The sequence below is a fragment of the Loxodonta africana genome, chromosome 18, assembly GCF_030014295.1.
Source record: "Loxodonta africana isolate mLoxAfr1 chromosome 18, mLoxAfr1.hap2, whole genome shotgun sequence".
Taxonomy (NCBI): Eukaryota; Metazoa; Chordata; class Mammalia; order Proboscidea; family Elephantidae; genus Loxodonta; species Loxodonta africana.
The window spans coordinates 39594616-39660255 of record NC_087359.1 but is presented as its reverse complement, the minus strand read 5'-3'; the positions used below and the strand labels follow the sequence as shown (position 1 = coordinate 39660255).

Sequence of the window (65640 nt, the reverse complement as noted above, 5' to 3'; positions counted from 1 at the left end):
CTAATACCAGGAGACTCAATATGTCACTGGGCCCACCAGTCAGAGTGGGGGTATATGGTTGTTGTTGTTGTTAGGGGCTGTCGAGTCGATTCTGACTCATAGTGACCCTATGCACAACGGAATGAAACACTGCCCAGTCCTGCACCATCCTCATAATTGTTGCTATGCTTGTGCCCATTGTTGCAACCACTGTGTCAATCCATCTCATTGAGGGTCTTCCTCTTTTTCAGTGATTTCCTTCTCTAGTGACTGATTCCTCCTGATTACATGTCCAAAGTATGTGAGACATAGTCTCACCATCCTTGCTTCTAAGGACCACTCTGGTTGTACTTCTTCCAAGAGAGATTTGTTTGATCTTTTGACAGTCCGTGGTATATTCAATATTCTTCGCCAACACCACAATTCAAAGGCATCAATTCTTCTTTGATCTTCTTTATTCATTGTCCACCTTTCGCATGCGTATGAGACAATTGAAAACACAACAGCTTGGGTCAGTCCTCAAGATGACATCTTCGCTTTTCAACAATTTGCCCAATGCCATGCATCTTTTCTGATTTCTTGATGCTGCTTCCGTGGATGTTGATTGTGGATCCAAGTAAAATGAAATCCTTGGCAACTTCATTCTTTTCTCCATTCATCATGATGTTGGTTATCGGTCCATTTGTGAGGATTTTTGTTTTCTTTATGTTGAGGTATGGTCCATACTGAAGGCTGTGGTCTTTGATATTCATCAGTAAATGCTTCAAGTTCTCTTCACTTTCAGCAAGCAAGGTTGCGTCATCTGCATAATGTAGGTAAATGAGTTTTCCCCCAGTCCGGACACCCCCCATCCTTCTTCATATAGTCCAGTTTCTCGGATTATTTGCTCGGCATACAGATTGAACAGGTATGGTGAAAGATACAACCCTGATACACATCTTTCCTGACTTTAAACCATGCAGTATCCCCTTGTTCTGTTTGAACAATTGCCTCTTGATCCGTGTACAGATTCCTCCCCATGAGCACAATTAAGTGTTCCAGAATTTCCATTCTCCACAACGTAATACATAATTTGTCACAGTCTATGCAGTCGAATGCCTTAGCATAGTCAATAAAACACAGGTAAACATCCTTCTGGTATTCTCTGCTTTCAGCCAGGATCCATCTGACATCAGCAACGATTTCCTGGTTCCACGTCCTCTTCTAAATCCAGCATCTGGCAGTTCTCTGTCAATATACTGATGCAGCCACTTTTGAATGATCTTCAGCAAAATTTTGCTTGCATGTGATATTAGTGATATTGTTCAATAATTCCCGCATTCGGGTGGATCACCTTTCGTGGGAATAGGCAGAAATATGGATCTCGTCCAGTTGGTCAGCCGGGTAGCTGTCTTCCAAATTTCTTGGCACAGACAAGTGAGCACTTCCAGCACTGCATCTGATTGTTGATACATCTCAGTTGGTATTTAGTCAATTCCTGGAGGCTTGTTTTTTGCCAATGCCTTCAGTGCAGCTTGGGCTTCTTCCTTCAGTACCATTGGTTCCTGATCATATGTTACCTCCTGAAATGGTTGAAACATCAACCAATTCTTTTGATGCTTCCTGCATCATTTAATATTTTCCCTGTAGAATCCTTCAGTATTGCAACTCGAGGCTTGAATTTTTCATCAGTTCTTTCAGTCTGAGAATTGCTGAGCCTCTTCTTCCTTTTTGGTTTTCTATCTCCAGGTCTTTGCACATGTCATCATAATACTTTGTCTTTTAAAGCCACCCTTCGAAATCTCCTGTTCAGTTCTTTTACTTCATCATTTCTTCCTTTTGCTTTAGCCGCTTGACACTTGAAAGCAAGTTTCAGAGCCTCCTCTGACATCCATCATGGTCTTTTTTTCTTGCCTGTCTTTTCAATGACCTCTTGCTTTCTTTATGAATGATGTCCTTGATGTCATTGCACAACTTGTCTGGTCTTCAGTCATTAGTGTTCAATGCTTCAAATCTCTTCTTGAGATGGTCTTTAAATTCAGGTGGGCTATACTCAAGGTCGTACTGTGGCTTCCCTGGACTTGTTCTAATTTTCTTCAGTTTCAACTTGAACTTCCATATAAGTAATTGATGGTCTGATCCATAGTCAGCCCATGGCCTTGTACTGACTGATGATATTGAGCTTCTCCATCATCTCTTTCCACAGATGTAGTCTATTTGATTCCTGTATATTCCATCTGGTGAGGTCCATGTGTATAGTTGCCATTTATGTTGGTGAAAAAAGGTATTTGCAATGAAGAAGTCGTTGGTCTTTCAAAATTCAATCATGTGATCTCCAGCATCGTTTCTATCACAAAGGCCATATTTTCCAACTAGTGATTATTCTTTGTTTCCAACTTTCACATTCCAATCACCAGTAATTATCCGTGCATCCTAATTGCATGTTCGATCAAGTTCAGTCTGCAGAAGCTGGTAAAAATCTTTAATTTCTTCATCTTTGGCCTTAGTGTTTGGTGGGTAAATTTGAATAATAGTCATATTAACTGGTCTTCCTTGTAGGGATATGGATATTATCCTGTCACTGACAGCATTGTACTTCAGGATAGATCTTGAAATGTTCTTTTTGATGATGAATGCAACACCATTCCTCTTCAAGTTGTCATTCCCAGCGTAGTAGACCATATGATTGTTGGATTTGAAATGACCAATACCAGTCCATTTCAGCTCATTAATGCCTTGAATATTGATGTTTATGCATTCCATTTCATTTTTGATTATTTCCAATTTTCCCAGATTCATACTTCGTACATTCTGGGTTCCAATTGTCAATGGATGTTTGCAGTTGTTTCTTCTCATTTTGAGTCATGCCACATCAGCAAATGAAGGCCCTGAAAGCTTGACTCCATCTACGTCATTAAGGTTGACTCTACTTTGAGGAGGCAGCTCTTCCCTTCCAACCTGAGGGGTCATCTTCCGGGACTATATCAGACAATGTTCCACTTCTATTCATAAGGCTTTCACTGGCTAAATTCTTTTCAAAAGTAGACCATGAGTTCCTTCTTCCTAGTCTGACTTAGTCTGGAAGCTCAGCTGCAATCTGTCCGCCATGGGTGACCCTACTGGTATTTGAATACTGGTAGCATACCTTCCAGCATCACAGCAACACACAAGCCCCCGCAGTATGATAAACTGACAGACGCACAGGCGTATATGGAAGCCAGGTTATTAATGAAGTCCTAGCTATGTCTGTCTCACAGTAGGTCCAGTGGATCCCTGAGCTCATCCTGTAGTGATTTCTCCAGTTCCAGAATGCAAAACTGGAATGCATATACTCAGCAACTGACAGAACCCCCACATTGGATACCTGACAAGTGGAGTAGGGGCTATTATGGTAGGAAAAGCCAAGCGGAAGTCATTAGAACTGCCCTTACCTAGGAAAGTAATAAACCAAAAGCAATACTGCATTCCTGGAGGGATTGCAGAGATTACTGCCACCATCAAGGACTTGAAGAATGCAAGGGTGGTGATTCCCACCACCTGCCCATTCAAATTGCCTATTTGACCTGTGCAAAAACAGAAGGATCTTGGAGAATGAAAGTGGATTATCGAAAATTTAACCAGGTGATGACTACAATTGCAGCTGGTATTCCAGATGTAGTTTCATTGCTTGAGCAAATTAATATATCTCCTGGTGCCTGGTATGCAGCTACTGATGTGGCTAATGCTTTTTTCCTCCATACCTGTTTCAAAGGACTGCCGAAAACAGTTTGCTTTTAGCTGGCAAGGCCAGCAATACATCTTCAGTGTCTTACTGCAGAGGCATATCAACTCTCCAGCCCTATGTCATAATGTAGTCCGCAGGGACCTTGATCACCTTTCTCTTCCACAAGACATCACACAAGCAAAATGATGACATTATGCAGATTGAGGTAGAAGTGTCAATGACTCTGGACTTATTGGTAAAACTTTTTTGTGCTCTGTTGTTGTTGTTAGGTGCTCTTGAGTTGGTTCTGACTCATCGTAACCCTATATACGACAGAATGAAACACTGCCCAGTCCTGTTTCATCCTTGCAATGGTTGTTATGCTTGAGCCAATCGTGGCAGCCACTGTGTCAATCCATCTCTTTGAGTGTTTTCTTCTTTTTCACTGACCGTCTACTTTACCAAGCATGATGTCCTTCTCCAGGGACTGGTTCCTCCTGAAAACATGTCCAAAGTATGTGAGACAAAGTCTCACCATCCTTACTTCTAAGGACCATTCTGGTTGTACTTCTTCCAAGACAGATTTGTTTGTTCTTCTGGCAGTCCATGGAATACACAGTATTCTTCGCCAACACCATAATTCAAAGGCGTCAATTCTTCTTCCATCTTCCTTATTCACTGTCCAGCTTTCACATGCATATGAGGTGATTGAAAACACCACAGTTTAGGTCAGGTGCACCTCAGTCCTCAAGGTGACATCTTTGTTTTTTAATACTTTATGGAGGACTTTTGCAGCAGATTTGCCCAACGGAATGTGTCATTTCATTTTTTGACTGCTGCTTCCATCAGTGTTGATTGTGGGTCCATGTAAAATGAAATGCATGACAACTTCAATATTTTCTTGGTTTATCATGATGTTGCTTATTGGTCCAGTTGTGAGAATTTTTGTTTTCTTTATGTTGAGGCGTAATTGTGCTAGAGAGTGGGAAATTAATCTGACAAAAATTCAAGCACCTTCCACCTCAGTGAAATTTCTAGGGGTCCTGTGGTGTGGTGTGGGTCATGTTGACATATTCCTTTTAAAGTGAGGGATAAGTTATTGCATCTGGCCCCTCCCACAGCTAAAAAGGAGACACAAAGCCTAGTGACCCTCTTTGGATTTCAGAGGTCACATATCCCTCATTTGGGTGTACTACTTCGGCCTATTTATCATGTGACTCTAAAAGCTGATAGTTTTGAGTGGGGCCCAGACCAAAAGAAGGCTCTGCAGCAGGTCAGGCTGCCATGCAGGTGGCTCTGTCACTTGGGCCATATGATTCAGCTGATCCAATGGCACTTGAAGTGTCAGTCAGTCCAGATAGAGATGCTGGTGGAGTCTTTGGCAGGCACTTATTGATGAATCACAGTACAGATCCTTAGGATTTTTGAGTAAAGCCCTGTCATCCTCTGCAGATAACTACTCTCCTTTGGAGAAATAGCTTTTGGCTTGTTACTAGGCTTTAGTAGAGACTGAATGCTTAACTATGCACCACCAAGTCACCATGCAGCCTGAGCTGCCCATCATGGACTGGGTGTTGTCTGACTCACAGAGCCATAAAGTTGGATGTGTGCAGCAGGGCTCCATCATTAAATGGAAGTGATATATACAAGATCCTCTGAGTAGGACCTGAAGGCACAAGAAAGTTGCCTGACAAAGTGACCCAAATACCCGTGGTCTCCACTTGTCACATTACCATCCATCTCCCAGTCTGCACTTATGGCCTCAAGGGGAGTTCCTTATGATCAGTTGACTGAGGAAGACAAAACTTTTGCCTGGCTTACAGATGTTCTGTGCGATATGCATGCACTACTCGGAAGTGGACAGCTGCGGCACTACAGCCCCTTTCTGGGAACCCTCTGAAGACAGTGGTAAAGGGAAATCTTCTAAATGGGCAGAACTTCAAGCAGTGCACCCTTGTTGTTCACTCTGCTTGGAAGGAGAAATGGCCAGATGTGCAACTGTATACTAATTCATGAGCTGTGGCCAATGATTTGGCTGGATAATCAGGGACTTAGAAGGAACATGATTGGAAAACTGGAGACAAGGAGATATGGGAAAGAGGTGTGTGGATAGACCCCTCTGAATGGGCCAAAGAAGTGAAGATATTTGTGTCTCACGTGAATGCTCTCCAAAGGATGACCACAACAGAGGAAGATTTTAACAATCAAGTCAATAGGATGATGCGTTCTGTGAAAACCTGTCATCCTCTTTTCCAGCCACTCCCGTCATTGCCCAATGAGCTCATGACCAAAGTGGTCATGGTGGCAGGGATGAGGTTATTCATGGGTTCAGCAATATGGACTTCCAATCACCAAGGCAGACTTTGCTACAGCCACTGCTGAGCACCCAATCTGCCATCAGCAGAGACCAATACTGAGTCCCTAATATGGCACCATTCCTTGAGGTGATCAGCCAAGAACCTGGTGACAGGTTGATTACATTGGACTGCTACCATCATGGAAAGAGCAGTGTTTTGTTCTTATTAGAATAGACACTTACTCTGGATACGGATTTGCCTTCCCTGCACGCAATGCTTCTGCCAAAACTACCATCGGTGGACTTACAGAATGCCTTAACCACTTCCATGTTATTCCAGATAGCATCACCTTAGATCAAATGACGTGTGGCAATGGGCCCATGCTCATGGAATTCAGTGGTCTTACCATGTTCCCTTTCATTCTGAAGCAGCTGGCTTGATAGAACAATGGAATGGCCTTCTAAAGACACAATTACAGTGCCAGCTAGGTGGCAGTGCCTGGCAGGGTTGGGGCAATGTTCTCAAGGAGGTTGTATATGCTCGAAACCAGCGTCAAATATATGGTGCTGTTTCTCCCATAGCCAGGATTCATGGGTCAAGGATTCAAGGGGTGGAAATGGGAGTGGCACCACTCACTGTTACGCCTAGTGACCCACTTACAAAATTTTTGCTTCGTGTACTTACGACCCTATGCTGTGCAGGTCTAGAGATCTTAATTCCAAAAGGAGAAATGCTCTCACCTGGAGACACATCACTGAGTTCATTGAACTGAATGTTAATAATGCCATTTGGCCACATTGAGCTCCTTATGTCTCTGGATCAACGAGCAAAGAAGGGAGTTACCATATTGGCTGGTGTGATTGATCCTGATAACCTAGAGGAAATTGGATTGATATTACCTAATGGAAGTAAAGAACAGTATGTCTGGAATACAGAAGATCCCTTAGGGCATCTCTTAGGACTACCATGCCCTGTGATTAAAGTCAATGGAAAACTACAGCAACCTAATTCTGACATGACTACTAAGGGCCTAGACCCTTCAGGAATGAAGGTTTGGGTCACCCCACCAGACAAAGAACCATGACCAACTGAGGTGCTTGCTGAGGGCAACGGAATAGGGAATGGGTGGTGGAAGAAGGTAGTTCTAAATACCAGTTACAACCATGTGACCAGCTGCAGAAATGAAGACTATAATTCTTATGAGTATTTCTTCCTTGTATGCATGCACCAAGTATTTTTTTTCTTCACTTATAAAATATAAGATGTAAACAAGGCTAGTGTGTTTTTGGTTGTATGCGTGTTATTTGTATCATGTTAGATGCAAGCATGACTTCATAATTTTCTTTATTCAGAGATTATGTATGATTTAAGGAGATGTGTACAGGTGCCAGGTTGACAAGTGGTGGACTGTAATCATTAAGGCTGTGTGTCAACTTGGCTGGGCCATGACTCTCAGTAGTTTGGTAATTATGATATAGTTGGTCAGTCATATAATGAAATAACCACCTCTATGATGATGATATCTTATGTAGTATGATCACCTCCATGATGGGATCTGCTGTGAGCAGCCAATCAGTTGAAAGTGAGTTTCCTTTGGGGTGTGGTCTGCATCCAATATAGGTGGACTTTCTGGCAAGGCTTACAGGCTTTTGCTCAGTCTCAATCCTGTGCTGGTTCCTGATCATCTGACCTGCTGTTCTCGAGGCTGGAGCCAGCAGCTTGCCTGCCCACCTTGGGATTCTTCAGCCTCCATGGTCTGGATCTTGGGTTCACCAGGTTTGACAGCCTCTGCAGCTATATGAGTCGAGAGACACCTCCAGCCTGACCCATGGACTTGGGACTTCCATCCTGTACAACTGAGTGAGTCACATCCTTGACTCTGCATATATACGTACATACATACATACATATATACGTATACACACACACACACACACACACACACTTCACTGGTTTTGCTTCTCTAGAGAACCTAGCTTAAGACATAAGTATACACCCAAATAATTGAAATCAAGGATGCAAATACTTGTACACCGATATTCACTGCAGCACTATTCGCAGCAGCCAAAAGGTGGAAACAACCTAAATGTCCAACAGATGAATAAATAATCAAAATGTGGTACTTACATACAATGAAATACTACTCAGCCAGGAGGAGAAATGAAGTCTTGATATGTGCTACATGGATGAACCTTGAAAACATTATGCTAAGTGAAATAAGCCAGGCACAAAGGACAAATATTATATGATTCCACTTACCAAAAAAAATCCAGAATAGGCAAAGGTATAGTGACCAAAGTTTATTAGTGGTTACCAGGGGCTGGAGGGAGCTGGAAGTGGGAGTCATTCCTTAGGGGCATTGAGTTTCTGTTAAGGTGATGGAAAAATTTGGAAATACATAGTGGTGATGGTTGCACGATATGATGAAAGTAATTAAGTTGTACATGTAAAAAATGTTGAAGCTGCAAATGTTTTGTTTTATATATAGACATACATTTTAACCACAATTAAAAAAAAAAAGAGCAGGACTGAGCTGGACTTCAAGGATCCACATGTGGTGTGTTTCTGAATGAATGAATAACCCAGATTCTGGGGAACAAACAGAGGTCTCCCATCATTGGGTTCTGAGTGCTTGGCTTCTCTGGGGAGGGGCTGGAGTTTTCCTGAAGGAAGTGGAAATTTCACTGTTAGTCATTCTGGGAAGGGGGAAATCCCAGTACAGAATATGAGGGGGCCGGTGGAGAGGGAGAGGGCAGAGCAGGGAACCAGGGACTGTGCTGGGAGTTGGGCCCTGGGGGAGGAACTAGAGGGCAGGCAGCTGCCACCTTGAAGCAGGCTGGGAGACCCAAGAGCTGACACCAGGAGGAGCCCTGGGGAGGGGCCTGAGAGTGGCTGAAGGTAGGGTTCCCGTCTAGACTTCTTTGGGTAGTAATTTCCAGACTTCAGTGAAGTCTTGTCAAAAGTCAGAGCTTTGGGGGGAAATTACTAGGAGGATCTGTGGCACAACTTCGGACAAGGCAGTCATTGGGAAAGCAGCCTTGTTCCATTCTCTGAGCCCTGTGTGGAGAGATAGAAAGGAGAAAGCTGCTCCAGGAAACCCAGGAAGTGGCCTGAAGAAAATCGAGGCTTGATCCAAACCGTGGGCAGCCCACAGGGTGGGGTGCAACTGCAAAAGCTGAGGCAAGACAAACCCCAGAGGGAAAAGAGCTGTGGGGAGGGGTCCTAGTCCTGCTGTAATGTGGGTGGTCCACAGGTCAACAGACACAAAGCCTATGTAAATTCAGTATTGGAACACTCCTAGAGGAGCTTCCAAAAGACTTAGGTTCCAAGTTCTCCCTTCTGGAGGCTGGGGAATTGATACAACGAAGTTCCAGTCTTTCCAGCCTTGGCTCACTGGTTCACCTTCTGACCTACTCATCAAGGTGCACAGGGATAGTGATGGGGAAACTGAGGTGGGAAAGTAGGTTCTCATTTTAATTCAGCCTCTTCTACTAAGAATTCATCTGAAGAGAGTGCTCTTCTCTGTACCCTTGCACCTATCCTGCCTCCCGCATTGGCCAGGTCTTCCTCTTCCTGCAGCAGAGTAGCTAGCTTCTTGACTGTTCCTTACCCTGCACACTGCCACCTCTATCCCTCTCCCCTCTTCCCAGGATCAGCCCATTCTCCTTCAGGAAGCCGTTCTTGATTTCATCCAGTCTAATGAGGTCTTCTACCTTCATTTTATGTTTGAGTCTCAATTATTGGGTCTATGGCCGTCTCTTATAACGGGGTATCCCTGAGAGCAGAGCTGGTGTCTCTTCTCAAGACGCCAGCACCTGACTTTTTCCACCTGGCATCAGCTAGGTTATATCACTATCTACCCAGCCACGCAAATCAAATTGGGGCTGGTAAGGGGGGGAGGGTGGAGGAGGTGGATGCAACATGTACAAACTGGGAGCTGTTTATTTGTTGCCATGAGAAGCTTATGTACAAAGAAGGCACGAGAAGGGGGAGGAAGCTCCCCTGCTACAGTACCGTGGAAGAGCGTTGGGGCTGGGGAGGAGGCTGGCCAACAGGCAGGGTCAGGAGAGGTTTTCTGGAACCAGCCTCAATTTCTAGAATGGGCCTCAGGATGCAGCCTAGGGAGGTGGGGGGCAGAGCCAGGTTGGCTCGGAAAGCCAACAACAGCCAAGAAGACTTGTAGGCCTCCAGCCCATGGTCAGTGGGGGACAGAACGGGGCTGGCTGGATGGGATAGGGCCAGGGCTCCCTCCCTGTTCTACATTCACACGTCACTCCCTCTGTGACCTTGTAGGCATCTCTCCAGGCCCTCATGAGGCCAGGATGGTAGTGATGGATCAGAAGGGGTAGCTCCTCTACTCTTCCAATGTCTCCTGGTCCCGGCGTTGGTCCAGCCCCTCTGCTGAGGATTCTACTGTGCTCCCTGGGGGAGTTCCTGCACCACGTGTTCAGGGCGTCCAGTGGTTTGTCTGTCCTTGTTCCTTTAGGCTGTATTCCCTACAAGTTCAGTCAGTGGCCAAGGAAAGAGGCTTCACAGAGACCCATGAAAGCAAGCTGTTCTGGGCACCTTCTTTCTAGCTCATTTTGCTCTTGGGTCTAAGAATGCCAGGTCCAGCAAATGCCCCCTCGAACAACCTTAGGCAGAACCCCCAGCTCTCTGGCCTGAGTGCTGGGAAGCTGCAGTTGGGGGTCCAATGGGCTCTCCCTGTCAGTAGTTTTAATCCCGAGAAGAATCAATCCAGTGACTATGGCTCAAGATGGATCCAGTGCGAATGGGGGAAAGTGTCACCACATTGGGGGTCTTTTCCTCCTGGCTCTGATGGAGGCCCTTTGGCTTGGTTTTGGCACAGGCCGAGGCTGGGGGGCATGACATGTCCATGCACTATCCCTGGTGCACAAGCACAGTCTGGGTATAGTGGGATCCACACGTGTCCAGGGCACAGGGCTGCAGTGTGCTTGGCACTGGCAGGTCCACACCGCAGCCCTCCTGCCGCGGGGTACCTAGGCCAGACAACACGTGTGCACTTGAGGAGGTGCGCTTGCCTGAGCCTGCTGGTGCCCACCAAAGGCCACGGCCCCTGCGGACTGTCAGGGGCATAACTTAAGATAAATAGGAAGAAGGGGGTATTGGGGGAGGGGGCTGGGAGGATGTCAGTAGTATCGGTCCCGAGTCTGCCAGCTGGTCACCCAGTGCTTCTTGGTGGGCACGGTGTTCCCTGGAGGTGGGTAGCGCTCCTCCTCAGGGATCCGTACTGCGTGGTACTTGGGCATGATCTGATAATAGCGGGTCCGCTGAAAGAAGTCACACTGGGGTTGGGGGAAGAGGAGAAAGAACATCAGCACCCAGCTTTCAAGCTGGTGGGCACACGTGCCTAGTCTCTTCCTCCCCCACCCAGAGGTCCTCAAAACCAGGACCCCTGACTCAAAAACCCCCAATCTCCCTGTGCCAAGACGGGAAGGACAAAGTTCCCCACCCCAGACCCCAAAGGAAGGAGGAATTGAGGAAGGCAGAGAGGAGAGGAAGAGGCAGATGGAGACAGAGGGGCGGCTGCAGAGATTGTTGGGGGACTGGCTAGGAAGGCGAGTGTCTCCCCTGAACACAGTGTGGGGAGTAAGGCTGGCTTGTTATCCTGGCTTTGGAGGAAAAGTGCTGGTTCTGAGAAGGAAGGACTCCACTAACCTCCCCCTCCCCTGGGGGGTGGGAATGGGAGTATAGAATCATTGTGGAAATTCACCTTGTGACCTACAAGAGATGAGGCCTAGTCTTGGCCTTGGCCTTTTCAATTCCCAGAGAGCAAAGTGGCCACGAGGAAGGTTTTATGGTTCCCTCTTGGGGTCCCAAGTCCCTGAGGGGCTCAGTGAGGGGCTGGTGAGAGGCAGAATCCCCCAAGGGCATGGGAGGGGAGGCAGGCAGAGTGGCCTCCTCTTTGGGGACAGGCTGAGGTGCAGTGCGGGCCCATAAAGGAAGAGGAGCAGACAGGACAGAGTCAGAGCCCCAGCTAGCTGTGGGGCTTGGGGAAGAGGGCCCGGAGGCCGCGTTACCCGGGTGGGCCAGGGGCGGGGGGCTGCCCCCCTCAGTAGTCGTCGGTCAGCCTCTCCGTCTCTGACGGCTGGCTCTTCATCTCCGCCTTCTGCCTCTTAGCTTCATACAGGGCGCGAGTGCGGGCTCGCTTGAAGAAGCCGCACTGCGGGAGGGGAGCAGGTGGGGAGGGGCCATCAGGGGGGGCCTGGGGTGTCCCTGCCAGCAGCACTCATGGACTGGGCCCTAGGGCTGGGGAGCCTGGATGCCTGGGTTGTGGCCCCAGCTTGACGGTGTGGCCAGAAGCCAGAGCTCCTGGAGTTCCGTTTCCAGTTTGCAGCTCCCCCCATAAGCTCAGGCAGGAGCATCCCTTCTGGGTAAAGTGAGGACGGGGCAGGGGTGAGACTGGAAGCTGTGGAGGGGGAGGGGAGGAGAGAGGGGAAGGGTGAGATGGAAGGGAGGAATGGGATGGGGAGACACAGGATGAAGGGAGAGTTGGTGGGGGTCTGCTGGCAGGAGCCTGGGAGTGGGAGTCCTGGAGGTGGGCTGGGCACCTAACCTTCCACAGCAAGAGGATGATCAGTCCCAGAAGCAGCAGCCCCGCACCCACAGCCACGAGCACCAGCCACAGCTCGATCTCTGCCGGCAACTCCTCCACCAGGTCAGAGTCAATGTCCACAGAGAACTGGAGGGGGAGAGAAGGAACTAAGCCTTGTCTGTCTCTGCCCTCTTAATCCTATCCTCACCCCTCCAGGCTCTGCTGCACCCTGGACCCTGCTGTTTGACTTACTGCCAATAGGGGGCACCAAGGGACTGGAAAAAGTCCCTGCCTGCCCCGTTGACATCAGCAGGTCCATTCTCCTGCTGCTTCTTGAGCATTTATGCGGCTCCAGAGGAGCAGCGTCAGATCTGGGAGGCGGCTGGAGTCTGGGTTGGTGATGCACATATCTGGGCTTGGGCACCAGCTCCACGCCTGATTGCCTGTGTGACCTTGGTCAAGTAATTTCACCTTCTCTGAATCTCCATTTCATGCTCTCTGACAAGGGAATAATCATGCCCCCACCTCATAGTATAGCAGAGTGGCCAAAAGCATGAGTTCTGGAGCTAGACTGCCTGAGCTTGAGTCCTAGCTGCATGACCTTGCGCAAGTTACTTAACCTCTCTGTTGCTCACTTGTAAAATGAGTATTGATAATAATGCCTACCTCACAGGTTGTTGGGGAGGATTAAACGTGTTTAACAGGATAGACAAACTGGTAGACAGTGAGTATTCCGTAAATATTTGCTCCAAAACAAGGGACACACGGTACACAGTACCATTCTTTTTCTTTCCCTACGATGGCTATACATGTATGTTTTTTTTCTGATTATATATGACTTGTTTTTTTACAAAATTCAGGTGATATAAAGAAAAAAACTCCTAGTATTGTTTCTACCTAAAAATAACTATCTCTAACATTTTGGTGAATCTCTTTAATGCATATATTAAACATATACATTTTTTCCACATAAAGAGGAGCATATGACACACACTGTTCAGCAACCTGCTTCTTTTTTCACTTAATATCATCCTCTTTCCATGTTAATTGATATACATTGACTTAGTCTCTTCTGATGACTGCATAATCATTGTAAGAAATGTATCATCTTTTACTAAACGAAGCCCTTGCTGAAGGACATGAAGATGATTGTTTCCAATTTTCTGCCATTACCAACAACGCTCTAAATATCCCCACTTATTTATCTTTGCATACTTGGCCTATTTGCTCCTTAGGAAATATCACCATGTGCTGGATCAAAGGAAACATGCATTTTAAATTTTAATAGATATTCACAAGTTCATTTCCAAAACGAATTTACCAGTTTATACTCCAGTCAATAGCCTGAGGAACTGTCCATTTCCTTCCATCCTCTTCAGCACCAGACTTACTGTAGCTGTTTTTATTTTCATTTCTTAATCAGTGAGTTATTTGTATTTCACCCTATGCACACTGCCTGTTTATGTCCCTTGTCTTTATATATTAAAAATATCTACTAATACTTGCCCATATATGCTGCAACTTTTTTAAAGCAATGTATCATTTGCCCTTTCAGTTTCTTTACCGTATCTTTTGCTGCATACAGATTTACATTTTTATACAGATTAATCTCATATAGTCAAATTTTTCCTTTGTGACTTCCGGGTTTAATAACCCCTCCTCTCTGTAGTTCAAGATAATTATTAAATTAGTCTGTATTTTCTTGTGGTAGATTAGGTTTTAATTGCTGTTTTTAAATATTTAATCTAACTCAAAGGTATTTTTGTTTGTGGTGTGAGGTAGGGATTTGGCTTTACTTTCCAAATGTGCAAACACTATGCAATAATTTTCTATTCCCACTGATTAAAAAAGCAGATTATTCCTGTCTTTTTTTTTTTTTAGAAGCTACTCTGTTCCACTGATCTTTCTGGTCTGGCTTCCTACACCTTACTAATTTATTATAGAAAATTTACCATAACATATTTAACCAGTCTGCCACACATGTCCATATTTCTATTGCTTATGTATCTCTATTCATAAACATTTTCCCAACAACTTATTAGCGATATTGTCACATTTATTCGTCCAGGTGTAATGCAGAAGCAAGTTTGGGAGCTTTTTTTTTTTTCTTTCCAAGTTTCCCTGAATTCCACTGGGACTGGAATAATTTGGGAAGATTTGACTTGATAATATTGACTTTTGCCATCCATTATTTAAGTCTTTCTTACACATTTATTGTTACATTTATTCCCAGATATTGTATAACTTTTCTGGTGAGTTTGAATGAGATCTTCTCTGCTATGTATTATTTCCCCACATCCTCCCCGCCCCCGTCTCTGTGCTATGTTTTTGATTGGTTCTTGCCAACATTTTGGAATGCTATGAGTCTGGTATTTTTTATCTTGTCTTGAGCTCCTGAACTTCCCGAATTTTCTTATTGGTAAAATGGACTTTCGGTTGCTTATCATTTTTGCTCTGTAGATAATCGCATCATCTGCAAATAACAGTCAGTTTCTTGTGGTAGCTCCTCTATTTCACTGTATTACCCAGTTTCTCTCTCTTTATTTCTTGTGGCCAGAAGTTCACATGTACATAGCAGATATGAGAATGAGTGTGACAACCAGTGGGTCCTGGTTCCAGTCCCTTACAAGCTTTGTCACTTTGGGCAGGTCACTTAATTTCTCCAGGCCTCAGTTTCCTCAGCCATAAAATAGATATAACAACCTCAGTCCTAATCTTTATGGAGATGTTGTGTGGCTCACATCAGCGAAAGCAATGGCTCCTGACCCTGGGCTGCCCAGTAGAATCATCTGGGGAACTTTGAAACATACCATTACCAGGTCGGACCCTCAGAGATTCAGGTTTAACTGGTCTGGAGTGAGATCCAGACACCAGAAGTTCTCCAGATGGTTCTAATGTGCTGCCAAGACTGAACGTGTGATAGTGCCCTGGCCAGAGACTGCTATCCTTGTTAGCACACTCACTCACCCATATGGTCTTATTCTCCATGTTGATGGTCGGGACACTGGTTCGGAGGAACAGGGTGGCCCAGCCATTTACCCTGACTCGGTCAAAGTCTTTGTAATCCTGGGGGGAGGTACAAGCAAGTCAGAAGAAGCAACTGAAGCACCTCTGGACCTCCCTCCTGGCCCTAAGCACCCCAGCGTGCCTTCCCACCAGGCCACATCCTTAAACAACACCCCAAAGGTTCTGACAGCCAGGCCTCTCCTCCACACACAAATGCACATTGTTAACTCATCTGTTCATTCATTTGCACGTCAGGTCTTATGCTGGGTGCTGGGTACAGCAGAAACAAGGAAGACCATAGTCTAGGGCAGGCCTGTGGGCTAAATCTGGCCCGCCACTTGCTTTTGTAAAGTTTTTTGGCAACAGCCGTGCTCATTCATATACATATTGTCTGGCTGCTGTCACGTTATGAGGGCAGAGCCCACAAAGCTGAAAATATTTATTATCTGGCTCTTTACAGGCAAAAGTTTGCTGATCCTGGCCTAGCGTGAGAAGACCGATATATGAGTAACTACGACCCAGAGTAAAAGTGGTAACTGGCATAAGGAGCTTCAGAGAAAGTTCTGTGGGTGTCCAGAGGAGGAGAGGTCATTTTTAGCTGGAAAAGTCAGACCAGGCTGACTGAGGGTGAAGCAGCGGGGGGAAGCCTTGAAGGCTGAGTAGGAGCTGACATGCGATAGCAGAGGAAGTGGGCACTCCAGGAGGAGGAAATGGCATGAGCGAAAGCATGGAGGTGGGAAAATAACAAACACATGACAGAATAACAGACACGTGACAGAGTAACGGACACATGATAGAAGGCCAGTTTGGCTGGAGACAAACAAGATGGACACATCCACATGCAGACACACAGACATAACACTGATGTGCACACGGTGACAGGTACACAACTGCACATAAAACACAGTGCTGTCCCTCTCCCACACACATCCTAGCGGCCCTGCTGTGACCCTGGGCTCGCCTTCTCCCTCCTGGGTAGGTGGCAGGAGAGACCCCCAGACCCAGGCACTGACCTCGATGAAGGTGCTGTTCCACACCCGGGCCTGCACGGTCACGTTGGTGATGACTGGAGCATCAGGAATGGGGCACTCTAGCCACACACAGTGGGCGCGACCATTGGCACAGGTCTGAGGTGGGCAGGAAATACACAGGAGGTGACAGAGTCTGAGTCTCCAGATTCTTTGCTCCAGACCTTAGACCACTCCAAAGCTTTCTTCCACTCATGGCTGACTCCAAGGGGCTGACCTCACCCCTTCATGTGCGCAGACTCCCCTCCCATCCATATGTATGCATTTAAGACACACCCTTTGAGCCAAGCACATATAGATGCCAAGGACACGGATAACATGAAATCTGGTCCCTGCTCAGGCAAATGGAGACCAGTCCCCAACACTTCCCTTGCCAGCCCCTCCCACACCGAGCCTTGCTCATGCCACTCCTCGCCTGGGATAACACTTCCCACTTCTCCACCCAGCCAGGCCTCAACTTGCCTCCCAGGCCTGTTCCTTCTCCCTTCCTACGAGGGTGCCCTGCACCACCCACCCTTTCCCTACCCTGCACTTCCTTTTGCCCCTCCCCATTCCCCAGGCCTTATGTCCAAGGTTTTGAGCGGTTGTATCATCCCCAACAGGCTGAGGCTGTTTGGAATAGAACCACTGTCTCTTCTTTCGGTCCACTGTATTGCATGCCCCCCAAGGGCAAGGGCCATGCCTCCCCCATCAGAGTAGGGTGCTGTCTGAGGGCAGGAGTTGGGTCTCTTCCCTCTGACTACACCACCATATCAGACTGGGGTTTCTTGGTGAGTAGCACCTTGCTTCGCCTGCTCTTTGGTGCCCACACATCCTGTAATGGGGCGGCTCAATCCTCCCCACCCTGACCTGGCCACTCACCAGTAGGGTCTCAGACTTGGCTTTTTTGGCAGCAGCCAGAATGACAGGCGGGGGGCCCTGGCCTCTCCCAGGGTCCAGCTGCCGTCGTCGCCTGCGCTGTGGAGATGGCGGCCCATCCCCTGGGACCTGTGGAGAGAAGAAGTGGGAGCAGGGGAAGGGAGAAGAGGACGGGGCAGGGGAAGAGTCAGCCTCCCAAGGCGGTATGAGGGAAGACATTAGCCTTTCTGCCCTGCAGCATGCAAATGAGATGTCATACAAATGAGATGCAAAGCAAAGATCCCCCTGATGGTGTCCTTACAGAAAAAGTGAGGTTGAGAGGGTTGACAAGGCCTCCTGGTGGCTGGCAGGGCCAGGATCCGTTGCCATGGACAGTGATCTCCGTGGGGTACAGTAGCCACTTGCCATTGGCGACTTCATAAGGCCACTCCAGTCCCAGGACCAAGGTCCCCAGGGCTGCCAGCCCCTCCCCCATTGGGCCCACCTGCAGGCACAAGGGGCGTCATGAGCACTGTCTCCTGGAAAACCACCGCCATCTCACCAACCACAACCCTCCCACCTTCAGACCCCAGCCTCAGGAAGAAACTTCCCATTGCCCTCCCCAGAAGTTTCCAGTCCCCAGACTGGGACCGCCCCGCTTCCTAAGAAGCCAAATGTTCCCTTACCTGGAACTCATACTTGAGTGGACTTCCCACATCCTCCACAGTTTTCATGCCAGCCTCACCCATCACTGTCCCCCCAAAGAAGCTTTGTAGCCGGTGACTCACCCTAAGGGTAAGAAAGATGCTGGAGTCATGCAGGATGGGAGGCACAGGGCCCTGGTAGAGGGGTGGGCACCAAGGAAGTGAGGCTGGTTAACTAAAGCTCCTCTGACATCCGGCAGGCCTGGTGTAAGCCCAGCTCTGCCACTTACTAGCTGTGTGGCCTCAAGCAACTTCTTTAGCCTCTCTGAGCCTCAGTTTCCTCACCTGTAAAATGGGGTTAATAATAGTTGCTACATCATATAGGGCTGTTGTGAGGAGTCAATGAGATGATGTACATAAAATTCTGAGCACAATGATCTCTCAAGAAATGATCGGGCCACTCCAAAGCCTTAGCTCCAGGATGGCTGACTCTCCCACTTCTCCTGCTTTACAGGAGAACCCAGAACCGAACACATCGCCGTCGATTCGGACCCAATGCATAGAAGGAGTAATAATAACCATGATGATAGTGGTTGTTGTTGTTAAGGGAAGGGACGAGCCGGGGAAGGGGAGGCCTGGAGGGAGGAGTGGCAGAGGAGCTTGGGAGATACCTTGGGTACAAGGGAGGCCCCAGCCCAGGCACAGCAGGCTGTGGGGGTGGGAGAGAGCAGGACTCACATGCTGAGTGAGGCCTGGAGCATGTAGTCCACCAGCAGAGGCAGGGTTATTGCCTGCAAGTCATCCTGGTGACTAGACCTGGTGAGGGAATGCAAGGAGGAGACATTTCAGCTGAGGCTGGGGCTAAGGGAGGCCCCAGGACACCTCAGCCCTGACCCAGCCTGGCCTCAGGTGGTCACTCACGTGGACAGCTGCAGCTGTGCCTGAAGTTCCCTTGTGTGCAGGGTCACCCCGATGACCTCGAAGGCAATGAGCAGCTCCATCTGCCACGAGGGTCAGGGGAGGCAGAGAGGGTGTTTGGGGTCTGGCAGGGGTGATGTCAGGGTGAAGCAGGGCTGGACACTAGGTTAGGGAGTTGGTTCTCTGGCCTCCTCTTCCTTCCATTCTGCGTGTGGGGTCTTTACCTCCCCACCCATCTCCACACTTTCACCTGCCTAGACTCATCTCTGCCTCCCTCTACAATTCTTTTCTCCATCAGGAGACGTCTCTTCTATTTTTGAGCTATGTTTGGGCACGTTACTAAAACTTACTAAGCCTGCGCTTTCTGTAAAATAGCACCTACCTCCTTAAAAGGTCATGAGAATTGTATCATAGAAAAGAAGCAAAGTGTCGAACTCAGGGCCCGGCACATGGTAGGTGCTCAGCACAACTTGGTTCCTCACCTCCACCTGCTCCAGCTTTGTGTATAGCCCCATACCCCACCCCACCCCCAGTCTCTGGGCTTCTCCCCATCCTCTACTACATCTGCCCCTCCCTACTCTGGTTTTGCTCCTCAAGGAGGCAGGCAGAAGCAAGGTGGATTCAGAGCTCATCAGAGGTGCAGCCTGGGACCCAAAAGAGCTGGGGGAGTCTGGAAGGTGCTCACCCTCTGGTTCCTTTTGAAGGGGTTCCCCAGCTCACAGAGGATGCTTTCATTGGCCTGGCAGGCCCCGGGCTGAGAAAGGAAGACAAGCAAGGTCAGGGTCCTGTCAAGGTAGGACTTGGCCCCTCCTCCTCCTTCCCACCCTTGTGGTGCAGGGTCAGAAGCCCTGGAGGCTTGAGATCCTGGCTCCCCTAGTAGCAGAGTCAATGAAGCCCCCTGGGGAGGGGTTTGGGAGGAAGGGAGCACAGTGCAAAGGACAACACATGTAAATGATATGCATATAAGGATGCAAATACCCTGCAGAGCCCTGGTTAAGCTCTGAAACACTCACGGGCCTCACTGAGGACAACAGCAAGGCGGGAGGCACCTCCACGGTGAGCAGCGCCTCGTGGGCATCTTCCCCAGCCCGAATCTGGCTGGGGAAGTTGGTCACATTGATGCTCAGGAGCAGCTTCCGGGTGTCTCTGCCGTACTGGAGCCTGCGGGGAAGGAGTCCCGGACTGAGTTAGAAGCTTGCCCCCGGGTCCTCCCCAGGATCAATGAGACCTCGCCCCTCAGGCCTATTTGGGTAAGAAACCCTCTTTTGGGGCAGCAAGGTCCTGCCCTCTAGTCTCACCTGGAGAAGGCGGCCCCTTTTCGGGCCTGAGATGGGCAGCCTAACACATCCTCGCCTCAAATAGCCCCAGGCAGTGAAGCCCCACCCCTCAGATCTTCCCCCGCCCCTAGTCCCCCTCTGACCTCCCGGACCAATAGGGCCCCGCCCTTCAAGCTCCTTTGGGCAATAAAGCCCCACGTCTGGCCAATCAGCGCAGCCCAGAGTCTACCTTCTCAGCCGCTGCATCTGCTCTGTCACGAAGTCCGCCTGCATCCCCAAGTTGCTCTCGCACTTGTTGTCTGGCCCGCACTCCTTCTGGAAGTGGACCTAGGGGCGGCCGGAGGCATGAGGGCCTGCACCATCCACTGCGCCTTCTCCCACCCCCACCCCCTGCCCAAAGCCCCCTGAGGCTGCCGCCTTTCCGGCCTCCCCCACCCACCTCAGTGTGGTTCTCCAGCGCCTGCGCCTGGTTGAGGACGGGGTAGGCGTCCAGGGACCGCATCCCCACCCGGGGACGCTCGGGCATCCGCAAGTGTAAAGAGTAGTTCATGGAGATGAGGATGGGACGGAGTTTGTCACGGACGTTGTCCTGGAGAGGGAGGGCGCGCTGAACCCAGCCGGCCCTGACTCCCCACAGTTAAACTCTCACACTATCCCGATTCCCCAGGGAGGAGCTAGGGGGCGCCACTCCAAAGAACCCCCAGTTAGGCTGACTCCCCTCTAGCCCGCTCTCCAAGGTGAGAGTTTCTACCACCTGCCCTCCCCACCCCCCCCAGGAGATGAGCCTCCCTTTACCCTGGGGTCCCCGGCTTGAGCTCTCCCCTTCTACCCTGATGCCCCAGAGAGGGGCTGAGCCTGCCTCCACTCAGGGACACCTCTCCCCAAGCATCCGCCACTCCTCACTTGTCTCAGAGGTGATGAGCCCTTTGGCCCCTATCGCCACCCCAGGGGCTCTATCTCTCCTTTACCATATGCTGGGCAGACCTGTGGTCTTCCAGGCCAACATCCCATCTCCGTCTCTTGGGAGACCCCAGTCCCTTATCCTTGATCTGGGGGACTCTGTCCACCTCCCTGGGGGGGGGGGGGAGTCCTTGCCTGCCCCCTACCCCTCCCTCACCATCAGAAGCAACTCCAGTGTCTGGCAGCGCATCTCGGGCATGGAGAAGAAGCCATTGAAGACGGCTGACTGGCTTCGAGCAAAGCGGAGCCGGGGTGGGCGGCGGTCCCGGTCAGCCTCCAGAGTGTAGGCCAGGGCTGCGGGTGGGCAGGGCAGTCAGCAAGTGGCCAGGTGAAAATGCCCCCCTCGCCCTGCACCCCAGCACTCACTGATGTTTTGCCTGTAGCTGGGGTTCCCAGCGCTCTGGTTGTAAGCAAAGCACAGCTCCACCTGCACACTGTTGGAGAGGTATACAGGGGACCTGGTCATGGGGGGACCCACATATCCAGGCCCTAGTTCTCAGGCCCCTGGTAGGATTAAAACTGAGGAGTGCACAAAGCTGGTCTGTGGCACCCTGATGCCATCCCTCCCTACTCCCATTAAAGCCATAGAAAACAGGGTTAGAGGTCATACCAGACCCTTCATTTCACCAGTGGGGAAACTGAGGCCCAGAGAGCTGAAAGACTTGCCTGAAATCATCTGTCAATTGGTGGCTAAGCCCAGTCTGGAACCCAGGTCTCCTGATTCCCAGTCCAGATCTCCTTCTACCAACCCTCCCCCCTTGCTTCCCTGCCATCTCCCTTTGCCTTCTGACCTGACATCCTCATTCACACAAAGTGGACACCACTATCGTCCTCATCACCATCTTGGCAACTAACATTTTTTGAGTACTTATTTTATTTTATTTTTTTTTTATGGGGCACAGGACACTGTGCTAAGGGTTTTTTGTACATTATCTCATTTAATTATCACAAGAACCCTGTGAGTTGGTTATTATTATTAACTCCGTTTTACAGGTGAGAAATCAGACTCAGAGAGAATAATAATTTGCCCAAGGTGGCCCTCCTTACATCCATACATCTAAGTGCCTCCCTTTTCCCTTTTCCTCTGGCCTCACGCCCAGAGTCGAGCCCTGCTGCTGTCCTGGCATAGCTGAGATTTGAGCCAGGCAGTCCAGGGCTTCCACACTCAACCACTATGCTCAACTGCCCCCCAGCTTCATCCATTACCTCCTTCCAGAATTTCTGCTTTTTAGTGAGGTCAGGTAAGGAGAGCAATGCTTCTTCCAAGAATCAAACCCCTAAAGGTGGGACCTCAGGAGTTGTTAGGGGTGGTGGCTGGGGGCCAGTGTTTACACCCATTCATAAGGCTGCGTGGGCAGAGCAGGGTTGAGAGTCTCACCAGGAGGTGGCTGTGCAGAGTGCGGGGTCCAGTACAGATGGCCTGGCCACCAAGGTCTTATGGAGGATGTTGATGACAGGCCGGGCTCTGCACAAAAAGTAGAAGCCAGGCAGCTATCAGTGCCTCCCGGCTGCCCCATCCCAGAGCTGGGCCTCAGGTTCCTGTGGACAGAGATGGGGCTCCACGCAATAGGCTTGGAGAGACAGGCCCCTGTCCCTGTCCCTTCCCCTACCCAGCTCACCGCAGCAGCACGATCTGGTCAGACAGGCTGCCCACTAGCAGGTCTGGGTAGAAGTTCTCATCCACGTCCATCTGCCCACTCAGGGAGTAGCCGAAGGTGGCCAAGCCAGGAAGCCCCAGCTGTTCTCCGTGGATTACCTGGCAGCAGGGGATAGCAGTGTAGGATGGCTCTGGGGTGGGGCCTGAGGAGGGAGGCCCAATAGGGTATGGGGGCAACAGGGGAAGGAAGGCAGGCCCAACCAGTGGTTGGGGGCAGCATGCCAGAACCATCCATACCTGCTGGGGCTCTCTGAGGAGCCCCCTGGAGCTGCTGTGGTAGATGTACACTTTGCCCAAGCCCTCGAACGGGGCTCCCACAGCAATGTCTGGGGAAGAGAGGAGGACGAGCTCACCCTGGGCCCATACCTCCCTGACCAGACTGGGCTCCAGCCAGAGAGCCTAGCACGGCATTGACCTCCCCCGGCCACGCGGTGCTCAGAGCATCAGGAGAGGAACAGAGCTCTGTGGCACAGGACTAAAACCAGGACCATCCAGAGCCCAGTGGCCTCCTTTTATAGGTGGAAAGAGGTCCAGAAGGGAGGAAGTGACTAACCAAAGTCACACAGCAAGTTAATGTCACAGCCAGGTCTAAACCTGATTCCTGACCACTGGCCTGGCATCTTATCATGATGCGTTCCGTCTCCCCCACCAACCTCCATCCGGAAGTCCTCGGCTCTACTTGTGATAAAGTAAAGCCTCATTTACCAGCAGAGTCAGGAAAGGAGGTGTAACCCACTGTGACTTTGCCAGATGATTCTCAAACACTCATCACATTTAATCCCCATAAGAGTGCTGTGGAGTAGGTACTATTGTCTCCACTTTATAGATGAGAAAACAAACTCAGAGAACCTAAGTCACACAGCTAATGAGTAGAGAAGAGGATATTTGAGGCCATGTCTGCCTAATACCAGGGCCTGGGATTTTAATCACAACACTACAGTGACCTTTACTTGTTGACGTGTCACTTTTCTATTATTTTCACAAGTAAGTCCAAGATGTTTTATTATCTTCTTAAACTTTACTGAACTCCTAGTTTGCTGCTTAGGATCTGAAAAGGCCTAGGTAACCAGAAAGCCAAGCTTATTAGAAAAGTCTGTAAAGGAAAAGTAGGTCCTAGGTAGAAACCAAATGACTCTTTTATCAGTAAGTGTGTGGGCTTTTTGAGTAAACATTCTGGAGCCTATTTTGGCTCATCAGAGGCTCCCCTGTCTTCCTTTTGGTTCTCAGCTGTGTTCTGGGGAGTTGAGGTTGTCAGAGAAGTGACTTGCAGATAAGCCAGGTGCTCCCATTGCAACTAAGCTCAACCCCTTGCACTCCAGGTATGATTGGTCCCAAGTCCTGCAGAGTACTGGTGACATCCTCTGTATCAAGGGTTCCTACCTTGTCCCAGCCCTTATCATCCCATACCTGATTTACTGCCTTCTTGATCTCTAGCCTTGCTCCTCTGCCACCCATCCTATACTCTCCTCTAGAATCAACTTTCAAGGCACCAAAACTTTTATTGGATACCCCCACCATTACCCGAATATAAAGCCCGGTTCTTCTACATGGCATTCACAGCCTCCATCTCTACCCCCTCACTACGTCTCCAGCTTCATCTCTAATGGGAACGCTCCACATTCGCTAGATTTGAGCACACCAGACAAGTATCCCACATTCATCTGGCACCCCACTGTCCCTCTCTTGTGAAAACTCAACCCAGTCTTCGATGCCCAGCAGTTTGTAAACTCCTCCAGGTCTACTGAGCTCGCCTCACGTTGCGCCTTCTGCATGTCCTCTCTCTAGTATGGCTGTGGGCTCCCCAGGGCCAGGACCATATACTGTTTCCTCTGTGGACCCTGTCAAGCCTGGCACACAGCTGTGCTTGGTCAGTGGGTGCGCTGCGGGGAGGTGCTGGTTCATACCCTGGAACCCATCTTGGTTTATGTCACCAATGCTGGCCATGGAGAAGCCAAAAGCTGAGCGACTGGGGCCGTGAAGAAGGAGGGAGGGTTGGGCAGGGAAGGAGTTGCCCGCCTGGTTCATGAAGACGTAGATGGCACCCCCTACCTCTTCTTTACGGTCAAAGTAGTAGGGGGCACCCACTAGGAGGTCCTGCCACCTGTACAGGAGAGAAGGAAGAAATGGATGGAAGTGTGAGGTTGGGCCTCAATATAGAGCATGACTGGGCCTCAATAACAGGAATGATTTGCTAGGCACACAGCTGTGCAAATGCCACCTCTGGCCATAGGTCATGGGAAGGACATGGAAATGCCAATATGACCCACCACATAGAAAACATGCCACAGAGAAGCCATGTGGGCACAGATCACACCCAAACTGCCCACATCCATCAGAGCCACACAAATGACAGGCACTGACAAGCAAATGCAGGTGTCATGCAAATAACATGCAAATACCCAGAATCCCATAGTCTGATTGCAAATCAACATGCAGAGTTGACTTGCCAATCCCTGCAAACAGTCAGTAAACAAATGAACAATCGCAAACTTCTATCTCCCTGCCCCAGACTGGGCATGTGTCCCCCATCCCACCTCTCTCCCTGGCCCTTGAGGGCCTCCCCGGACTCTCACCCATCATTGTTCAGGTCTGCCAGGGCAATGGCGCTGCCAAAGTAGGCGCCCACCTGCGTGCCCTCCAGCACCTGCCTCCTCCGCAGGTCTCCGCCTGCCTCCTGGCTCAGCAAGAAAACAGCGCCCACATGTTGGTGCCGTGGGGCACCAGTCACAATGGTGATGTCCGTTGGGTGCAGGATAGCGCTGCCCACCTGCATTGTGTACCCTGGGATGTGGTGAAGGCGATCAATCAAAGACCCAGCAAACTTTGTCCCCCTCTGCCCTGGGCCCACACCCCCCAACCCGGGGCCTCCCTTCCAATTTCCTCTATTCCTCTAGTCCATGTTGGGCAAAAAACTGGACTGCGGATGCCCAGTAGTGGCACCCCACCTCAGCCTTGAGTCCTGCCTGCACACTGGACTGTGAGCTCCATGGGGTGAGGGACTTTGCATCTTGGGTGGTGAGAATAGGGCCTGGTATATAGATGGTGCTCAATCAATGTGTGCTAGTTAATCTGAATGTCCCTAGTCACTCCCCATCCACTGGTCTCACTCTTACACTAGACATGGAAGGCAAGTGGCCCAGTGTGCCAGGGACTGAGCCCCCTTCTCCCTCTACTACCCATGGGCCACCCCAACCAGACTCACCAATGTAGAGGTTTCCTTGGTCTTCTGGGTCCTTGTAACTGTATTCTGATAAATCCCAGTCCTTCCGCTGAATCATGTAGCTGTTTCCTTCACAAGGATGTAGGGTGGGGGGAGGGCACCAGTCACCACCCCTTTCTTCCACCATGTCCAGTTGTCCCCACCCCATAAAGATAATACTAACCCCTTTTATTTTTGAGCACTTTGCCATTTGCAAGTTACTTCTTTAACAATTCTATGATGTAGAATAATGATCCCCATTTTGCACATGAGAAAACCGAGGCTTAGGGAGGGAAACTGACTTGCCCATAGTCCCATGGGCAGCTAGTTATAGAGACATGGCTGGAATACATTTATTTAGGGTCCTGGCCTGATGCTTTCTGTACTAGATGATGTTTCTCTCACTCTCTAGACACTGAGGCCAGACTCCACACCATTATCTTCTTCTTGTCCTGTCCTCAAACTCTGGGCTGCCTGCCTGGCCCCTGCTCCTGGGGCTGCTCTGTGGCCCCTTGTCCCTTCCAAGGCACTAATGGACCAGGGGACAGAAGACAGGACCAGAGAAGAGGGTCAGGCCCGGCTGTGCCTCAGACTTAGGAGAGCCCAGGGCTGTGACCACACCCCAGACTACTTGTTGGTCAAGAGATGTGGAGGCTCCCTTTGCTGGTTGATTCTGTAACAATAGGGTGTGGTAAAGGGAGAAGGGTCCCTGTTGCCACAACCTGTGTGGCAGAGAGAGGCAAAGGGATGAAGGGAGCATGAGCCATCAGATACCTTAGAGGCGGTGTGTAACGTGGTGGTTCCTAGCATGGGTTTTTTGATACAAGGAAATCCCTAAAAAGATCACTCTGTAGGGTCGCTATGAATTGGAATCGACTCAATGGCAATGGGTTTGGTTTTATATATATTGACATGAAAAAAAATTCCCAGAATTTATTGATAATTGAAAAGAGAAAGTAACAGAACAACATGTTTATTGTGATTCTGTTTGTGCTAAAAAAACAAAAACTAAACAACAACCTATATATTCTAAAATAATAGATAGAAGGATCCACGGAGAAATGGACCTAGGGAGATGGGTGGGAGAAGAGAGCATTTTTTATTTTACCAAATCCTACTGTGCTATTCAGTTGTTGTATTGGGTTAAATAGCGTCCCCTCAAAACTCATGTCCACCTGGAATTTCAAAATATGACCTTATTTGGAAATAGGGTCTTTGAAGATGTAATCAAGTTAAGATGAGGTCATACTGGGTTAGGGTGGGCCGCAGTGGTTAAGTGTTCGACTGCTAACCAAAAGATTGGTTGTTCAAATCCACCAGCTGCTCCTTGGAAACCTCATGAGGCAGTTCTACTCTATCCTATGGTGCTGCTATGAGTTGAAATTGACTCGATGGCAACAGCTTTTATAAGAGAAAGGAGAGGGAGATTTAGACACACAGAGAAGGCCATATGACAACAGAGGCAGAGATTAGAATGATACAGCTACAAGCCAAGGAACACCAAGGATTGTCTGCAATCACCAGAAACTGGGAGAGAGGCATGGAACAGATTCCCCGAGAACCCTGGGAGAGAGCATGGCCCTGCTGATACCTTGATTTTGGACTTCTGGCCTCCTGAACTGTGAAAGAATAAATTTCTGCTGTTTTAAGCCACCCAGTGTGGTAATTTATTATGGTGGCCCTGAAATACAATACATTGTTGTGCCAGGAACATATTTTACTTTTATAAAACATTTTTAAATGGTTAAACTAGAGTCAGCTGGACCTGAGTTTCAATTCAGTTTTCATGACTTACTGTTGGCTTTGGGCAATTTACATAATTAAGGCTCAGTTTTCTTTTCTGTAAAATGGGTATAATACTTGCCTCATAAGACTACTATAAAGATTAATTGAGATAATATGTGTAAGGCCCCTGGCACATAGTAGGTGCTTTAAAATAGGGGTAGTAGTGGTGGCTTTAATATTGGCAAGAGGGCCTGTCTCTTCTGTTCTTAGTGTGGAAGGTCTGGGCTGGCTGTCCCAGTGGCTGGGTGGTCTCTACTCCTTCTCCCCTTCCCCACGGCCCCCACCTTTCCAGTTGTAGGCACCAGGGGCCCCGAAATACACGGTGCTCTGGGTGAAGCCGCCACTGGTGCCCAGCTGGCACATGCCCGTCTCCAGGTAGCCGGTGTTACTGTTGCACATCTCGTTGTGGTAGGTCTGCCAGTCATCACCGCGGTCCAGCTCTAAGTCATTGCCCCGCACGTAACACTTGCCCACCATGCGCCGCTGGTCCTCCGACCCCGACCACAGCACCTGGGTATAGCGGTGGGCGCAGACCTGGGGGCCCCCCAACACATACAGCCTGAGCCACAGCAGGGACCCCGGGACCAGCTCATTTGTCCTGTGCACCTCTGGCTTTGTGGGGCAGGAGTTGGAGGAGGTCTCCTGGCTTCTCTTTCTTCCCACAGTGATGCCTGTGTGGCTTTCTAGAATCCAGAAATCTGCTCTGAAGGCTGGGAACACTTTTTGGGAAGCCAAAAGTTACTGGATTTGAGAGCAGCTTAGAGATTTGACAATCAGTGAGGGTTCAGGCTCATGGGTCCAAAAGGAGCTAGTAACACAGCAGATCAGAAAACTTGCATCTCTGATCCCTGATGATCCTGTCCTCTTAATGAAAAGACCATTATTAAAGTACTAATAGCAGTCACAGCAGCTAACATTTACTGAGTACCTACTATATGCCAGGCACAGTTCTAAGCCCTTTTCACATATTCACTCTTAAGCCTCCTAACAACTCTATGGAATAGGGACAATTATTTTCCCCACTTTACAGATAAGGAAACCAAGGCACAGAGAGCTAAGTAACCTGCCTAAAATCTCACATCTGTTGTTACTGTTGTTAGCTCCCTTTGAGTCAACCCCCGATTCATAGCAACCCCACATGTTATAGAGTAAAACTGCTCCGTGAGACTTTCTTGGCTGTAATCTTTATGGAAAGCAGTTTTCCAGGCCTTTCTTCCACAAAGCCATTGGGTGACTTTGAACCACCAACCTTTAGGTTTCAGCAGCTGATTCCAAAAACTCAGCCACTGATAACCCTATGGAGCACAGTTCCACTCTCACACACCCACGTAGTGTGGGTTGCCGTAAGTCAGAATCGAGTCCATGGCAACTGTCTTTTTTTTTTTTTTTTAAACAGATAAGGAAACCAAGGCACAAAGAATTAAGTAACTTGCCTGTTGTTGTGTGCCATGGAGTCGATTCTGACTCATAGCAACCCTACAGGACAGAGTAGAACTGCCCCATCCTTGGGTTTCCCAGGCTGTAATCTTTATGGAGCAGGTCATCAGTTCTTTTCTCCCTTGGTGCAGCTGGTAGGTTTGAACCTCTTGGTTAGCAGCTGCGTACTTAACTGTTGCGCCACCAGCGCTCCTTAAAACAGCCTGGGGTCAGGCAAAACCCAGAACCAGGCTTAGTTCTTGTTTACTTGTTTTTTTATGTCTGCCTCCAACTGTGAGTCTGCCTTCAACCACTTCTGAGTCTTCAGAGCCAGCACAGTGCTTGGTACACAGTAGGCGCTCACTAAATATTTGTTGAATGAACGAATAGATGGTTGAGCAGACCACTGCTAAAGACCCTAGGATTTAGAGCCAGCCTCAAATGGCATCCGGCAACCATCCATAACAGAGGTCTAGGAAAGGCATTAATGAACCAATGTAAACCTGGATCTTAAAATGGTGTCCAAAGGAGATAGAAATCCCAATAGTGATGGCTACTGGGATGGGCAATTGACAGGAAGGGGGCACAAGAGAACTTTCTAGAGTGATATAAATATGCTATATCTTTATTGGATGTTGCTCATATTGGAGTATATATTTGTCAAAACCTACTGGAACAAAATCTGCATTTTGCTATATGTAAATTTTACATCAATTTAAAAAATGAACAACAAATCATCCCTCTGGGACTCAAATTGAGAGCCCAGAGGCCTGTACTAAGGAATGCAGGCAGGAGGTGACAACTGACAACAGGGAATGGCCCCCAAAAGCAGACCCAAGTGAGCCTCAGTCAGCAGGGCTGTACCTCTTCCGTCCACGCCCACCCATTCCCCTGCCTCCCAGGAAGGAGCGCTGGCCAGGGCTGAGTGCCTGAGGCCTTCTCTGCCCTTTCCTCCTCACAGCTCCCTTAGTTCGTTCCCACGATGGGTGAGCACCCAGTGGCGGGGGGAGGGGGGGTGGCAGGGAGGAAGTGGGTGATTTAGACAGGACCCAGGCTGTGCCCACCCTGGGAGAATGCCAGACCATCCTGCCTGCCCCCCCAACTCCCAGGAATGCAGACAGCAAGGGACACACACCTATCAAGTGGTACAGCTGGAGACCATGCACAGACAGACACAGCCACAGATAGGGACACTCACCAAGGCCCCAGCACACACACTAAAGACCCTCTCCAGCCCTCTGCTTCCCTCCTCAGCCCCTGGGAGCCAAGGAAGAGGGCTGGGGGTGGGAGCAGGGAGCCAGGGACGAGTGCCCACTTACCAGGACTCTGCCCGCAGGGCCCTGGCTGGCCACAGTCACCCCGAGCCACATGTCTTCAATGATGTGATGGTCAGGGTCACCTGTGTGCATGGGAGGAATCATGAGCCAAGGCACCTTGCCCCATGCTCCCAGTGCCCAGAGCCTCCTCAGGGCAGGAGCTGGTCCCTCTCAGACCCTGTATCCCAATAGGGCAGCCCTCCCCATTTCCCTTCCTAGCCCATCACTCATCTGAGCTCCACAAATCTCATAAAACCCCATTCAGTTCCACTCTCCTTTCAGGCTCCCTCTTCCTAGCTGGACAAAAAGTGACTAGAAACTGCACAAGCCCGCCTGATCTCTCTTCTGAGTGCCGCCCACCCCACCAGGCTCCTGACCCAGTCCTTGTCCCTGCCCCTTCCCCTCACTTTTCTCCTCGATGGACATCCTCTCACAGTCATCCTTTTGGGTAGTGAGTGGGCACAGGTACACAGCACCGGTCCGGTTGGTGTAGCCATCAGGCACAGCAAGGTCCCGGGGGGCACCAGCCAGGAGCCTGTGGGTGGGGAAGCATGGGTGCTGCGTTCAGACTCCACATGGTCTCTTTTAAACAACTACTGTTCAACGCATGTTTATGAGTATCTGCTATGCTCGGCTCTGTGTCAGGCTCTGGAGGTGCAGAGATGAATGGACCCCAGCCCCTGACTTCATGGAATGTCCAGTGTAGGGGGAGGCAGGCAAGGAAACAGACACCCGCGGGACATACACCATGAGAGGGGAGCAGTCAGGGAGACCCCCAAAAGAGATGGCCCTGGTCTGAGGATGAGGACTAGGGTTCACCAGGTGAAGAAGGGGAGGAAGGGCACTTTAGGCAAAGGATGGGCATGTACAAGGGCCAGGAAGCATGAGCAAGCAGGGTGATTCAGGGATCTGCAGAGCCCTGGAGATAGCTGGAGGCCAGGAACATCAGGGAGGGACAGTGGCCAGGGCCGGAAGGGCCCTGGGGGAGCCATGAAGGGATTTTAAGCAAGAGAGTGACATGTTCAGATTTGGGTTTGGGAAGGAATGCTTTGGCCTTTGAGATGAATGTAGACCAGAAGACAGCAAGACTGGAGGAATCCTGGCACAGGGTTCAAATCCTGGGGCCGGAGGTGAGAACCTCGTGAGGGGGTAGGGCAGGTTGTCCAATGCCTGGGTCCTTCCTCACTAAGTCACCTGAGGACTTAGATCAAGGAGGCCTGGGCCCCTAAGTGATCTGGGCGATGTCCAACCCTCCTCTCCCACTTTAAGATAGGACCACAAGGTATAGGGTGGGGAGTGGGCACCTGACACTTTGGACAATGTGGCCCCAGGGCAGAGTTCCCAGTGGGTGGGCATGAGGGTGGGGGTCGGCAAGGACTATCACCTTCCCTCCAGTCTGCCCAGAGCCCATCTTTGGGGATACTGACTGCAAGTCCCTACAAGGGTGCTGAGGGCCCCGGCCCCAGCAGGATGCCACATTGCCCTGGTAACCCATTCTATCCCAGAGGGGCAAACAGGGGTCGGGGGAAACAGAGGATTATCCTTGAAATAATATCTCAAAGGACAGTCCATGGACCACCAGCATCAGACATCCCTGAGATATTTGTTAAAAAGGCCAGTTCTTCAGCCCATGGATGGAATCTGGGAGCGGAGCCCTAGGACCTACATTTTTTTTTTTCCCCTATGGTAAATATACAACAAAACATTGCATTTCAACAATCTTAACATACACAGTTCAGGGGCATTAGTTATGTTCATCATGGTGGTTAACCATTACCCTTATCCACTCCCAAATTTTTCATCACCTAGGACCTACAAATTTAATATGCACCCAAATGCTGTGCACCCATGATTTGAGAATCCAGATTTACCCACCATCCCTTGCTTTCTCTCTGCAGCCTCTCAATGTTCTGCTAGGTTCCCCCCTGCCCCCCATCTCCATCCTGGTGGACCTAGCCTCCTGGGGCAGTGCCAAGCCACAGCACGCCTGCAGCTCCCGCCTGGGCCCTGTGAGTGAGGGTTGCTAGGAGTGGGCAGGACAGGGCCTAGGCATGCTGGGACCTGGGGTGCCTCCGCCCACTGGGTGTCAGGAATGCACTGCCTGGGGGTGCTGGGAGGGGGCGGGGCCTCTGCCTGCACCTCACATCTGAAGCTCAGTCCTGTCCCCGGGGAAGTATTCCTGGGAGCAGGGTGCAGCTTCTCCAAGCAGGGCAGTGTTAGGAGTGCCGGTCAGGGAGGCTGGCTCGAGGCCAGCAAGCCAACCAGGCCCAGTTAATCACCCTCTGTCTGGGCTGAGGAGAGTGCCTGGCCACCCACGGACATCAGCCCCCTGGTGTGCCTGACACATGAGAGAGGCCAGCACCAGGCCCATGGGAGAGGAACACCTGGTTCTAGGCTTTGTCCTGCATCAAGGGGCAATTTCCTTTCCTTTCTGAGACTTGAGTGCCTCATCTATAAAACAGGGACAGCAGGGTTGTTGGGAGAGCAAATGGGTTCATTCTGGGAAAGGGCCTTGGAATTACGAAGCCATGGCCAACATGGTTCTGGTTTCTTGTGGCGCCAGGATGGGTCCTAGCATGGCCCCTGGACTTCCTCTAGGAATCTCTGCCCCCCAGTTTAGGAAACCTGGAGCAGAGAAAAAGAACAGACTAGTTCAGTTGTTTACAGGGAGGAAAGGATGGGACCTAAGTCAGCCTTCCACTGCCTAAGGACGTCCAACTATCACTAAAGTGGGGCTGGGGGACACTTGCACCTAGCTAGCGTCAGTCTTGGGGATGCTCAGGTTTGGCAGGAAGTGGTAGATGGGGGCTAGCTACGATGAGCTCAGGTTGCATTCCGGGGCTTTCCATGCAATGGCAGTGTCTGCACCTGTGGCTGTTGAAGCTGCCCAGCCCAAGTGGTTGGAGCAGGAGTAGGCTGAGCACAGCCCCCCACCCCACCCCACCTCAGCCTCCTGGGGTATTGAGCAGACAGAGCTTGATGTAAGTGAGAACTCAATTGAAATAAATGCCCTCATCGCCTATACCCTCCCCAGCCCCGCACTAGCTTTGTGCCCACCGATGGGGTGTGACGCAGGGCCAGGGCCCAAGTTCCAGCCCCATATCCTAGGCCCCTCCCTCCCCAGAGATTCCATAGGGAGCCCCCCTCCCCACACCCCTTAGAGTATTTTTAGCTCCTACTTGGCCCGCTCAGAGGCCCTTTAAGGCCCTCTGGCTCCCAGCCCAGCATCCAAAGGGTCTACAGCCAGAGGACTTTGCGCGGATGGGGGAAGAGGGTGTTGGAAAGAGTCAGGTCCAGTTTCCTTGGCCACAGACAGGGGTGTGTGGGGGGGTGGGGTGGGGGGGTGAGGGATCTTACTGATATGCAAATACCATGTAAATTAATATGCAAACTAACACCTCTGCTACCTGCTGTTGGGTCTGGTTCAGCCCAGAGTCCAGAAGCTGACCTGGCTTCCCAGACTACCACTAAGCCAGCTCTCCATCAGCAGTCAGGAGGGAGGCTAAGCTGAGCGATGCCTGGGCCTGGGAGCAAGGAAGAAAAGCAATGGGATCAACCTTCTCCCATCTCAGGCTGGGCTGGGTGGGAGTAGAAGCCCCTTGGGGGCAGGGGGATGGGTGAAATGACCTCTTAAGGGCTTTCAAACAGCTGCCTCCTTACACTCTCCTTTGGCTCCAGGCCCACAGCTTCTCCTGGCCCCTAGGGAGCCCCCAGAGCTCTGCGTTCCGGGAAAGCACTCCCTCACCCCTGCCCCATCACTCCTCCCAGGGCAGTTCAAAGCTAATGTAACAGCCCAGCAAAAGCAGCAGAATCAGAAAAGGCTGGGGAATGGGGCCCAGGAGAGCTCAGGGCACCAGGTTGGCTCACCCCAAAGAGAAGGCTCCCTGGGAGGACACTGGGGTGGGTGGTGCTCTGAGAAACGGCCTATAAGATCAACTTCCCAGATTCCTTCATCTCCCTTTAGGGAGACGCTGGAGTGGTTCTAATGGGAAGAATTTTTGTTTACTTGGCCTAAGCAAAGGTGGTGGCAAAAAAAGGACCCAGCACTCAGGCCAGTGGGCCCCCACATGCCTTACTTCCAAGGTCTCTAGCCCCCTCCCTCCCAGGCCAGGAAGCAGGTTGGGGAGGGAGCTTGCTCCAGCTCTGAGTCCCAGAGTGGTGGGGCAGCTCTTGGATCCTGGACCTCTCAGCTCGGTGCCAATCCTGCTTCCATAATTAACCATCTCCCCAGAGGCTGCTCCTATGGTAGCTGAAACTGCAGCCCTCTCCATCCTCCCCCTACACCTCCTTATACTGCCCACTCAGCCCCCTCTCTCCACGGGTGACTCAGCCCTCAAACCAAAGCACCAAGCTGGAGGGAGCGAGAGAATGAGAGACAGAGGAAGGGAGAAAAGCCTGGGCCCAAATCTCTGATAAAATAGAACAACGCTGGGTTGTTTTTTTTTTGTTTTTCATTTCTTTTCCCTCTCCCTGGATCTTTAGTGTTTTTTTCCACCCATATTTGACCTCCTAGAAAGTTCTTCCTGTCATCTAACCTCAATCTCTCTTGCTGCAACGGACATTTCTCTTCTGCCTTTGTTGAGTTCTGACCAAGCCCCTCTCACTTTTTTTTTTTCTACAATGATTAGATTCCCCAACCTCCTACCCAGTTTAAAGCCCTTGGCCTGGACTGGTCAAAGGGAAAGGGCACTGCACATGAAGGCCTTCTGGCAGCAGCCACAGCCGCTGGGCCCATTTCTGCCTGGCACGAGCCTCAGAGAATGCCAGGTGCCGGCCGTGCCCAGGGAAACATGTTTTGGGAGAGCATAGCAGGTAAGTCTGGCTCCTGCCCACCTCAGGTATGACCTCATCTTACAGGAGCCACAGCCACCCTGCCCCCAGTCTTTCCAGACACCCTCACTTCCAGGCAGGGATGAAAGGAAGAGAGGGCCCAAAGGCATCCCCCATAGCCCACAAGGTCAGGCCAGACCAGGACACCTGGATTCCCAAAGCAGCTGTGGGGGGGTGGGGGGGCAGTCAGTAACCACTCCCCTGAGGAATAGTCCCTCTCCTTCCCCAGGAGCCCTCAGCATTTTAGTCCTCAGCCCTGCTCCTCACCCCTCACTCCCAGAGACTGGGCGATGGGGCCTGGGTTGGGGTGAGCCTCCGGTGTCATGGGCAGAGAGCCCCAGTCCAGAGGTGAAGGTAATGGGGCAGCAAAGAGGGTCCACGTTTCTGCAGTTTCGACCATTTCTGGAATGAGACCGTCTTAGAGAATATGAGGAAAGCTGTACTCCCCACCGCCCCCCCACGGCCCACACCAGAAGAATGCACCAACACACATGGTTTTGCATATAATTTCAGGGGTTCCTTCATCTCTTGAAAACCTTCCATGAGCCCCCCAGGCTACGAGCCTACTCAGGACCCTGAGCTCTCCCCCTTTCTTCAAGGAACCTTGAGGCTAATAGAAGATGAGGCTGCAGCTTGACTTGCTAGTTCCCCTGAGCTTAGCACTGAAGCAGCTGTTCACATCTGGCTACACAGCTGATTGCAGCTAAATCCAGCTATGCCCAGCTGGTCCAGCTGGCTCTCGCAAAGGGCTAAGGGGCAGAATTCAATGAGATGGGCCAAGATATAGAACCACTACTGGGAAAGACTGAGGGTACCCAAGGAGGGTCCCAGAACTTTACCTAGAACTGCCTGCCTCTCAGATGTTCAGAAAGCAGCAATCTATTAGCTTTAGAACCTTTTGGGCTCTTGTCAGGCCTAGTTGCCATCACTAGCCCTCAAGGAAGAGAAGCAGAACCCCTCCGCTGAACCATCTTGGGTGAGGTTGGTGAGTAATGGGAGTGCATCAGAGACTTGGCCTTGACACAAGGGCCTTCAGCACTCCCTGGAGATATAAGCTGTTCAGAGCCCTTTAGACATATTATTTTATTAAACTACACTCTCATCTCAGCTGTTAACTGAAAGGTTGGTGGTTCAGACCTGCCCAGAGGTTCTGCGGAACAAAGATCTGGTGATCTGCTTCTATAAAGATTACAGCCTAGAAAACCCTACGGGGCAGTTCTAATCTGTCACATGGGGTCGCTAGGAGTTGAAATCGACTTGATGGCCCATAACAACAACAACATCACCACATCAAGATTGGTGAAGGGCTGGGCTACTAACCAAAAGGTTGGTGGCTTGAACCCAACCACAGGCACCTCAGAAGGAAGTCCTGGCAATCAGCCACTGAAAACCAGAGCACAGCTCTACTCTGACGCACGTGGAGTCACCAGGAGTCGGCATCGACCTGATGGCATCTGGTACCACCCCATGAGAAAGGGTGCTGTCCACTCCCCACCCCCACAGATACACGGCGGCATTCAGGCTTAGTTATTAGGGATAGACCCCAGACAGCTCACTGGCATTGGGACTTCCAAGCCTCTTCTCCGTTCACAACGTCAAGTTGCCTCCCATAGAACAACAGAGGTGGGAAGGAATATATGGATCCAGGTCCAACCCCTCTGGGGAAAACTAGCCCAGAGAAGGGAAATATCTTGCTCAAGGTCACACAGCAAAGGGGGTGGGTACAGAATAATTTACACTCAGATTTTTTGCTTCCTTGTGCAGATTCAGCATCAAGTCAAATCAAATATTTTTCTGGGCAGGTGTAGAGAGAGCACCAATATAGAAACTTACGCTGATGGTCACCTAAAACCAAAAAACTAAACCCAGTGCCATCGAGTCGATTCCGACTCATAGCGACCCTATAGGACAGAGTAGAACTGCCCCATAGAGTTTCCAAGGAGCGCCTGGAGGATTTGAACTGCCCACCTTTTGGTTAGCAGCCGTAGCACTTAACCACTACGCCACCAGGGTTTCCAATGGTCACTTAGGGTCTCAAAAAAAATGGAGGAGTGGCCAAGGCCACATCTCAGCTGCTGGGGCCAAGCTGGGTAGGGTGTGGCAGCTGCAGCCTCTGCAGAAGCTGGACAGAGTTGAAGCCAAGTCCAGGTAGGCAGGCAGGGCAGGGGCTGGGCCCGCAGGGCAGGGGCTGGGCCCGCAAGGCAGGGGCCAAGGCTGTGGCAGAGCTTGGACTTTGAACATTCTAAGCTTCCTTCAGTTTCTACAGGCTCCAGGCAGAACTGGGAGGAATTTTAAGACACCCTTGATCTGACCACATCCTCTAGCTCAGTGTAGTGAGTGAGAGGCCAGGTAGGGGCAGACTCCTGCCAGGTCACTCAGCCCAAAGAGGTGGGTGAGACCTGCCTGGCCTGTCCTAACTACTGGCCTTCGCTGGGCAGCCTCACCTCCTCTAGATGCCTCTTCCCCCAACTGCCAACCTCAGCATGCTCGAAGCCCATGGCAGAGAAACCTCCCAGACCTAGACATGTCCCTCTGGGCATGTGTGTGTGCTCGTATGTGCCTGCGCATGTGTGTGCGTGTATGTGTGTGTGTGTGTGGTGGGAATGGGGGGGTGGCAAGCAGCTGGTTGCAATCTCCTTCCCCTCTGTTCCCTATGTCTGGCTCCTCCCTCTCCTTCTTCTTGCAGCTGTTGGAGAAGGAGACCAGAAGAAAGAGAAAAACACCATTTCCCTCTTCAAACCAAAACAAACACACTCAGGGTTGAAGATTCAACATGAATCTGTGGAATGCTGGGATGATGTCTGGTGGGGAGAGCGCCACTGCTGGCTGTGTGTAGGGGGAGGGCAGGAGATGAGTAGAAGTTGGGGCAGCCCCTCCTCTCTCGTCTACTCCCCACAACCTTAAGGGGTCTGCTTGGGCGCTTTGACATTTCCAACCGCCCAGATTTACCCATCATCTCACCCTCCAACCCCCAGGTGGTGGTGGAGGAGGCCCTCCAGTCTGGCTCTGCAGAGGGTGTGGCTGGCTGAGTGGCCACAGACTAAATTCGATGTGTCAGGAGAGGAGGAAGTGGGTTTAAATGCATATGTCCATAGGTACTTTCCATGTGCGTGTGTTGGGGGGGAAGAGGGGTCCCACTAGGTGTTTATCTTGCAGTTTGCCCCAGCTCCCAGCTCTGGAAGAAGAGGCTATTGCTCAGCGCTTGGTTCACAGAACGGAAAGACACTCAGCAGCGAAGACCCCACTTCCGCTCTCAGGAGAGGTCTAAAGGCCAAGGAGGCTCCGCCTAGGCACGTTGTGGCCCGGTCAGCACTTGCCAATGACGACTGTCCCTCACCCCACACCCAATCCCTCAGTTTCCCGCCCAACACCAGCCGGAGGGCTATCCGGCTCCCTGCCACTTAACCCCTCCGTTCGCAGGGTTCGGCGGTAGCAGGCCTGGAAGTATGCGGGCCCAGGGTTCCGAATCCGCTCTTGATCGGTACCCCACAACACACACACTCCCTCCCCCACCCCCGCCAGCCACACTTACAGGTAGCGCTGCTGCCGCTCAGTCTGCCGATGGAGGGCGACCGAGTAACCGAAGAGGCTGCCCGGGTTCCTGGCCTCCTTTACCACCAGGAATCGGGTGTCCAGGTTGAAGGCGGAGGCGACGCGGCCGCCGGCGGCCACCATCAAGGCGAGGGCGCAGAGCACTGGGCTCGGGGCACCGGGTGCGCGGCGCAGGCCGGGGCCCATGGCTGCGAGCGGGAGACCGGGGCCGGGCGAAAGCGGGTGAGAGAGCGGAGGTGGGAGGGAGGACCCGTTCCACCTGCTCCGGGTGCAGCCCGGGACACTCGGGCCCTCCGCGTCGTTGCGCCTGCGGTACTGATCAGTTCCCTGCTCCCAGCCCTGGTCCTTCACGTCCGCTCAGGGTCAGCGCTCCCCGATCCCTCTGCTCCGCCCGCGGATCTAGTCTCCTGTCTCCCCCTACACAGGGTCACCGCTTCTCGCCCCGGGCCCCCGGCCTCCCAGCTTGTCCCAGCCGCGCCCCCTTGGCCGCGCTGTCGCCTTCGATCCGGGCTTGGCGGCAGATCTGGGTCGGCAGCAGATCTGGGTCGGCGGACCGGTCCACCACCAGAAGGACGGGAGGGAGGGGTCTCCCCCGCGCGCGCCCCGCCTTCCCACGCCCAGCCTCGCACCTCCCCACCTTGCGCGCCCAGCCCGGCTCCGCTTTCCTTCCGGGGAAAGAGAAAAGATCCCGGCTCGGCCACCGCCTCTTAAAGGGGCAGCACCGCCCCTCCCTCCTCATCCTCCCTTCCCCGACTCCGCCCTCCCCCCCAAACACCTGTCCGGGGGCCCTCAAAGGCTTGGATTTCCCCTCCCCGCGCCTTGCTGCTCCCAGGAAGCGTCTTCTTCCAAGCAAAATGGATTGGACTGTCGGGGCCGGAGGTAGGATTTGTCCGGCCGCTTTGCTGCGGCTGCTACCACTGCTGAAAACGCCGTTCCAGTTGCAGCCACCTCGATCTGACCGCCGAGAGCGCCGGCGTTGGCGCGTCTGGGAACCGACGTCCGCGCGCGCCTGCCGGGAGTGCTGGGGTCGCCTCTGCGGCGCTGTGAGTCCCTGAGACGTGGCTAGCGGTCTCTGGAAGTTCCTTTTCGCACCCAGCCTCTTGGACTTCCTGGTCGAGATTTATTTCTCCTGCCCACCCCTCTGACCGGGAATAGGCCCTCGGCAAAGCCAGACAGATATTTAGCAGTGTTAACAACCAAACATCAATAATTGCTAATTATAATTAGCAGCCAGACAGCATTTTCCCAAAAGGGCTGCGTCCTCGGATATCGCTTGTAAACCTGTCGGTGTGGAGCTTCTCCTTCGATGGCACTTCAAGGCGGTGGAGCCTGGCCCAGACTGTATCCATTTTTCAGTCACTCCTGCTTTCAGGGCCCAGCCTGGCAGAATCCCAAGAGTCTCCTCCTCCCATCCAGGTTTGGGTTGAACGTTTGGAGACTGAGTGAGGACGCTGAGCCACCACAGGTGTAGTGGGAAGCGCCGGGTAGAGATAGGTGGGTGTGGCCCAAAGGTCTGGTTATGGGGAAAAGATCAAACTGGAAGGGAACTTCAATAGGTCGCTATGTACTTTGAGTCTAACACAGATTTCCATTATTGCAGCACAAAGACCCATCATTCTCTGAGCATTCTTCTCTTGGCTAAAGATGCTTTCTTATTTTGGTCCAGGAGTCTATCCCTCAGTGTCCACTCCCTTGAAATTCAGCTTTCAGCCCCAATGTCTGGGAGTTTATAATAATAAGGAGAAACATACCATGCATTAAGCAGTTATACGGTGGGAACTATGCTAAGTGCTTTACAAAAGTCATTAAATCCTCAAAATGATCTCTGAGGTGTTATCTCCATTTCTGTGGTTGTTGTTAGGTGACATCGAGTAGGTTCCACTCATAGCGACCCTATGCACAACAAATGAAGCCTTTCCCACTCCTGCGCCATCCTCACAATTGTTGCTATGTTTGAGCTCATTGTTGCAGCCACTGTGTCAATCCATCTTGTTGAGGGCCTTCCTCTTTTTCTCTGACCCTGTACTTTATCAAGCAGGATGTCCTTCTCCAGGGACTGGCCCTTCCTGATAACATGAAGGGAACGTGTTATTGCCATCTTAAAGATGAGGAAACTGAACTTCACGGAGGTTAAGGAGCTTGGTGAAGGCCATAGAGGTAGGGTTCTGATCCTGTGTTATCTGACCCTGGAGTCCTTTTTCTTAACCACTTACGCTAATAATTAACATTTGTACAATGCTCAGGGCAGATCCAGGTTTGGTGAGGCCTGAAGCTTGTACAATTTGGGGGCTCTCTTTAAGAAAAAGAATTATGAATATGAAATTAGATATAAAGCCCAGAGTCTAATTTTACAGTTTATGAATCATTTCATATTCTGACTCTCATTTCATCCTCCTGGCATCCCTGTGAGGTCAGGGTTATTGTCCTCATTTGACTTAGCGGAAATGGAGGCTCTGAAGGTTACCTGGATGGCCAAGGTCACGCAGCTTGTGGGCGGTAGAGCTAGGACTGAAAGCTGCTGAGCACAGCTGTGTCTTTAAGTGACAAACTCTAGGCAGATGTTGGCCAGATGGCCAGACACACCTAAACAAAAACAGCTGCGATAACAGCTTTTTGTGTGGTGTTTGGGGAGAGGACACTCGTCCTTGTCTGTCCTTCAGAGAGCATTTGTTCCCGAGCTGTAACTCTCAGAGCCATGCAGCCTTTCTCTGGTCCCTCTTGGATCCCCCAGGGCCTCTAGAGGTTAGGAGACACCTGGGGTCAAGGAACAGGAAGATGACCTGTAGCCTTTGCCCTCCCTCTGGTTGGCTGCTGTTCTTTCACCTCCTTCCTGCAGAATAGGAGCCAGCCAGGGCCAGATGGGCAGGGGTCCAACATGGACACCCAGTGTGGACAGGGGTCGTATCTGAAACATCTCTGAGAGTCCTGGGATGACAGATTGACACCATGCCAGTCTTTATCTCTTTGGCCATCCCAAACAAGAATGATCAGCATGTCCGATCCTGGAGCTGGGGCAGGAAAGGGTTGAGGGCTGGTTTTTCCACTCCAGCAGAGTGTCTAGAGAGAATGTGGGGGTGGGAGCAGGGGCGACTGGTAGGTGGAGGGCTCATGCTGAGGAATGTGGGGGAGTGTCAGACAGATCTGGGGGCTGGAATGAGGGTGGAGGGAGACACAGAGACTGGAAGGGTCTGAGCCGGAGAGATGCAGAAAGAGAAGCACCAAGTTCACCTCAAAGGTCTGAACTCCACTGGCTTCAGTCCATTATCATCCACAGCCTCATCTCATGCCTCAGTTGGTTTCATGTTAGCTCTTCCTCATGGAGAGGGGACCCACCCAGGAATGCAGACAGAGACAGAGAAACAGGACACGGGAATAACATGCAAACCATGGGCTCTGCTGTAGGGTCAGGGAAGGTCAGGGCAGGCTTCCTGGAAGAGGAGTGTCTAAATAAGGTTGGAGAAAAAAAGGACTAGCAAGAAGGAGCCTCGGGATAGAAGAAAGGCAAAAGTCGAAGCCTGATTTGGAGTGAAGTTTTCCCAGCGAGAAGAATGGCAACATCAGTATCTAGAAAGGCAGCTTCCATTTATTTAGTGCTTGCTGTGTTTACACCAGCCTTCCTCTGCCTGGCCCCCACCCCACTCCATCTTCCTCTCCGGGAGCCTCAGATGACACCACTTGGCTCTATCTCACCTCTTACCTTAAGGTTAGCACGAAGTGGAGGGGTTAAGAGCACAGGCAGGTGCTGAAGGAATATCAGTGGAGTGGAATCATGGTGCCATATGTGTAGAGCCCAGGTCTTCTACCTTCTCACCTTGGGCAGGTGACTTTCCTGCTCTGGGCCACGGCTTCCCCATCTGCAAAATGAAAAAAACAGAAAAAAAAACAGACCCACTGCTGTCGAGTCAGTAAAACGAAAGGGCTGGAGAAAATCCCTCCATCCTTCTCCAGCCAGCTCCAGCATTGTGCGTCCCCAGGCTCCTAGTATTTATTGAACTAAGTGGACGAAATCTCTGCAGTTGAACTATGACTCCAGTCACTATCTCTGAGCTGAATTGAAAATGCAAATTACTGGGAGGGGAGGGAGGAGTGGTGAAGTGTGAATGGGTTTATCAGATTTCCTTTCTTCCGTTGACCCAGATGTGAGTGGAAGCTAGCCAGGGGTGGGGCAGGAGAGCCTGGTCCGTGGCTCAGGATCTCTGTTGGCCTCATTTACTGACAACCTACTATGTGCTGGGAGCCCTAGTGGCACAGTGGTTAAGAGCTACAGCTGTTAGCGGAAAAGTCAGCCATTGAATCCACCAGCTGATCCTTGGAAACCCTGTGGAGACAGTTCTACTCTGTCCTATAGAGTCTCTATGAGTTAAAATTGACCTGAAGGCAACGGGTTTGGTTTTTTGGTTTCCTGTGAGCCGAGGAGCCACTGGGTGGTGCAAATGGCTAAAGAGTTAGGCTGCCAACTGAAAAGTAGGACATTTGAGTCTACCCAGAGGTAACCCAGAAGAAAGATCTGGTGCTTTACTTCTAAAAAACCAGCCACTGAAAACCCTGCGGAGCACTGTTCTGCTCTGGCACACACGGGGTTGCCATGAGTCGGAGTTCACTCGATCGCAACTTAGTTTACTATGTGCCAGCATAGACCTGAGTACCCAGGGGTGTGCCAAAGATGAATGAGGGTCTCTTCAGGGAGACCAGGGTTTCATCGTGGCTCCACGTTCTGAAAGCTCTTCAACTGAAACAGGCTAAGCCCGCATTAAGGAGCCCTGCTGGTGCAATGAGTAAGCGCTCAGCTGCTAACCGAAAGGTCGGCAGTTCGAACCCACCAGTGTCTCCTTGGGAGAAAAGACCTGGTTATCTGCTTCCATACAGATTGTTGTTGTAGTTGTTAGGTGCTGTCGAGTTGGCTCTGACTCAGTGACTCTGTGCATAACAGAATGAAACACTGCCTCGTCCTTCACCATCCCTACAGTCTCTGTTATGCTTGAACCCATCATTGTAGCCACTGAGTCAATTCATCTCACTGAGGGTCTTCCTCTTTTTTGCTGACCCTCTACTTTACCAAGCATGATGTTCTTCTCCAGGGACTGGTCCCTCCTGACAACATGTCCATAGTATGTAAGTCGAAGTCTAACCATCTTTGCTTCTAAGGAGCATTCTGGCTGTACCTTTTCCAAGACAGATTTGTTTGTTCTTTTGGGAGTCTGTGGTGTATTCAATATTCTTCGCCAACACGTCCATCAAAGGCATCAATTCTTCTTCAGTCTTCCTTACTCATTGTCCAGCTTTCATATGCATATGGGGCAACTGAAAATACCATGGCTTAGGTCAGGTGCACCTTAGTCTTCAAGGTGACACCTTTGCTTTTTAACACTTTTAAGAGATCTTTTGCAGCAGATTTGCCCAATGCAATGTGTCATTTGATTTCTTGACTGCTGCTTCCATGGGTGTTGACTGTATGTTTAAGTAAAGTGAAATCCTTGACAACTTCAATCTTTTCTCCTTTTATCATGATGTTGCTTATTGGTCCAGGTGTGAGGATTTTTGTTTTCTCTATGTTGAGGTGTAATCCGTACTGAAGGCTGTAGTCTTTGATCTTCATCAGTAAGTGCTTCAAGTCCTCTTCAGTTTCAGCAAGGAAGGTTGTGTCATCTGCCTAACACAGGTTGTTAATGAGTCTTCCTCTAATCCTGATGCCCTGTTCTTCTTCATATAGTCCAGCTTCTGGGACTGTTTGCTCAGCATACAGATTGAATAGGCATGGTGAAAGGATACAACCCTGACACACACCTTTCCAGAAAGATTACAGCCTTGGAAACCCTATGGGACAGTTCTACTATAGGGTCGCTGTTAGTCAGAATCAACTGGATGCCACATGACAACAAGCCCACATTGCATTGTATTTTAGGGGTGGTGCTTTTGGGGATGAGGGGGTGTTAGAAAGACCACTCTGGCTGCAGTGTAAAGTTGGCATTGCCAGGAGAGACTGGGCCTGGGGGGCCAGAGAGAGCTGCTGTAATAATTTGGGTAAGGGGTAAGTTAGGCTGAACAGGGCAGAAGGAGGGAAGAAGTGGGTAAGAAAAGCCCAGGACACTAATTTGACCTGAACTTCAGGGACAGGTGTGGTGGGGGATGCTGGTGATGGGGGAGAGAAACAGCAGAGGGTTTCTGGGGATAAATGGGCAATGACTGCCATCAGGGTATGGTGAGCAGGCTCCAAGCATCAAGGGACTTCCCTACCAGCCAACCCTCCTCATCTCTCCCTAGCTCCTCCAGCCCTGTCTTGGTCCCCTTGCTGCCACCCAAGACTTGGCCTTGCTGAACACGACCTGGGTCACCCCCTGGACTCCTACCCTCTCGGCTTCAAAACTTGGATTCTAGTGGGCTCTACAGCATTCTCTACCTCATGCCAAGGGGGTCCCTTGGAGGTTGCGAGGTCATGGGGTTCACGTGGGTAGGGGCAGCTCCAGTAATGGCGGGGAGTGAGTCACCCTTCCCCAGGGGCCTGGGGAGAAGCGTTTTTACTGGCAAGATTCTGTGCTTATATGAGGAATCTGGGCAGGTGGAGGGATTTGCTTACCCTCCTCCACTACTACTTGCTACCTGGGGTACTCTGTGGGCATCGGGGCCATGTGTAGCTGCCTGTGGAGTGTTCCTGTACGTATATGGATCAAAACATGTGTCTGCACACGTGATCCCTTAGGCATTTACATGTGTTTGCCTTTGTGACTACATGCCTCTCAATGTTTTATGTGTATCTGAATGTGGAAAGAGGATTTATTGAACATCTACTATGTGCCCAGCCCTTATTATGTTATCTTCTAATAACCCTATGAGATGATGCCCCCAATTTGACAGCTGAAAATACCGAGGTGCTCAAGGTAAAGGAGGTGTGAGTACTGTGCCCCCATAGGGCTGGATTCACCCCCTGGGCACTGTCTGACTCCAGAGTCATGTCCTTTCCTACATAGTGACCTTGTCATGGCCCGGACGTGAGAAGTCTGTGTGCCTATATTTATCCTTCTTCAGATGGCTGCATTTGATCTAGTGGGCAGGGGCAGGGGCAGGGCAGGGGCAGGGGTAGGGGCAGGGGCAGGGGCAGGGAAGCCCTATAGGAGTGGCTTGGTGAACGGAAGATGGGTGATATCTAGCTTCCGCATGACCCATACTTCTGGCCTGGTCAATCCATGTAGCTAGCCAACCCAAACGAGCCCCCAGTAGAGGCCAAAGTTATCACGGATTTAAAAAAAAAAAACCAAACCTGTTGCCATCAAGGAACCCTATCACTGTAAGCCAGAATCGACTCAATACCATGGATTTCCAGTTGCTAAATTTTGTTGCCTTCTTTGCAACTAAATACTAATGGGTATAGGAATGTAGCTGCCATAAAATAAATGAAACATGATTGTTTGTGCAAGTAGAAATAAGAACTGAAATACCAGAGTGGAAAATCCTGTCTCCGTTGTATCTTGCTGATATTTTGTTAAAAATTACCTCATCGGCTCTTAATAACTCAGACCACATGGTGATGATTCCCAAATTGGTGCCCTCCCAGCCTCCAGCCCCGTAGATTCAGTTGCTGAATCCATGTCCCTGCTTGGAATTTTCTCAGCCATTGCAGACTCAGGACACCCCCAAAATGACCCACTGCTCCCCCAGCCAGCTCGTCCTCCTCCCAGGTGTCCATCTCAGCCAGCAGCCTGGACCCCTCCTTCTTCTTAATCTGTCAGTGTATACCTGATATCAGATCAATTTGTCCACTACTTTCTGTCCTTCTCCCAGGATTACAGCCGGCACTTTCTGTTGCCTCTCCTACCTCCTGCTCTCCCCACTGTCTGCATGAGAGAGGGTTTCTACAAACCTGACCTTCATGTTCTTACTTAACACCTTCCAGCATTCCCCCATTGCTCTCAGGGTCTGCTCCTCTTCCATCCACCCCTCCTTCTCCTTCTCTTCTTACCCACACCTAGGCATAGGGTACCTCGCAGTTCCTTGATGGAACCATGTCTTCTTTTGCCCCCAGTTTTTGCTGTCCCCTCCACCTGGCATTTGACTCCCTACCACCTCAATCATCTTGGCTCCCTTCTATTCCTCCAGGAGGCCAAGCTTAGATGTCACATCCTCTGAGTGGTGCCACCTGTCTGCCCTCTTCTGGAGTAGATGCCCTGCCCTAGATGGTAATGGTTCCATCTACCTCCCCAAACTATGCACCTAGCTTCAGCCCCTCATATTCCTGAAACCTTCTCTCCTCCAGTAGTTGTCTGGTCCTTTGCCCTCTGATGTCTCTAAGGTGGCAGCAGCGACCCTGTTGACCTCTGTCCCTGTATTTAGACTCCTGTCCACTCTCTCCTGGTGGTATAGTGGTTAAGAGTTATGGCTGCTAACCAAAAGGTTGGTAGCTTGAATCCACCAGGTGCTCCTTGGAAACCCTATGGGGCAGTTCCACTGTGTTCTGTGGGGTCACCATGAGTCAGAATTGACTCGATGGCAATGGGTTTGGTTTTGGTTTCCACACTTTCCTGGTTCCCCTTCCTGACTGTCCCTTCCCAGCCTCCCTCTCCCCTTTGGAGACTCCCCAGCCCACCCTGCGCTTCTGGGCTTGGTCTTCTTCCCTGTCTCCTCCCCTGGATCCCTGGAAAGCTGCTTGTGTTTTAACATTCCCCTACTGGCTAATGAAGGAGCCCTGGTGGCACAATGGTTAAGTAAGTGCTTGGCTGCTAATTGCAAGGTTGGAGGTTCAAACTCACGAGCTTCTCTGTGGGAGAAAAGACCTGGAGATCTGCTCCCATAAAGATTATAGTCTAGGATACCCTAAGGGCATTCGTACTCTGTCCTTTAGGGTTGCTATGAGTTGGAATCGACTCACACAACAATAACAGGCCAATGACACCCGCCCAAGCTCCTCCAGGCTCCAGCCACCTCCAGCTGGGTGTCCATAGACTCCTTAAACCCTTCGTGTCCGGAAGGAATGCATGCACCATCCCCTCGTCCCCACGACCTGCTCTTCCTTTAACATCCTCTGTAACAATGCCTCTTCCCCACTCCCAGCAGTTTCCATGAACATACTTGTCGTTCCATGCCCCAAGGCCTTTGAAGGTGCTGGGCCCCCCTGACTGGAATGCCCTTTATCCCCATGTTCATTTGGAAAACACTCACTTGTTCTTCAAAATCTTTTATGAGTTTCACTTTCTCAGTAAAGCCTTCTCTCACCCTTGACCTGTGAACTTACCCAAGCAGTTGCTTACACATGCACACATGCAGCCCCACCTGAATTTTCCATGCCTTGCACTCGCCTGGGCTTGTCCTGTGATTATAGACTGGCAGGCCTATGACCTTGGACAAGTCCCTTCACCTCTCTTAGCCTCAGTTTTCTCATCTATAAATAAAGATCCCAAGCTCAGGTTTGTTTGAAAAATAGCAAAACCGGGACCCAGAAGTTGCTCACTGAGTGATAGTTGTTACGTTGCTATTTTCCTGCACGCTGACAGTCCCTCATGCGTAGTAGGTCTTCAACTGTTGTGTGTCCAACCGAATTCAGTGGGCCACATACTCTTCATGGCCCTAAAAAAGAAACCCAGTAGAGACAAAGAAGAGGCCTGCTCTATTTCTTCAATATCCCTTGCTCCCTGTTCCCTCCCCCACCCCGGGATCCTGTTGGGACAAACGTCTTGGCTCAGTGGGTTGAAAAGGAAAGTCAGAATTCTGAGGCATGAGTCTCTGTGCCCACTGACTCACTTCCTCCTCCTGCCTGCTCCGGACGGGCCTGGCCCTGAGTAATGCAGGTTGCGTTCCCCTCCCAGCCCTGGCCTCCCATCCCAGCCACCCCAGCCCCTCACTGCTGACCTCCTTCCAGGGATGAGGGGCAGAAAGGAGAGGAGCTGGTTTGGGGAGGAGTGAAGGATGGTGCAAGCCTCCCCTCCCCCGAGTACCTGAACAGATCTGGAAAACGCCGCCTACGGACCTCTCCTCATCCTGCATCCATAGCCCTGCCTGTGGGCACTGCTTATCCCAGGCCTGGCCTGGACGTGGTTCTGCAGATGCAGAAATTAGGACAGTTTCCAGGTTTGCAAGCAGGTTTCAGCAGACTGAGGGGGGAGGCACTAAGCCCTGCTCTCGGGACCCCAAGTCTGATGGGGGAGATGCTGCCCTGACCCTCAGAGGGCCATGGCCCAGGGGAGGGGGCACAGTCTCTGGCCTCAGGACACTCCCAGTCTGATATGCAAGGCAGGGCACCTGAGTGGGCTTTGATTTGGGAGGCATCACAAGTTCCTCCTTCTCACTGTGCTTCTCCCCTTTCCTGCCACGATCATGGGAATTCTCACCATTAGGCAACTCTTGTGTGGGTTCAGGGGGGCAGTGGTGGTTCAGTGGTAGAATTCTCACCATCCATGTGGGAGACCTGGGTTCAATTCTGGCCAGTGCACCTCATACACAGCCACCACCCATCTGTCATTGGAGGTTTGTGGGTTGCTATGATGATGAACAGGTTTTAGAGGAGCTTCCAGACTAAGAGACTAGGAAGAAAGACCTGGTGACCTACTTCCGAAAATCAGCCAGTGAGAACCCTGTGGATCACAATGGTTCTGTCCGCAGCCCATGGTGAGCATGGAGCAGGGCCAGGCAACTTTTCCTTCAGCTGTACGTGGGGTTGCTGTAACAGTGTGGGTTAAGGCCTTGTCTCCTGAAGGCTCCTAGTAAAATGCAGGGAACCCGACCTGGCAGGGTGGCACATGGGCTCCCTTGGCAGGGACCAGGCGGGATGTGACATCATCGCTCACAGAGCACAGGGCCCCGGGTTACGAGTGAGTCAGGCAGCCAGGAGGATTAAAAAAAAGGGGGTGGAAAAGGGCCAGAGCAGGGGTGCTCAGGGGAGGGGCCAGGACACAAAATGATTTAGTCGCGGGTGGGAAGGATGGCAGCCTTCCAGACAGGCTCCTCACGCTGCCTTCCCTGGCTAACTATTAGTAGATGAAGCTTCAGTTTACTCCAAAACAGCCTCACAGCGTCTTGGCCTTTTCCCTCTGGGGCGGGGGTCCCCTTTCCCCCTGGTCCGTGGATATCAGAGACTCCTCTGAGTGGAGTTGGGGGGCTGGGGGCTGTTAAAGTCACTCCTTCAAATTGCAGGACCGCTCAGGGCAGCGTTCCTGACAGGAGAAACTCTGAGGCAGCGTGAGGGCACAGCCCACCTCGACTGCAGAGAAGGGAACTCTGGGGACAGACAGATGCATTGGAGGGGACAAGATGCAGTGAGATGCCGAGAGCATGGCAGCAGTACAGCTGGCTATAAGGGACACGCTCAGGGGTGACCTGGGGCCGGGCCTGGGAGCTGGGGCTTCAGTGTGCTGCCTGTGGACCGTCACTAAGAGGTTCAGGCAAGGGAGTGAGCAGACATCCTTTGTGGATTCCAAAGCTTCCTCTGGTTGGGAGTCAAGGAGACCCTTCTGGGGCCTGATGCAGGGATGGAGTTGAGAGGGTGTGGGGCTGCCCTACTGCAGGGCAAGGGGCTGGAGAGGTGTGGATAAACTTGAGAGACAGTGGGAGGGGAGTGGGCAGGGGCAAGGATGACCATTGAGTCAGTGGCCCCTCTAGGGCCTCCTGGGTAGAGATGCAGGTCTGCAGGGCAATCCACCCAAAGCCACAGCAGGGATGGTGGCAGACAAGGAGACCAGAGTCTGGGAGGAACCCCAAGATCGTGTGTGCCCCAAACCTACCAGCAGAGGGAAATTCTTAGAGACCCTTTCCCCCGTGGTACCAACCTGGGCTTGATGGAGTTCAGGCCATGCCAGCCTGGCTCATGTGGTCAGGCTGGGCCCACAGGAAGCCACCCAAGGCAGTCCCTCTGCCCTGCCCCCGAACCTCAATGCCCACAGGTCTCTCGCCACCTGCACCCTGGGCTGCAGCCCCTCAGCTTGGTCTTTCCTTCCTTCTGGACCTTTTTACTCTAGCCCTCTGGGTGACCTTTGCTACTTCTCCAGAGGCCCTGACTTCATTCTTTCCATGCCAATCCTGCCCTCCTCTGTGCATCCACAGACACCCCAAGAAGGTCTCAGAGCTCTGCAAACCTACCCTCACCACCAATGGGCAAACATGGCCTGGACCCAGGCCCCATCCGGGCATGGGATCCTCCATCTAAATGCACATTAGCCTCCAGTCACCTCTGGTCATCCCTGAGCCTCAGTTTCTTTATTTGCAAAGAGGTGATAATCAACCCCAACTCTCAGGACTATTGAGAGATTAGCTGAGATCATATGTGGAAAGCAACTGGCATCAGCCCAGCAATTGTGCCCTTCCCTTCTCTGCCCATCACTGACCTCTAGAGGCCCTCTTCCTTTCCCTCCAACCCTCCCGACATGACCCCATGCAAAACCAAACACTGGGTGCCTTAAAGAACCAAGCCCAAAGCCAGCTCCTCAGCCTAGACATTGAGGTCCTCCAGGACCCACCGTGTTCACCTCTCGGCCCTTGTCCTCCACTCTCCCCACCCTCCTTGCTCAGCCACAGCCCTCAGGGTGGCTCTCCATCTCCAGATGCCTGCTGGCCCCTGTTGGCCTTGGTTCAGGCTGTTCCCTCTGCCTGCAAAGCTCAGCTTTCTTTCTGCCTGTTGACATCTTCCCTTCCTTCATGGCTGTGAAAACTACCATCTTCCCAGGCTTCCCGGGAACAATTTTTATTAGGAGTCTCATAGTGCCCAGCCCTTTTATATATATGTGGAGCAGGATTCTCACCCACCCGGGGCCTGCTGAGCTCTGAGAGTTGGGCCCAGCTGAGAGGCAGCTAGGGTAGAGGATGGTGGGAGAATTCCAGCCCCGGGCCAGCTGCTTGCTTGGCCAGGGAGGCTATGGGCAGGGTGGAAACAGTGACCAGAACCAAGGGGCATGTGACAAACAAGGGTGCCAGGAAATGAACTGGACCCTGGGCCCTTCCTCTGGGCCCGCCCTGTGCCCCCGGCCACTCGCCGCCTCCCATTCTTGGTTCTTCCTCCAAAAGAACAGAGAAAGTTGGGCTGGAGCCCAGGGGGTGGCCCTGTGTGAGGGAGGGTATGGGAGGGGGTCTTGGCCCAGGAGGAGCCCTACCACACCTAAGCCCCCCTGCCCCATACTCCCTTGGGGGTAGGGACAGGGTGGGGTCCCAGGGATTTGGGACAGAGTCCAGCTCGTGTTGAATGGAGCCACAGTGAGGTGAAGCATCAAAACAGCTGAGCAGGAAGGGAAGTGACCGGGGTCTTGATAAGCCTCCCCATCCCCTGCTTTGTGACCCTGGATGAGTTGTCAGAGACTCGTTTCCCCATCCATCAAACCAAGGAGTTATTCTGGAATGTACACCACCGCTTGGGTCCTTTCCAACTCTGGCAACGCACTTCTATCAATTCTTTTACTCACTTGCTGACTTGTTTTTTCAGTGAAATACACGGTAGAGCTCAGTAAATATATTTTGGTCCAAATGAAGCGGTGGGCAGAGTTGTAGTGAGAAGCAAAGGTTGATGGAAAAGGAAGGATTTGTTAAGAGCAAGGACTCTGGAGTCAGATGGCTTGGGTTCAAATTCTTCCTCCATCCCTTGCTAACTGTATGACCTTGGACAAGTTACTTAACCCTGTGGAACCCTAATATCCTTGTCTGTAAAATGACGATGATAGGAATATATGTCTTATAGGGTCACTGTAACAATGAAGCAAGATAATACAAATGAAATGCTTAGGAAACTGGCACATAGTAAGTGCTCAGTAAGTGTTAGCTATAATATTTCTTATCATTTCTTGGGACAATGAGTGAATTTCAGTGGGCAAAGATGGGTATATTTTGTGTGTGTGTGTGTTGTGGGTGTGGAGAGGCAGTGGAAACAGCGTATACTAAGGCACTCAGGCAGGAAAACCCAGTGCAACTCTAGGGGCTTCTTTTTGGATTGATGAAAATGTTCTAACTGATTGTAGTAATGTTTGTACAGCTCTGTGAATATACTAAAAAACATTGAATTGTACACTTTAAATGGGTGAGTTGTATGATATATGAGTTATATCTCGGTAAGGCTGTCAAAAAGAAAATACAAGGGGATGGCAGTGTGAACCTGCAACACTTCTTTTCTACCACCTGGAAACCCTGGTGGCATAGTGGTTACGAGCTACAGCTGCTAACCAAAAGGTCGTCAGTTTGAATCCACCAGGCACTCTTTGGAAACACTATGGGGCAGTTCTACTCTGTTCTGTAGGGTTGCTATGAGTCGGAATCGACTTGACAGCAACGGGTTTGTTCCACCACCTAGTTCGGTGCATGGTGCCTGGGGTATTAAAAGCTTGCAAGCAGCCATCCAAGATACAACAGTTGGTCTCTATTCACCTGGAGCAGTAGAGGAAAGAGAGTCAGGAATTGGAGGAGGAAATAGAATGCATGCCTAGTTGCCTCCATGAAGAACTGCCTCCTTTGCCATGAGACCAGAAGAACTGGATGGTGCCTGGCTACCATTACTGAACGTTCTGATCAAAAGGGGGAAAATGTGGAAGAGAATTTAAAATTCTTGATGGAATTCACACTTTCTGGAGCCAATGAGGCTGGACGAACACTTGAAACTATTGCCCTGAGATAATCTTTAAATCCTAAACCTCAAACCAAAACTATCCCCTGAAGTCTTCTTTGAACTAAACAGGAAAAAAAAAAAAAAAGTAGCTTAGCTTAATTTTTTTTTTTTTTAGCTTAATTAGTAAAGTATGTCTGCCCTGAGAATTGTGCTCTTTTAAAAAATTGTCTATGTGGGATAAATTGATAATAGCAACTCAAAAGGTTAGATGAGAAGCTGAGGGAGCGGTAAGTGTATGTTAATGGTGGGGGAATAATTTGGAAAAGGATAGTGAGAATGGTTGCACAACTTGGAAGATGGTAATCAATGTCACTGAATTGTACATGTAGAAATTGTTGAAATTGTGTATATATTTTCATCAAAAAAGAAATTAAATAAATAAAAATATGTTTGGGAAATTCTGGGTTAAGGAGGGGATTGTCTGCTTCGGAACTTCTCCAAGCCTTTTATGTGCTTTTTGTTGATTTTGTTTTGGTTTGTGACTTCGGGGACCCCACGCATTACAGAGAACTCCTTCACAGGGTTTTCTTGGCTGTAATCTTTGTGGAAGAAGGTTGCCAGGTCTGCTTTTTGTGTGGTGCCACTGTGTGGGTTTGAACTGTCAACCTTTTGGTTATCAGCTGAGTGCAAATCATTTGTGGCACTCAGGGACCTTGAGTCTTTTATATGCTAACATGCATTGTCAAACTCCTGGAGGGGGTTAGCGTATGTATGAACCATTTCGTTCAACTTGTTTAACCACGGTAGCGTCTTCTTCAGAGGAGCCTCTCTTAACCTCTTGCAAGACACTTTTCGTGGAACACGGTTTGGCAAGTTTGGCTGCAAGCAATAAGAAGCCATCGAACATTTAAGCAGGGGAGGGGCCTGGCTAGAGCTTCACTTAGAGCCAGGAGAGGCTGTGGTGGGGAGAATGGAAGGAAGGAGGGCAGCCTAATGGCACGCATGCCAGTGGGTGGTTAGTCTGGGGCAGATGGATGGAAGCTGAGGACAGCTTGGACCAAGGCTGTGGGGATAGAGGGGATGGCAGGGGTGTCAAGGGTCTGAACTGGGCATTGGGATTTCCCAGACCCTCCCTGACCCAGGCAGGAGCCTCTGACCATCCTGGTACTTCCAGAGGGGATGCTCTGGCCCTCATTGATCCCAGCCATGTTTATGTCTTTGTTTCTAGAAGTAGGATGGGCACCAGCCTGGCAAGGGTGACAGGGATGGAGGTGGGGGGGTACAAGATCTGCGGCTGGCCATGATTCTCAGTGTTTTGGCAGTCGTATAATGTTGTGATTACTTACCTGTGGAGATGTGATACCTGATCACCCCCATGGTGGGATCTGCTGTGAGTAGCCAATCAGTTGAAGTGGAGTTGCCTTGGGCTTGTGGCCTGCATCGAGTGTGGGAGGACATTCTGGCAGGGCCTGGGAGCTTTTGCTGGTTCTGGATCCTGCAGCTGGCTCCTGTGTGTCTGACCTCCTGTTCTTGGGATTTGAGCTTGCAACTTACCTGCGGGCTTGCCTGCTGATCTTGGGATTCGTCGATCTTCACAGCCTGTGAGCGACAGCCCTGCTCTCTGACCTGCCGATCTTGGGTTCACCAGCCCCTGTGGCTGTGTGAATCAGGAGAAGCCTCTATCCTGACCCATGGACTGGGGATGTTACGGCCTCTACAACCACATGTGCCATCCTTGATATAAATCTCTCTCTATGTATACACTTATACGCTTTACTGGTTTTGCTTCTCTAGAGAACCCAGCCTAAGACAGGGCCCATGAGAAGGAGGGTTGGGCGGGGCAGCAATGGGTTGGGAGCAGGTTGGCCTGATCAAGGCCCAGGCAGGCTGGAGTGACAACTGTGTCTGGTAAAAAAAAAAAAAAAGCAGTGGCTATTGAATCGGTTCTAACTCATAGCAACTCTATGTGTTGCAGAGTAAAATTGCGCTTCATAGTGTTTTAAATGGTGTGACCTTTTGGAAGCAGATTGCCAGGGCTTTCTTTTAAGGTACCTCTGGGTAGGTTCAAATCACTAACCTTTAGGTTAGTAGCTGAGGGCTTAACTATTTGTGCTACCAGGGACTCCTACGTCCGGTCTGCAAGTACATTATTCATGGCATAACACCCCCTCTAACCCCTGGCCGTGAGAAACACAGCCAAAGCTCAGGGAAACTGGCCTTTAATCCTTAGACATCTTAGACAATCGTAATGGTTAACATTTGTTGAGTGCTTACTAGATGGTCTAAATGGTCTACATGGTTTTTATCTTGTGTTAAATACTTTGCATGCATTATCTTCTCTGATCCCTAAAACAATCCTATGAGGTAGGTAGCACTGTTGTCCCACTTTTACAGATGAGGAAACTGAGCCTTAGAGGATTTACATAACTTGCCCAATATGTGCAACAAGAAAGTGGGTTTCATGAAATTAGGTTAGAAATCAAGATGTAGACAAAGAGGCAAGGTTGGAAAGTGCACATGACTCCCATTCCCCCAGCCCTGTGGGACCCCAGCTTTCCTGCTCCATAGGCCAGCTCAGCTCAGCTCACAAGCACAGCCTCTCTCAGAGGCTCTGGGAGCGGGAGCACCCCGCAGCCCCTCCAGTTGTTCCCTGTGGCAGGTAGCTGATTGTCACCTCAAATTCCCAGCTGCCTGGTGTGGAAACTGTCCGGACACTTCCTTAAAAAGACATCGTTGTTGCCTTGATCTGCGGCTGTGGGGGAGGCGAAAGGGGCCAGGGAAGAGGAGAGGGCCATGCCCCCCAAACTTCTGGTAGAGCAGGTGAGGAGAGCCCCAGAATGTTCAGCTGCACCTGGGGTTGATCCCCTTAAGACAGAGTGGACACAGGTGAACAGTTCTCTAGGATGGCGCACAATAGAGCAGGGTGAGGACCACGGTTAACTCCAAAGGACAGCCAGGGTTCATGTGCATCTGAGGAGCAAGTAAGGGGACCCCAAGAAAGCAAAAGCTAGATTTAAGAAAGGACATCCATTAGCAAGGGATTCGGTACCCAAGAAAGAAGGCTTAGGCTCTCCAGGCTGGAGGAAATGCTGGCCAAAGAAGATGGCATTGCTGTCTGTGGCCAAACCTGGTCAAGGGCCTAGCAATCTGGACCCCCAGACCCTTGAAGCTGGTCCTGACTCAGAGGCAGGGGGATGGACACCATGGCCTCTTTCTCCCACAAGCCTTCTGTGGCTGCAGGAAAGAGTTGGCTGTGTGGGGAAGGGAGGGCATCCTTCACTCCCCAAATATTTACGGAGAGTGTTCCTGCACTGGGCCCAGAGCCAGGGCCCTCGGGTCAGGCCCTGGGCTGTGTCTATTACTCTCGTCTCTCTCTCGGGCAGACAGGCCCTGGACACCAGGTGGGGGCAGTTAGAAGAGGCAGGAGCCTGGCTCGGCTTGCCTGGGTGGGGGTGGGGATGCAGAACGGTAGCAGCGTTGCAGCCCACCCGCCTGACGGGAATCTGGCTGCCTCCCAAATGGCCTCTTCCCCCAACTCCTGCCCTCGGGGGAGAGGTTGGGAAGCCGGGGGCAGGGAGAGGGCCTCCCAGCTCCCAGGGTGGGGGTGGGAGCAGCCTCTGTTGCCTCTCTGGCTCAGATCATCCCGCCCCCCAAGAATGAGGGCTTCCCCAGGGCCAGGCTGACTCAGACAAGCTGCTGCCTGCCTCACATCCTGGGCGGGAGGCTGTCCCTGGAGGGAGAGCTGACAGGAAAAAATAATCAAGGAGGCTGACAAGGTGGGGGTGCTGCCCTGGGCCCTGTCGGCCCTGACAAACAGCTCCTCCACATCACACATGGCAACCCGTAGACTCACACCCAGAACTACCTGCAGCCATGGAGAGGCTGGGCTGAGCCCCTAGAGAGTTAAGGTCCCATTTTTGGGTAGCGTTCAGGGTCCCAGCCCTCTGCTGTGTTCTCCCTCTGGGCCTCCTGAGTAGCCCCTGTCTGACCCCCAGAGCCCTTCTGGAACCTTCTCCCCTGTTCTCCATCCTCTGTCTCCAGCACCCTGCTTATACCCCTATTCTTGCCTCTGCTCTCTCTCTCAGCCTTCCTCTCTCCTCTCTCATCTCTGCACAGACAGGCTGAGGCAGGAATCCAGGTGCCCACCCACCTGAGAGAGCTTTGGTGGGAGGAGGGGGCTAGACCAGGAGAACTGGTTGAGATTTTCCTGGAGCGTCCAGTGCCCGGGTCCTCAGCCTTCTCTGACCTCTTCTGTCCTCCACCTGTGTCCTGGATGGTTATGGGTGGAAATATAGGGATAAACAACATCCCTTTTCCCATTGATATAGCTTAAGTAGCTAAACTTAGATTTCGGCCAAGCCTTTCCCAGTCTGGTAAACACCTGCTCCCCTTCCCTACCAAGGCCACTCTCTCCGCCTACAAACCCCCTCTGAGGACAGTGAGGGAAGCTGCCCCATCTGCCTCCTGGGGAGCCCCCATTCTGCCTCCTAGCCAGTCCAGGGAGAGGGACTGTCATCTGAGATTGCAGGTCCCCTGGACAAAGGGCATTAGTAAAGGAGGCCCCGGCTCAGTCATGGCCTTTCCTCCACTGGACCTGGACTTCCCTGGCTGCAACTGGACATGGGCGAGGTGGGAGCTGGGAGGCTGAGAGAGGTCCCCAATTCCTGCCCATCAGTAAGGGGTGGCAGGCTAGTCCTTCCACACATTTTTGGGGTTTCCAGAAGACTAACCAGGGTGAGTGCACCCTCAAATCAGGGTGTTTGAAGAAAATTTAGCTCTCATAGGAGATCTGAGCACCCCTCCCCAGGCCTAAACCCTTCTTTTCCCTTTCTTCTTCCCTAACCTCTGGACTATCCTCCCACCTCTTTCTGGGTCCCTCTCTCAGGAAGTCATCCAGATGGAGTCTGGTTGACTCAAAAAATGCTAGCGAGCCTCTGCCCTGTGCAGAGCCCATGCCAGGCACCTTGGGCTTTGGGCAACTTGAAGGAGCCCACCCAGCCCCTGCCTGTCCAGACATTAGTCAGTCTTAGGTGAGGAAACAGGCAGAGCAGGCACTACACTTGGGGTGGGAGACTTGGTTCTGTCTGTACTCTGGGTGGTTGGGGAGGTGGGGATGGGGAAAGCCTCTCTGATGAGGGGATCTGGGAAGGCTTTCTGGAGGAAGTGGTGTTCAGAGATGGGCCTTGATGTGGAGACCAAAATCCAAACCCATTGCCATAGAGTCAACTTCCACTATAGCAACCCTATAGGACAGAGTAGACCAGCCCTATAGTGTTCTCAAGGAGCGGCTGGTGGATTCAAACTGCCAACCTTTTGGTTAGCAGCCAAACGCTTAACTACTGTGCCACCAGGGTCAAACAGGGTTCCCATCTCTTTTGGGTGCTAATCTCCACTACTGCTGCCCACTCACCCTTACCCCATCCCCACACAGACATGGATACTCCTTGACCATCAGGAACAAAGCACATTCCTTGCTTTCCTGCCAATCACCCAGGGTGCCTGCCTGCTCTCCGCGGCCCCCACCACCCAAGCACCCTCACTCTCATAACTTATCAACTGTGCACCTTGGGTATGTAATGGAGCCTCTCAGAGCCTTGGTGTCTGCATCTGTGAAATAGAGATAATAAAACACTACTTCTAGAGAATCTCAAATCCCAGGTCTCAAGGATCAAATGTGATGATCAATTCAATGCAAACTCTTATCAATTCTGTTCCCCCCTGTTCTGATACCAGCTGCCCATACAGCACTTCTTCCTCTGACCCTAAGCACCCAGAGCTAGGTCAGATCTCAGGTTAAAGGGCATAGTCTTCCAGACTGTCAAGTCTGCCCAAGACCTCAGATGGCAGCCACAAGTTTAAGGATCCCCATGGCACCCTGACTCCTGAGCAGCTGGCTATAAATTCAGGGGCTTTCTCTACCCCCTCAGGGGTCCCCAGGGCCCCTCACTTCTGATCTGCTGGCTCCCACTAATCTCTTGTGTTCCATAATTCACTAGAATGATTCACAGAACTCACGTGAAGTACTATACTTACAGTTTTATTGTAGGAAAAAGGACAATGAAGAGACGCATAGGGTGAGATCTGGGAGGGTTTCCAACAAAGAGATTCTATGTCCCCAAAAGGGATGTGCTACTTCCCTGCATGTGTCCATGTCCACAGTCTTTATTGAGGGGCCTCATTACGTAATTGAAACTCCCGCCCCTCTCCCCTGAGGTCGGTTGATATCACGTGTTGATATTCCAAGACAGGTCTTTCTGGCATAGCCAGCCTCCATCCAATATGAGTCAGAAGTCCTCGGGTGCGCTCTGGAGTCCTCATTTAAGATATTTCAATCATCAGGAAAATTCCAAGATTTTAGAGGTTATCTCTTAGGAACCAAGGACAAAGTCCAAGTTCTTTGGGTAAAAGTAAATGCTTTACCCTGTAATGACTGCGGTCTTCCTGCTGATAGACAGGGGCCATGCTGGTGACATCTCCATGAAAGGCGAGGTCCTGCACAATGTGCTTCAGACGAACACCCGGGGGAGAGGGGGAGACAGAGCAGAGATGTTGGAGGAAGGCAATGAATGTCCGAATGTGAGGGCAAATGAAATATGAGGGTAAGCCTCCTTCTCCCACACTCAACATGAGGGGAGCTGAAGCCCCCTGGCCTGCCGTGTCCACGCCCCTAAGCTGTCACTAACTACAAGGCAGCAGGTCCCTCGGTTCCCAGCTCCTCAGGGCTGGTGACTTTCTCTCCTTGGGCCTGGCATCTGCATTAAATCCTTTGTTTTCTTGGAAGTTAGAGTATTTTGGTCCAAGGACAGGCATTGACCAGGGGATAGTCTGGAAGCCAGTGGAATGGATCTCCACAGCCTCCTCCGCCCATCGTGGCTTTTGGTCAGCTGACATCCGCTGACCGTCCGTGTTGGGGCCTGGCTGGAAGGTCAGTGCGGGAAAGGGCTTGGGGAAAGTGCATCAAGCTGGATTGTCCTTATATATACCGGTTGCATATGAGTCAGCTCCAACTCATGGCAACCCCATGTGTGTCGGAGTAGAACTGTGCTCCATAGGACCGTCAATGGTGATTTTTTCTGAAGTAGATAGCTAGGCCTTTCTTCCGAGGTGCCTCTGGGTGGACTTGAACCTCCAACCTTTTAGTTAGCAGCCAAACGCTTAACCATTTGCACCACTCAAAATCTAATTTCCCTCTCATTTTACATGATTCCCAAGGGCGAGTCATCTGGTGGCCTTGAGTCCTCCAAACTTCCGGGCTTCCTTTCAAATTAAAAAACCAAAGCAACATACTGGAGCAGCTTGATCCCTGCCCACACATACTGGGAGGCAGCCCTGCTCCACAGTGGTGCCAAGGGTTCTGGGCACATTGCCCTTCTGCTTGCTCCCCTCTCTCTCTGATTTCCGGCTTTTGCTGAATCCTCCACTCTGCATCTCACCTGTGGGGCTTTCTCTGAATTTTGTCAGCCTAGGTGTTATGGGGAAACCCTGGTGGCATAGTGTGTGGTTAAGTGCTACAACTGCTAACCAAACGGACAGCAGTTCGAATCCACCAGGCGCTCCTTGGAAACTTTACAGGGCAGTTCTACTCTGTCCTATAGGGTCGCTATGAGTCGGAATCGACTTGATGGCACTGGCTTTGTTTTTTTGGTTTTAGGTGCTATGGATTGAATTGTGTCCCCAAAATGACCTGTGGGTCTCCTGAAACTTGGAATTTTCCCAGGGTCTTAGCTAGAGCCACTCCTCTTCCTGTTCTGGGAGGTGGTCCCCTTTCATATCCAGAGAGACCCCAGCAAGGTATTTTCACAGACAGAACTCTCTTCCTGCCAGCTTTTATAATATAGATTTTTTTCTGCCTTTCCCATTCCATATAGATGGGGAAACTGAGACCCAGAAAGCAAAGGGCCTTGCCCAAGGCCTTCCAGAATAAGGAACAAAGCAAGAATAACAACCTAGAATTTAGCTTCCCATCTAGTAGCTATGTGACTCTGGGCAAGTTAATGAGTCTCTCTGAAGCACCGTTTTATTTTATGTGACTGTTTTATCGAAGTATAACACATAGACAGAAAAATGATAAGCTTGATAAATTTTCACAAAGCGAACACACCCGTGTAACGAGAACCCAGATCAAGAAAAAGGGTATTATTAACTTAAGCTATAAACTTTCACCCAAAGCACAATTTAAAAAATATATATATATATATTTCCAGCACCCCCAAACTCCTCTCAACCTCACGCCTCCTCCCAATTTCTGCCTTCTCTGACCCTACCAATTCCGGCCATCCTGCCTTCTACCACCATAGATTAGTCTTGCCTGTTTTTGAACTTTATATCAACAGAACCATCTAATGTGCTTGTTTATTTGTTTTGCTTAGCATTAAGTTTGTGAGATTCAGCCATGTTGTTTCTTGTATTTGCCATTTGTTCTTTCTTACTGCTGTATAGTATACAGGGTATAGATAGACCACAATTTATTTATCCGTTCTTTTTTTTTTTTTATGGCTGATGGGCATCTGGGTTGTTTTCTGTTCGGGGCTGTTGACAATAGTGCTGTGGTGAACATTCTGGTACATGCCTTTTGCGCCATATATGTCTGCTTTTCTGCTGGATACATGCCCAGATGTGGAATTGCTGGTCACAGGGGCTGCATCTGTCCAGCATTAGCCAACGCTGTCATGAAGCTTTCCAAAGAGGCTGTGAGAGTTCTACTTGCTTCATGTGCCTGCCAATATTTAGTAGTGTCAGTATTTTTCATTTTAGCTCAGTGTGGTTTATATTTGTATTTCCCTGGTGACTAAGGACATGTTTATAAGCCATTTGGAATGCCTCAGTTTTCAGGTCTCTCTTGCCCATTTTCTGTTGGGTTGTCTGCCTCTTTCGTATTGATCTGTAAGAGTTCTTTTTATATTATGGATACAAATCCATTATGTGTTGCAGATATCTTCCCCCACTCTGTGGCTTGCCTTTTCACTCTCTTAATGGTGACTGCAGTGCGATGGAATGCTTTTGTGTGACCTTTCTCTACATGGTCTTGTAGCTCTTACCAAATGATTGGGTGGGACCATGCTAAAAAATATATGGAACCCTATTGAGGGGTTTGGTCAGTTTTGCTATCCTGCTAGGCTTAAAAGAGAGCCAATTTCAGAACAAAGAGAGGATCCCACCACTATTAAGAGGGAACAGACAGGAGCAGATCATGTCCTGTGGACCCTGGATCCCTGTGCTTAGAGGCTTCCGGAACCAGGAGACAGAAAGAAAGCTGTAGCACTGAAGACAGTGAGAAACAGTGGCAGAGAGACAGTGGCAGCAGAGATAGGCAGCAGGGGACAGGTTGGTGGGCTTCCTGGCCCACCGAGCAAAAAAGCTGAGCACCTTTGGGCAGGAGGCTTGCTGGCAGAGTAGGGTGCCTCTGTGCATTTGGCGGAGCCAGGTTTGCTGACCCATGGAGCTAGAGCGAGCACCTTCCAGCAGAGACTTACTGGCAGAGTGGAATGCCTTTGGGTACTTATTGGCAGAGCTAAAAGAGCTTTGTAACACTTGCCCAGCAGGGCAGAGGCCAAGGGGCCAGAGAGAGGTGTGCCTGTGACACAGCTGGGAGGAGGCTGTCCTGATGGAAGAACTGCATCCTGAGTGTTCCTGCGCCTGAACTGTAACCTGTTACTTCCCTAATAAGCCCCATAATCATGAGTATTGTCTGTGAGTTCTATGTGGCCATTGCAATGAATTATCAAACCCAGCAGAGAAGTAGAGAGTACCCTGGGAGGAATGGCTGGTGTCAGAATTGGTAAAGATGGAGAAGAGAGAAGGCTTGTCTGACCTCCGCCTCATAGGAAGCAGCCTTGGGCTGTTGATCTTGATTCTTGTTCCTCCTCGTGAAGTTAGAGGTCAGACACTTCCCCCACGCCATGTTTACAGTGACTGTTGATAAACAGATGTTGTTAATTTTAATGGAGAATAATAATTTATTGTATCAACTTTTCCCCCTTTATGGTTAGTAGTTTTTGCATTCTGTTTAAGAAATCTTTCTCAAAAATCATGAAAATATCCTATGCTTTCTTCTAGTTGTTTTATGTTTTATACTCAGATCTAGAATCTATCTGGAATTTGTTTTTGAAATAAAATCCATTGCTGTTGAGTTGACTCTGACTCATAGTGACCCTATAGGACAGAGTAGAACTGCCCTATAGAGTTTCCAAGGAGTGCCTGGTGAATTAGAACTGCCGACTTTTTGGTTAGCAGCCTTAGCTCTTAATCACTACACCGCCAGGGTTTCTGTATGAGATAAAGTAGGGTCCAAAATTTGTTTTTTCCATAGGAATATGCAGTTGACCCAGCACCATATTTTGAAAAGATCATCCTTTTCCCAGTGCCATACAGTATGACATTTGTCAAAAATCAAGTGACCATGTTTGTATGGATCTGTTTTGTGGCTCCTTAAGAATAGTCCCACTGGTCTATCCTTGCACCGATACCACATTGCGTTAATATCTGGCAGTGAATGTCTCCCAGCTTTGTGCTTCTTCAAGCATGTCTTGGCTATTCTTGGTCCTTTGGATATCCATATTGACCTAAGAAACAGCTTGTCAATTTACACACGCACACACAACACACACACACACACACACACACAAAACCCTGCTAAGATTTTTATTGGGATTGCATTGAATCTATAGGTAGAGTTGGGGAGAATTAACAGCTCTACAATAGTCTTTCAATCCATGAACATGGTATATCCCTCTGTTAAATGAGGCCTTTTAAAAGTTCGCTCAATATAGCTTTGCAGTTTTCTGTGTAGTGAGTGATCTTGTACATTATTTGTTAGATTTTTCTCTAAATATTTCATATTTTTATGGTGTGCAAAGAGTATTGCTCTTTTAATTTCTTTTCCTTGTTTTTCATTGGCAATATATAGAAAAATAATTGACTTTTAAATACCGATATTGTATCTAGTGACCTTACTAAATTCCCTTATTTATTCTGTTTATATATATATTCTTAGATTTTCTATATGTATTGTCATGTCATTTGTAAATATTAGCAGTTTTATTTCTTCCTTTATAACTGTCATAACTTTTTTTCTTGCTTTATTGCATTGTCTGGGACCTCCGGTGTGGCTCTGGACAGAAATGGTGATAGTAAGATTCTGGTCTGGTTCGTGATCTCAGTAGGGGAGCTTTCAATATTTCATCATTAAGCATGACATTTGCTGTTGTTTTTTGGTTTTTGTAGCTACTCTTCATAGTACTTTTTTTTTTATCATGCTTTAAGTGAAAGTTTACAAATCAAGTCAGTCTCTCATATAAAACCTTATATATACCTTGCTATATACTCCTAGTTGCTCTCCTCCTAATGAGACAACACATTCCTTCTCTCCACCCTGTGCTTCCGTGTCCATTCAGCCAGGTTCTTACCCCCTCAGCCTTCACATCTTCCCTCCAGACAGGAGCTTCCCGGATAGTCTCATGTGTCTACTTGATTCAAGAAGCCTACTCCTCACCAGCATCATTTTCTGTCTTGTACTCCAGTCCAATCCCTGTCTGAAGAGTTGGCTTCAAGCGTGGTTCCTGTCTTGGGCTAACAGAAGGTCTGGGGACCATGTCCTCCTGGTCCTTCAGGGATTCTCTGTTGTGCTCCCTGTTATGGCAGTCATCGGTTGTAGCTGGGCACCATCTAGTTCTTCTGGTCTCAGGCTGATGTAGTCTTTGGATTACGTGGCCCATTCTGACTCTTGGGCTCATACTTACCTTGTGTCTTTGGTGTTTTTCATTCTCCTTTGCTCCAGGTGAGTTGAAACCAATTGTTGCGTTTCAGACGGCCTCTTGTTAGCGTTTAAGACCCCAGACACCACTCTCCAAAATGGGATGCAGAATGTTTTCTGAATAGTTTTTATTATGCCAGTTGACCTAGATGTCCCCTGAAACCATGGTCCCCAAACCCCCTCCCCTGCTACTCTGGCCTTCGAAGAGTTTGGTTCATTCAGGAAACTTCTTTGCTTTTGGTATAGTCCAGTTGTGCTGACCTTCCCTGTATTGTGTGTTGTACATCCCTTCACCTAAATTAGTTCTTGTCTACTATCTAATTAGTGAATCCCCGTCTCCGTCTCCCCTCTCGTAACCATCAAAGAATATTTTCTTCTCTGTTTAAACCATTTCTTGAGTTCTTATAATAGTGGTCTCATACAATATTTGTCCTTTCGCAACTGAC

The 65640-nt window shown here is 50.4% G+C and overlaps 1 protein-coding gene across 3 annotated transcripts; it reads right to left on the bottom strand.

Moving 5' to 3' along the window:
* Positions 1 to 11152: 11152 nt before the first annotated feature.
* ITGA3 (integrin subunit alpha 3) lies at positions 11153 to 39578 on the bottom strand. Of its 3 annotated transcripts, XM_003414642.4 has the most exons (26): positions 38920 to 39577; positions 30965 to 31092; positions 30561 to 30640; positions 28110 to 28359; positions 26044 to 26130; positions 25415 to 25622; positions 24746 to 24942; positions 23079 to 23167; positions 22804 to 22940; positions 22563 to 22649; positions 21551 to 21618; positions 21342 to 21478; positions 20664 to 20813; positions 20454 to 20551; positions 19961 to 20108; positions 19633 to 19701; positions 18951 to 19030; positions 18768 to 18845; positions 18072 to 18174; positions 17708 to 17890; positions 17410 to 17535; positions 16534 to 16647; positions 15482 to 15580; positions 12536 to 12661; positions 12000 to 12142; positions 11153 to 11264 (listed from the first exon to the last, which is right to left on the bottom strand). In XM_003414642.4, the coding sequence occupies exons 1-25, from the start codon at positions 39123 to 39125 to the stop codon at positions 12032 to 12034; spliced, it is 3159 nt and encodes a 1052-aa protein (XP_003414690.2). In that variant the 5' UTR covers positions 39126 to 39577; the 3' UTR covers positions 11153 to 11264; positions 12000 to 12031. The 3 variants fall into 3 exon arrangements, with proteins under 3 accessions (XP_003414690.2, XP_064127266.1, XP_064127267.1); XM_064271196.1 differs by having other exon boundaries at positions 22804 to 23167; positions 38920 to 39578; XM_064271197.1 differs by lacking the exons at positions 28110 to 28359; positions 38920 to 39577 and having other exon boundaries at positions 22804 to 23167; positions 30965 to 30991.
* Between the last annotated feature and the right edge of the window lie 26062 nt (positions 39579 to 65640).

What these genes read in the sequence shown, in the direction of transcription:
- ITGA3 (XM_064271196.1), bottom strand. Translation starts at nt 39,125, where the DNA reads ATGGGCCCCGGCCTGCGCCGCGCACCCGGTGCCCCGAGCCCAGTGCTC. An exon ending in CCAAGGAAACCTCTACATTG is followed by an intron (nt 25,623 to 26,043) that starts GTGAGTCTGGTT and finishes ACCACATCCCAG; the next exon opens with GGTACACAATGCAGGTGGGC. An exon ending in GCACAGCTGCAGCTGTCCAC is followed by an intron (nt 18,846 to 18,950) that starts GTGAGTGACCAC and finishes TTCCCTCACCAG; the next exon opens with GTCTAGTCACCAGGATGACT.